The sequence below is a fragment of the Tubulanus polymorphus genome, chromosome 10 (assembly GCF_964204645.1).
Source record: "Tubulanus polymorphus chromosome 10, tnTubPoly1.2, whole genome shotgun sequence".
Classification (NCBI taxonomy): domain Eukaryota; kingdom Metazoa; phylum Nemertea; class Palaeonemertea; order Tubulaniformes; family Tubulanidae; genus Tubulanus; species Tubulanus polymorphus.
The window spans coordinates 12,027,359-12,080,523 of NC_134034.1; the positions used below are offsets into that span (position 1 = coordinate 12,027,359).

General features: G+C 38.4%; 2 protein-coding genes and 1 long non-coding RNA gene across 4 annotated transcripts; all 3 read left to right on the forward strand.

Moving 5' to 3' along the window:
* Window positions 1–539: 539 nt before the first annotated feature.
* Window positions 540–12,369, forward strand: LOC141911837 (TPR repeat-containing protein DDB_G0287407-like). The gene is made up of 18 exons (XM_074802902.1): window positions 540–1,296; window positions 1,861–2,075; window positions 2,513–2,614; window positions 2,706–2,781; window positions 3,119–3,236; window positions 3,621–3,841; window positions 4,530–4,694; window positions 5,116–5,332; window positions 5,960–6,159; window positions 6,809–6,955; window positions 7,397–7,573; window positions 8,113–8,288; window positions 8,745–8,958; window positions 9,385–9,583; window positions 9,986–10,068; window positions 10,490–10,676; window positions 11,190–11,247; window positions 11,358–12,369. The coding sequence occupies exons 1-18, from the start codon at window positions 928–930 to the stop codon at window positions 11,614–11,616; spliced, it is 3,183 nt and encodes a 1,060-aa protein (XP_074659003.1). The 5' UTR covers window positions 540–927; the 3' UTR covers window positions 11,617–12,369.
* A 6,691-nt stretch (window positions 12,370–19,060) lies between these two features.
* Window positions 19,061–20,982, forward strand: LOC141912138 (uncharacterized). The gene is made up of 3 exons (XR_012620130.1): window positions 19,061–19,197; window positions 19,283–19,399; window positions 19,550–20,982. It is a non-coding gene; the product is annotated as an uncharacterized LOC141912138 (long non-coding RNA).
* A 4,319-nt stretch (window positions 20,983–25,301) lies between these two features.
* LOC141911734 (serine/threonine-protein kinase 17A-like) lies at window positions 25,302–51,501 on the forward strand. Of its 2 annotated transcripts, XM_074802758.1 has the most exons (7): window positions 25,302–25,617; window positions 38,822–39,034; window positions 41,988–42,126; window positions 44,395–44,524; window positions 45,129–45,177; window positions 45,972–46,151; window positions 47,139–51,501. In XM_074802758.1, exons 1-7 carry the CDS (start codon window positions 25,517–25,519, stop codon window positions 47,413–47,415), a joined length of 1,089 nt encoding a protein of 362 aa, XP_074658859.1. In that variant the 5' UTR covers window positions 25,302–25,516; the 3' UTR covers window positions 47,416–51,501. The 2 variants fall into 2 exon arrangements, with proteins under 2 accessions (XP_074658859.1, XP_074658860.1); XM_074802759.1 differs by lacking the exons at window positions 25,302–25,617; window positions 38,822–39,034 and adding an exon at window positions 39,234–39,252.
* The last annotated feature ends 1,664 nt before the right edge of the window (window positions 51,502–53,165 follow it).

The following is a 53,165-nucleotide window of genomic DNA, read 5'->3' on the forward strand; positions in this document are numbered from 1 at the left end:
GTGAAATGAAAGGGGGATATAATGGAAATTCAAAGGTCGTCCCATCAAAATATATCCATGAAATTCTCAATATTTTGAAAAAAAGGAATCCATCGAATTCTGGGATAGAATGGACTCCAGCACCAGCCAGCGCGGATGTTGTTGGATGTTGTTCAGTTTTGTTAGAATTACGATGAAAATCCCAGAGACAGCGTGCATTTGCGAGTAAAACACGGAATTGGCATTTTTAGATGGACTGTCTTGACACCGGGCCAGTGTTTTCTTTGTAACTTTCGCAAGAATTGCAACAAAACTTCACATGAAAATAATTACACTCATTTGATTAATATCCAGATTATGAATGTAAATATAAACAGCTTAAAATAATTCAAAACAAATGTTTTCATCAAATATTCACCGAGCATTGTATACTAAAACACGGAATTGGAATTGTAACTCGTTGATCGACCTTGGCGCCAATCGCGTCAAGATGTATAGTAAACCAGGAAGTGATGTTTGTAACGAGCCGGAGACCTGTAGCGCCTAACAGTGCGCGTAACAGTGCCGCTTGACGTTCCATGTAAACAACACAATTTCACAACCGATGAAAATATAGATTATCCGTTTCAGTATTTAGAAAGATACTTAAAACCTAGATTTTTTAGCCTTACTCCACGAGCGAGCGGTCTGGGACTGGGACTGGAGTACAGAGGTGCAAATCAAATCAAAAGCCGGGTTTTACCAAATTTTCTAATTTCTAAGTGAGAAAAAACCACATTGCTTTTGCTTTGGCTAGTGGTGTGGGGAGACAAGATGCATGGTATGGCAATCTCATTTATCAGGCCCCCACTTATTTAGCATCATATTTTCATTCAACCAGCTCATGGCGAGCTAGATATGCAGGATTTAAACTAATTAAGCTTCTAGTCACTGGAACTGCGAGTGATAATGGGTTGCGGCAGCTCATCGGAAGCTGTAGTGGTCGGAGGACGAAGGGTTAATTCATCGCGAGCGAGCTCCGTTTCGAATACGCAGGATTCGCGTTCCGACATAAAAACCTACGACCTTCGCGACATCTCGTACCACCTCGCGACGAACGAGGGACGCAGTTTAGAATGGAAGAAACAAGTCTACGGCGAGGATTACGTGGCCGAACAGACCGACGCGTTGTTGGCGCGCATTAAAATGGCCACTGATTCGTGGCGGAAAATGGACATCGAACGGTTTTTGTCGCGTGTGCCCGACGACGCCGACTGGTGGAATATCGTACCGAAAATCTGCTCGAAAAAACCGCTACGCGTTCAACCCGATAAAAAGGTAATTTCATTCGTGAAAAGTCGTCCTCATTTGACAGGGTTCTAACAGAGAGGGGAAAATTAGGAAATTTGAATTTTTGGTGTCTTGTTGTTCTTGGTCGTGATGAGTAACACAAGGAACCTTTTGATAAGAAATAGACCCCATTGAGGATATCTCGTAATTTAATCAGGGAATTTGAATTTTTGGTGTCTTGTTGTTCTTGCTGGTGACGAGTGACACAAGGAACCTCTTGATAAGAAACAGCCCTCACTGAGGATATCTTATAATTTAATCAGGGAATTTGAATTTTTGGTGTCTTGTTGTTTTTGCTGGTGACGAGTGGCACAAGGAACCTCTCGATAAGAAACAGCCCTCACTGAGGATATCTTATGATTCAATCAGGGAATTTGAATTTTTGGAGTCATGTTGTTCTTAAGAATACTAGTTAAAGACTTGAATGAGTAATGATAACTGATGTTAATCTCAGTATTTCAGATGAGCAAAACCCGCAATTGGTGATTGAACTATTCATTCTTCGATATTTTTAAGTCGGCATTGATTTATTTATGATTTATTTTTTTTCAGAGGAAGACGTGGAAGACAGTTCGTCTGTTCGTATCGAGCACGTTCCGCGACATGCAAAACGAGCGCGAATTGTTGGTGAAACGCGTTTTTCCGCAACTGCGTGCCTGGTGCGAAAAACGTAAACTACGTCTGATCGAATGCGACCTGCGTTGGGGAATTCCGAAAAATGCCGACAGTCGACAAGTGCTCGGTACTTGTTTGGCCGAAATAGACAGGTAAAGACGTCTGCCTCTGTAAAATCCACCTATGACTGAAATCGGGTACAAGTCAGGGAAATTTTTTCTCTCTCTAAAAGTCAAGGAATTTTGCAAAAAGCTAGAAATCAAGGAAAAGACGGTGAAATTTGTTGAGATTGTTAGATCGTGCATAAAATCAAACAGTTTTTGTCTATGTATTACGTATTTGACTGTGTTAATTGATTGAATTCTTAGCAGATCAAATCAGGGAAAACAACATACATGTCAGGGAATAAATGGCCACCTTGATGACATTATCGAATTGCCTAGTTAATTGATCTGTAGACCCTTCGTGAAAAGATGTCTGCCTCTACATTCCCCTAATGACATCATCAAATTGCTTTTGAAATTGATCGGAAATTGACTAGGAAATAGCCATAAAAGCCCCTTATGTTAATCCTTAAATCGAATTTCAGGTGCGGAAAAGAAAACGGACAGCCATATTTTTTGGGTTTATTGTCGGAACGTTACGGCTGGGTTCCAGAAAATCATGAGATACCCGACGATTTACAAAAAACGTAAGTAAATCATTGACTTGCCTTAAAATGTTTCGAGTAGAAAATGACGATATTTCGATTTTCTGGAATTGTGTCTGGTATTATTTTTCAGGTATAAGTACGTTCCCGGTTTATCGATAACCGCTTGGGAAGTGATGACCGGTGCATTCTGGGATCACAATCCTAATGTAAGTGGTTGCAATTTGTGGGAAATGATGCAAAACGCACAGTAAAACTTAAGATTGTGTCTTTGTGAGAGAAGCAGCATGCATACTCTACAAGTTGGGCCTAAAAAAAGACACCTTGTTTCTGCTGATCCGGCGTGTCATTTCGAGAACTGCGATAGAACTTTTAATCAGTTCATTTCTATAACTGCTGCGTCTCTTATTATTAGCTTGATCACAATCTTAAAAAAAGAGTAATGTACAGGGTAGATAGGCGGCCGGCCGGGTCAACTTTTTAGCTAAGCAGAAATGAGAAACAAAGCATACATTTTTTTAGCCTGGAGATTGTATTCTATTGCAGGCGTTGATTTGTCTGCGTAAACCGGAATGTCTGAACTCGATGAAAGACAGCGGAAAACAACAGAAAATTGTGTTCGAATCGAGCCAAGATAAAAAGAAGTCGATAGCAGTTCTAAAGGGTAAATCTAGCAGATCTTATTTCGACTATAATGAGAGTAGTTACTACCGTTTCAACAACTCTGAAAATATCACATAGGAGTTATTCTGAATCGGGAAGATCACGATATCTGTGATGAAACAATTAGTGTAAAATCCCACAATTGTTGAAAGACTCAAAAGTTTAAAATGCTAGAAATATTCAGGGTGGTTACTACCGTTCCACCCTTCTTCAGTGTAAAATATCCTCAAAATCGAATTAATTTCTAGTTTGTTTTTGATAACATTTATATTTTTGATGTCAAATTATTTTCATTTTGCATTATAAACTACTGCCTCACTACTGATCTCGGGTGCCAGAGAAGAATGAAAGGTATAATTATTGAAATTTGTTGATTATTTTCTAGATAAATTGACCGAATATTTCCCGAAGCAGGTTTATAATTACCGTTGTCACGTCGCGAGTAAGGATCCGTTTCAATTAACCGAGCTCGATGAACTCGCTGAGATTGTGTTGACGTTCTTCAAACAGCGTTTAAATTATCAGTATCCACCGTTAGACGGAGCTGACGATTTCATTACGCAACAGTATAAACAACATGAAATATTCATGGTTCAATGTTCTCAGGTAAATAATGTGCAGTGTGCTTCTTGATGTAAGCAGTGTGCTTCTCAGTGAGTGTCACAGTAGGCTGAATAGGGCTGAAACTGTTTTAAAATACCGTTAGTATGAAAGAGACACGCAAGCTGTCCCGACGTATTCTGGATGTATATAGCTGTAAATGAATATCTTCTATCGTTTGAAACCTGAATCAGTTCCTCGTTCAATTGGTTACCAAGGAATTCCCGACACAGTGTAAGCAGTGTGCTTTTTGATGTAAGCCATGTGCTTCTTGATGTAAGCAGTGTGCTTCTTAGTGTAAGCAGTGTGCTTTTTGATGTAAGCAGTGTGCTTCTTGATGTAAGCATGGTGCTTCTTGATGTAAGCAGTGTGCTTTTTGATGTAAGCAGTGTGCTTCTTGATGTAAGCAGTGTGCTTCTTAGTGTAAGCAGTGTGCTTCTCTGTGTAAGCAGTGTGCTTCTTAGTGTAAGCAGTGTGCTCCTTTAATGGAAGCAGTGTGCTTCTCAGTGTAAGCAGTGTGGTTCTTGATATGTGTGCTTCTCAGTGTAAGCAGTGTGCTTCTCAGTGTAAGCAGTGTGCTTCTCAGTGTAAGCAGTGTGCTTCTTGATGTAAGCAGTGTGCTTCTTGATGTAAGCAGTGTGCTTCTTTGATCTCATTTTCAAGCTATCATATATATTTCGTTTTGCGTATGCAGGTTGTTTTAGGTCGAGGTGATATAATCAAACGGATAAACGGCTATGTAGAAGGAAGCGTTGATGGTGTATCGAATCCGCTAGTTATCGCCGGTAGTCCGGGAGCTGGAAAGAGCGCGGTACTTTCGTATACAACTCAACAATATCTCAAAAACAATAAAAATCACGTAAGTCTGTGGACAAAATCTCTGTCTCTGGTGTCAGTTAAATGTGACTACAATTTGTTCCTAAGACATTTACTTGTAAACTATCCATCTATTCATAGAATGGAAACACAATTGAAAGAAACTTCAGTTTCATTATGGTTCATTGTACATTGTTCATTGTATTGTATGTATTTGAATCACAATGTCAGGATAATTCCTTAACAGTAGAAGTCACTTGGTACTGCCCGGATTTTATGCAAATCAAGTCAAATCTGAATTGTGAATGGCACAATTTAAATGCTATCTGGTTCAATGGACCAAAGTAAATTAACATCCAGATTGAATAGTCTGATGAATTAACTGAGTTCTGCTGTAGTTTCTTTCAGTGATCGTGGGTTCTGCCGAAACCACTTTCAATTTCAAATTCTTCAAAATTTTTCAGGTTTTTTTCCATTTCGTCGGTTCACCGCCGGGGTCGATGTCGTTAACCCAGCTAATGACGAGAATGTGGGCGGAGATATTACCGAATGAAACGCCCCCTGGTGACACGGGCGATCTGAATTCGTCGATGTACCTGATTTTGAAACATGCGTCCGTTTCGAAAATGAAGAAAAAACTGATTATCGTTATCGATGCTGTCGATCAACTGGACATGCAAGGTATGAGTGAACCTGCTAGTTTTTTACAGCGCTTCCTCAATTGTTACAGCAGTTCACAACTGAAGATTTTAACCCTAATACTGGTACCAATCTGCAGCCTGGATCAAACCTTTCATTAGTATGAAGTGTGGAGGATCAGTTTTGGAAAACGTTCTGATAAAATGTCTAATGACTGGTGTTTGTAGTTCATTTTCAATTAAAAATGTCTTTGGTGTAGTACTAAACGCATGTTAAATCAATCTTTCATTGCATGCTGATAAAATGTCTAATGTCTGGGGCCGGTTACACAGTCGTGACTTAAGTCCAAAAGTGGTCTCAAATCGTAAGACTGGTCTCGTTAGTTGAAGTTGTTGGATTGGCTATAGAACCAAGTTGGTCTTAAGTCAAAGCCATGACTATGCAACCGGCCCCTGGTGTTTGTAGTAAAAATGTCTAAGGCAAAGTACTGAACACGTGTGAAGTTTTTGAAAGTGTGGTGATGTAATAGATGGAGGCTACAGATTGCTCCTTGCGTTAAGAGCCTAATAAGTGTAAATCAGTTCTAAGCGATACTGTCTCAGCCGTTTGTTAAAATATCAATCTCAATTTCTCGTGCCTTACATTAATGTTCAATATTATTTTACGTAGAAATTTCATCGGATTTGAACTGGTTGCCGCGGGAATTACCGAAAAATATCCGCGTTATAGTCAGTACCAGTACGTTGGATATCTATTCGTTAAACCAGATTGAAAACGTCGTCGACATCGAGTCGTTGGACGTCGCGAGTCGGAAGGAGATTGTCGTAAATACTCTACTAGAATTCGGGAAAAAACTCGACGAAACGCAGGTAGTTACCGTAATTACTCTAAAAAAAACTCATTTGGTTTTTTCGGCTTTGTGAGAAAATGTGTCTCGGGTATGAGAATCAGTTTCTGCACTATTTTTCACAGTTTTGAGGGTATCTGATGCTACCAGCTATTTCATTGAATCAATCCAACTTATCGATGTTTAGTTCATTTTCATCAGGGTCCAGTTCCACAGTTCTGAGTTAAGAGTAGACTCTGAGTTAACTCATTGGAAATTAACTAACTTTAACTCAGAGTTAACTCTAACTCACAACTGTGGAACTGGGTTCTGGACATTTTGCCTCCCACATCAGAAACACATTTCTTGATGCACTCGGATTGATCTTAAAGGTTCAAGTTAAGTTCATCATTTTTCGCTTATCGTCGATTAAGCTTGAAAAGGTATGGATAGATTTTGATCGAATCTGAGAGGAAAGCCAGCATCATTGTCCTATTGCTCACTAGCGACTGCCGGTTGATCCTCACTCGCCACACGTGGAATCCTCTATTTTCGCAGTAATTCATGTCCGACTGCACATTAGCGACACCTAGTGGATCTTGCCACAGCCGAAATCCTCGATTCGCTCAGTGAAACATATAGTCCTCATCTCTATTCTGTGAAGATTCATGATATTTCTGCTAATTTTACAGTTGAATAACTTGGTAATGAAATCAGAGGCCGGGAGACCGTTGTATTTAGCAGTAGCCGTCGAAGAGTTGAGAGTTTTTGGATTGTTCGAAAAAGTCGATTCGATGATCAAATCATTTCCTAACGATCTGAACGGACTGATGAAACAGGTACGACCAACGAACAATTCATTATATACAGGCCTGTAGCATGGAGGAAGGTGGTTCGAACGAAAATTTAGTTGCACTCATTTTCAATTCATAAGAAAATGTTAAGCAGAAATGTTAGACTTACAACTACCATAACCTAAATGGGCCAGTTGCATCATAAGGACTTAAACCTAAGACCAGTCTAAGACCATATCTTAGTACTATAGCCATCTAACAACTTAAGACCAGGAAAGACCACTTTTGGTGTTGAGTCTCAGAGGTTATAGACTCATAGTTAAATTATTGTCGTGTTAAGTGGTACAGTAACTCTATGGTTTCAATAGAGGTTATTTTGCCTCCCCAATTAAAAAACTGGCCTCTGAAATTAAACTGTTCACAAAAATGTAATTTCATCAGATGTATTGTTGCGGTAATTTTGAGAAACCTATTTTTCTCGCACAGGTTATCGGTCGTATAGCGTCAGAGATCGGGGAACTCGTTATAGCTACGTTGTGTTTACTGGAAACCTCTAAATGGGGATTACTAGAAACGGAATTGATCGAGATGTTGGTCTATTCCCCTTTGTTACCGAATTCACCCGCGACGAAGTCCGAATTCGATAAATTACCGATGGGAAAGGTTTGTACTTTATCGAATTCGTCATCATATTTTAGTCTCACAACCTACATTCACATTCTAAGTTAACTTATGAGCATAGGCCCTAAAAGCCCAACACACACCACGCAGGGGAGCAGGAGAGGGAAACATGTTTCCAAGTTTCCCCATGTTGCATGCATTTATGAGAAACTAGAAACGTAGTTCAGGAAACAATATTACGACTTCAGAAATGGAGTAGACCCTGTGCTTATGACTCAGATCCATGAGAAATACTGATTGAATTTGCTCATAAAGTTAGTCAAAGTGAACCGGTGGATAGTTGAAATAGTGACAACTAATTTTGTGTTACAACCACGGTATTTGTCCACCAGTTAATTCCAACCAGTCCCTTATTTTTCTGAACATTTATATCGGGATTAGATTGAAAGTGTAATCAAGTGGGTTTTACTGAATTCTTCTGATTTCATGTTTCACATCAATTTTGCCAGTCGCAGTTTGAATCAGGTTTAGCTCTTCTTCAGTTTCACCTCTTTCTCTCTCTTTCTCTTTCTCCGTTTCAGTGGTCTCCGATATTTTTCGCGTTGCGCCCGTTCCTGCAACCGAGCGGCAGTTTAGGTGAAGGTCGTCTGAATTTTTTTCACCAATCGGTGAGCAGGATCGTACGCGATCTGTTCCTGAAATCGAGCGACGCGAAGAAATTCTGGCACAAGCGTTTCGTCGACTATTTCACTAAAAGGTAACGAAAAACTGCACAAATTGTCTCCTAGGCGGAGAAACTGTAGATTGGAGTTTACAATGGATTTGTAGTTCATGCTCCGAACAGTTTGGACTTACAGTTGGAGTCAACGAAGGAATTCTACTTAATTCCAAAATGATTGGAGTAGATTTTCTAAAATACTCCAGTGTTAATGTAATTCTGGTTGGAGTTTCCTATAGAAACTGAACACATTCTCCGCGCTGTTCAAACTTATAGTCGGAGTTGGCTGAACCCCACTTCTAATGTCTATTTCAACTTGACTTGAGAGCACATCAGGCTCAGTCATTTTTGGTGGTACATACCTGATTAAAGTCTTAAAAGGACCAGAATGCACTGGCAGTTGAAATAAAACATCATTTTTCAATCCATTTTAAACTGTATTGAAGGATATCGAAAATGTCTTCATTGATAAGTCATCATAAATTTTAATTACAGTTCCGACATGGAAAGGAAGTCGGAAGAGTTGCCATTCCACCTCGTTCAGATCGGTGACAAACAAGGTCTTAAATCGTGCATTCTTCATAAAGAAGTGTTCGATAATTTATACACGGAATCGCGGAAATTTGAATTGATGAAATATTGGAGGATTTGCGGAGGATATAGTCAGGCTCCGGAGCTTTATATTACGTCTTATAATCAATATCTACAGGTACAAGTAACTTACAGAATGATGGCTACCCCCATAGAATCCCCCTATGACATCATCATCAAATTGATCTTTGACCCTTCTAAAAAGATGGTTGGCTCCATATATCCCTCTATGACATCATCAAATATCACTCATTGATCTATGGACACCTCCACAAAGATGGCTGCTTCTATGAAATCCTCCTATGACATCATCAATTTGTTTGTTATTATCATAATTGGCTCACTGATCTATAGACACTTCCTGAAAGATGACTACCGGTACTTATATGAAAGATCGTTGGCTTCATATATCCACCTATGACGTCATTGAATTGTTGCGATATTACAATAACCTCACCCTATCCCCTATGACATCATCGTACTGTTTATTGAACTCTATAGCGAAGGAGCGGGTGTTAATTGTTTGGAACGGTTTTTCTTACAGGAATTACAAGTAGACAACGTTGATCAAGTCGCGTCTGCTCAAGTGAAACTGTGTTGGTTTTTCATCGATATCGCTCAGTACGTTCAAGCTGAACAATTGCTCACTGGAGTTGTACAAATACTCGTCAGTAAATACGGCTCGGACGCCCCTGAATTAATGGACCCTTACTACGCTCTAGTCGTGCTGAAATTAAGACAAGGTACGAGTATTCATATCGCTATTCTTCCAGAATTTATTCCCCTATGACAGAACTATGAACCCTTCCCGATGGCTACCTACGTAAGTCCCCCTATGACATCATCAACATGATCTATATACGCTTCTAGAAAAGATAGCTATCTCAGTAAATCCCCTATGACATCATCAAATTGTCTACTAGAAATTTGACATGACCATCATCAACTAGAATTATAGAACCTTCTTGATGGTTGCCTACATCCCCTATGACATCATCTACTCAATCAAGATCCTCCATTAGTGTATAACTATTTATTATGTCAAGTATTTCAATCTAGAGACATTCCTCGCTTGAAACGATAGCCGCCTCCGCATAATCACCCTATGACATCACTGTAATTACTGAAATGTGGTTTGATTTCAGCTTTGGAGTTTAATTATAACACCGATGCTGGTTATAGACAATGTCACAATGTCGGAGTACAGTTCGCTACGGAATGTGCTCGGGTAAGTTACGTATCCAGAACGATCCAACGATTTCAAATTTCATACTGGTTACCTTTCCGGCAGGACTCTAGTTGTTCTCGATCCTCGAATCACCCTGCCGGCAACTAGTTAACTCTAGTTCTGGCCATTGTTGACCTTTGGTTTTCCGGTTTTGGTTTTCCTTGGATCACCCTTCCGGCAACTAGTTAACTCTAGTTCTAGCCATTGGTTGCCTTGGTTTTCCGGCAGAACTTCTCTCCTGAGTTGTTCTCTGGCAACTAGTCAACTCTAGTTCCGGCCATTGGTTGACCATGGTTTTCTGGCAGGACTTCTAGTTGTTCTCGTTCGGCAACTAGTTAACTCTAGTTCAATCAGTTTAGCACTACTCTTTTTTGTCTTTTGCAAGTGTAAAATATTAAACGTGTTCTTCACCGCGTTCCAGATTTTCCAGATGTATCGGTCGTCCAAAGATCTATTGTTGGGTAAAGTTTTAGCGGCGTGCGGATATTTTCTCGGTGAGAAGTGTTTGTTGGTCGCGCGTAAGATTCTGGAAGCGTGTGAGAGCGGCCGGTCGCTGGTTGACGTTCTGGTGATGCTCGGTGAAAAGAATCAATACCACTCAGATATAGGTACTACACGCCTTATACCCTAAATGTCTCCTTGGGTTGATATTGGTTCGACGTTTCAACTATATCCTAAAAAGGGTGGGCACTGACCTGGCAAACTCAGGGATTCAGAAAAATCTAGAAAAAATCAGGGACAATTCGGGGAATTTGATGAATTTTACCAAAAACCTGGGAAACTCAGGAAATTTTGATAATGCCATTGACGTGTTTCTTTATCAGTCCCTAATTCTATGAAAAATGAATGAATTGTAACATTTTAAACCTAGAAATTTCTCCGAATCACTCAGGGAATTTTGTGAAATCATATGGAAATATCAGGGAAAACTTTAGGGATTTGTAGATGGCCGGAAAGTGGCCAATCCCTGTAATAGCCATCTTCAGGAGTGCTGTATTCCTGAAGATGACTATTAGGATGAAGTTGAAACATTGAACAAACTACACTAGCTCAAGGAAAAATTTCTGACTACTACTTGTATTCTTGTTGTGGAATTATCTATTTTTCTTGGGCTATTTCAGAAGTGCCAAAGAAATACTTTGACGAAGCATTGGAGCTATCACTTAGTCATTTTGGAAGGTTTGTTTCAGTAAATGTTCTTACGAATTCAATAAATTCTATAATTATTAATTTCTGCTTGTGATGTTCCGATTGCTGTTATGTTGTTAATTCGTCTGCTGTCTCTACAGGAACCACACACAGACGGCTCGTTGTTATCAGCTATACGCGCAGTTCCACTGGAATCTACACGTGATCAAACCATCGGGTGGCGATAAGGCGACCAACTTACGCAAAGCTTTAGAACTTTACGAGAATGAATTCGAGATTCAGAAAGCGATCGTCGGCCGGGAACATCCGGCTTATAAACGAGCTGAACAGAACGTGAACAGTCTCAAAAACGAGAACAGCGCCTTAAAAAAGAGACAGTTCCAGTGTCTGGCATTTTAGGGGTTCCACAGAACGACATCAATTTCTATCAAGTCATGATAACACAAGATTAAACTTATGAGGCTTTGGCATGGCTTTGAGGCAAAAAATTACGATGACGATTCAGTAAAATTATGACTTCAACGATTCAGGAAAATTATGATGAGTTACTGGAATGGACCTTTTGATTCCGGATAACTTTTGAGAATAGTAATAGAAAGTGTTACGCTGCATGACCCAGTTTCTCGGTGGTCGGTGAGAAGGAGTTGAAATTAGTTCATTCTCTGCACGTTTTAAGTTAAATTGAGTGAAATTTAAGAGTGGAACTGTTGAACTTGATCCTGTATCACAGTTTAGAATGTCTTAGTTATTGATAATAATTCATCATCAGACAGCTGAATTTAATGATGATATTTGCAGTAGAATGTCTATATATTTTATACTTTCTTAGTTATTGATAATAATTCATCATCAGACAGCTGAATTTAATGATGATATTTGCACTAGACTCGGCATTTGCCTCTGATCTCGTGCGGGGCGGATCAGTCCACTGTATCATATACAAATTAGAGAAATTATTTATATATATTGTTGATTCTAACCTAGTCCGTCCGTGTGGAATATTGATTTTTTACCTCGATATATTTATACATAACACGCTATTTATAGTTAATTTCTACTGAGTCGAAATGTGATTCTTCTACAAAAATTCTGTGAGAATATTTTTTCATGTACATGTAATTCTTTTCAGTTGTTTTATACTGTTTTGATATGCGAATAAAATTCTTAGCACTAAGAAATCTACTTAATATTTAAAAACTACGTAGTTTATTTTGACTAACTGGAATTTTCCCAATTGAAGCAGCGGTGGTTTAGTCATCTTGTGACAAATATTTCAAGGATATCGGAAAACTGTAAATCGATCGATTTGAATTTGATGCCGTGATGAATTCATAAATTAGACCCAATCAAATTTGATTATACCGCACTGTACCTTAAAAACCGACCGGAGCCGACTGACTGGAGCCGACCGCAACAGACTGAAAAAACCAGGCGGCGCTAAATTCGAGAGTCAAGAATCAAGTAATTTACTTTATATGGCCTTAAAGTTCCACGATAGGTTCGGCTGGCGCTACTGGCGCGTATTCAAGGTAAATCCATTCAACAATAGAGACACAATTGCGGTTTTTCAGAGTTGTTGATATCATTCTGACACGCGCTATTGAATACGTCACCGGCTTATCACGGTGTACACGAGCATATAGACCATTCACCTCTGCACACTCACACTGTGAACATGCTACCGTGGATTCTCCTCCTGGCGATTTTCGCTGCGCTCCTGCTCCTGTTCCTGCTTCCTGAGGAACGACGTCTTTATGTTTTATGTGTTACTGTTCGTCTCTGTGCTGTCCTGTACTGTTCTGTGTTTATTAATCCGTTCTATTTTTCAGCATTTAATCCGTTTTATTTTTCAGGGCCGATTTCTCTGTCGAATTTCAACGTTTGCTGGAACAAAACTAATGTCCGAAAGCGTCAGCTCTCCTTCACCGGCCATGTGTCGAGGATGTCAGACAAAGAGTCGGTCAGGAAATTCTGCCCTCTACACGCCCTCATACGGAACACGAAAACTAGGATGACGAGGCCTCACTGCCCCCACCTATCTACAAAGTGTGCTGAGTGATGTCAATGACGGGCATATCTGTGGGATTGCGCGGGATACAAATGGAATGGTTATACTGGATTGTCACGCTACTAGCATTCATTGTGTCCTTGTGACCGCCCGGATGAGGGATGATTCTACTGTCACGCTCTTTGTTTCTGGTATTCTGAGTCGACTGAGGGATGATTCTACTGTCACGCTCTTTGATTTCTAGTTTCAGTGCTAGTTTTCATTGTGTCCTTGTGATAACCCCGGTCAGTGGATGAAGTCTCTCGTCGGCTTGTGAGTGCTAGTTTCATTGTGTCCTTGTGACAACCTCGGTCAGTGGATGAAGTCTCTTGTCACGCTTTTGGGTGCTAGTTGAGATCCTGAATCTCAACCCGGTCAAGCTGGTTGTACTGCGCTATTTGTGTTTCGTGCAATTTTACAGGTGTGTCAGTTACTGACGTCGCCCAGTACATCCTGCAGTTAGATGGGGAATGTGAGGCTTTGTCAATCTGGTTTTCGTGTTCTGTGTGAGGGCGTGTAGAGGGCAGTATATTCCTGGCTGGCTCATTGTCTGGTGTTCTCGGCATGTGACCGGCGACGGAGAGCTGAAAAGCTTTCGAACATTAGTTTTGTTCCGTACCAGGTTTTCATCGCTCTTCTCTTTTTTTTTCATTTCAGGACTCCCAAGATGAAGAAGATGCTGAAGGCGACTACAGAAGATGGCGAAAAAAGAACACTGAATTCAGCAATATTGAAAGTTAAGTTGATCCATGTGTAAATTACAATGTATGATACAGAAAGGATTGTGTAACTACAGAATATCGTTCTTTTACTCATTTCAGGTTAATCCGGAAAGGCCCATCTTAAATCTACCCACTAGAAGTGCCCACAAAAGACTCCACGTTGAATGAACCAAACACCAAAAGACCTGAGCAACCAAACCTGGCAGTCTCATCCTGCATGGCAACAGGAATGCATACATACATAAAGCTAAGTTGATTTTTCATATCTGGGGTAGAAGGCATAGGCACTGGTGAGGATACAGACGCTGGTCAAACTCACCATCTCCGCACTACTTTATTGAAGCTCTATGGCCGGTATGTTGTTAAAAGTAAATTGAAATATAGCTATGGCAATGATTGCTTGAGTATTTACAATATTAGATGAAATGATTGAGTGAGGTCCCTTGAACATTCTTTGGTCTGATAATTAAAGGTAGATTGGTCAGTTATTGATTAAAAGATTTTTTAAGTATGTACAATTAAGGTAAATTCAATATCTTATGTGAAATTTTCCGAATGTACCGTAGATATTTCAGGATATATAGATAGGACAATTTACTAATTAACCAATCACTTAGATATTAGCAATCATTCAATATCTTATAATGTTTGACGAGAATTTCTTCAGGTGTAGATATTTTAGGGCCCCTATATACATTTAGGCTGGCTTTACTAGTAAAGATATATATCAATTAAACTTAATCGTCGGTTAATAGATTTTTTTACAAATAATATATTGATACATATGTCATTTATAAACATTCAGTCACTTTACAGTATATATTATATGCTGCTTTACCCATTGCATTAATGAATTCCTGGGGGAAAGATGTATGAAATATTGTCTAGGGCTCTATCGAGATCTGGTGTGATATATATGGGGAAAACTATGGACTGCGGGTCTTTTAGAAACTGTGATTAGGTCTCAGCACTTTGATAAATCTAGAATAAAGAAAGCTTTAATTAATCCAAATCATTCCCCAGAGCCATACTCTGTGCCTTGTTTTGGGCTATGATTATTGTTTAACTGACAATCATCATATATATATAGCTAGGAAAAATTGCTCATTAACCAATGGCTTAGATATCCACAATTAAGATGAATTTAATATTTCATGTAAGATCAAAAACTATTTATATGCTATGTATGAAATAATTTATATGTGATACAGGTTCATTATAAATATCATTAAACTGGCAATTGAGATATAGCTGATATATGTATATTTGAGCATATCTATATAATAAGTGAATCAGTCTCTTTGACTGATCAGTATTTATATTTCCAACTGCCGTACTTACGGCGACTGGTCATGCTCTTCAATATTGCCAAAAATTTACCAAAACCTTACTGATTCAAATGATATCTAAAAGCCATAGGCCTACTGTGTGTCAAGTGACGCATAATAGATATATTTTATTAACTGACAATTAGAATATAGCTAAGATGAATTACTCATTAACGTATTACTTAGATATCTACAATTAAGGTTAATTCAATTGTTATGTGAAATTATTTTTAATTCAAGTCCATTGACATTTAAAATGTAGCTGATACATGTGTATCTGAGCAAATTAATTATTTATCTGTATCTAAAGTGAACCTATTGTGTCGTCATACAGCTGTATTAGTTTTGATACATATTGCCAAATTCATTTAACGCAGATTTACTTCCGATTGAAGGGAGATAAAACAAATTTGTACGTGCAAAAATACATTCCTGAATTTGGAAGGGAGAATATTTCAATTTCACTGTGTATGTCAGATTGAGAGCCTTAATCTGACAGGATATCCTAAACTTAGGTCTTATTCCTCTTGCTAATAGCTCTCTTTTACTAACCCCTCTCCTTCAAACTATATTCCAGCATCATGTCTTGCACCGCACCAGGGAGGTCCGGTCATAACAAGGTCTTTCGATCCTTATACACAGTGTACTGTAAAAGATATAAAAGAACTAAAGATTACATAGCAATTCGGCTATAAGGCAATTTCTAATTTACGACTAAAAATGTGCTTTTATCTTAATTTCTGATGAATTCACCACATCTGAAATTCTACTCGTGTAGATTTTCAGGCTCCATATAAATATAAATATTGTTAACTGATAATTAAGATGTAGCTAGTATGATGACTCATTAACGGATCGCTTAGATATCTAGAAAATTAGTTAAAATTAATTCAATATAATGAATATAAGTGAAAATTATTTAGAAAATAGCGCATTGGATGAGACGACTGTTTCGTGCAATGTTGTCTGTGTCTAACTGGGCCACATGTGTGAGGGATCTGTTGAATCAGTTAGGTTTTGGGGAATTCTGGGTTCGTTAAATTAGGTATCAAAAGCTCTGATGCAAAATTAGCAGTTGAAATAATGATGAATTCAAATTTATACCGGATTTGAAATTCTTCTCGTGTAGAAATTTCAAGCCCCAAATAAATTATTGTCCGAGACAATTTTGATTATAGCTAGGACATTAATTGATTTATTAGGTATCTACGATAAAGATTAACTCAGCATCTTCATATAAGGTAAAAGTGCTCAAATCCAAACCATATGGGTTGATAAGACAACTGTATAATTAACTATTGTTTTAGGCCTATACCCTATACAGGGTGTGTTTTAACTCTATCTCTTGTGCGTGGGATTTATTAAATCATTAAGGCTTTGCAGAATTCTGGATTTGTCAATGTGTGGGGATGATTCAAGGTTTCTTAAATCTGTAGAACCATGTTGCTTATAGGATCAGTGTGCTCAATGCTGGCAGCGCACTCACTCTAGTTAGTTATATTATCATAATTACAAGATCATTGTATATATTTTACGTGCAATATTTAGAATTACTGAAATGGATGAGAATACCATTCACTGGGCACAGATGTCACCATCTGTGGGTAGAAAACATATCTCTTAAAGGTTATTAATTGACGATGAAGTTAATTTGATAATATGAACATGGTTAAGCTGACAATCGAAATGTATATAGGGGGCCATATTACTAGCAAGTTTGCACTATATGATGGGCCTGGGTTTTAATAAAAGCCTAATGGCCACTGGGTGTTTAGCACCCATGGAAGAAAAACATCAAGAATTTCTGAAGATAGAAGAAGAGAAACTACAGTACAAAAAAAATCTGAACAGATTGATTATGCATTATTAAATTTGCTGTAACTCTGGTATTCCCCAAGATACCTAGAGATGCTTTACCCGAATTGTTGTTAAACTGTAATAATCAATATCAGATATCTAGAATGAATAAAGATTAATTAATTGAATCGTTTGATAATTGACTATTATCAAAATCTACTTTCCGGTCCACATTGCTGATCTTATATATATATATAGGCCTATATATATATATATATATATATATATATATATATATATATATATATATATATATATATATATTATGTATGAATTGACACGTGTTAATCATGATCAGTGATATTCGAAAGGTTTTTCTGCTCACAAGATTTTGCTCTTTTTTTCAGCTATACTATTAATCAACTAGTCATAAAATGTACAAAGTGATCTTCAACCTTGTAATGTAGATATTCCAAATCTCGATGTATTAAAATAGGCAGTCAACTTAATTGACCCCAATCAGACGCTTGCCGGTTCAGACTGGTTGGAAGATTAATTGAATGAACCGGAACCGGATTTTCCAATTATGCGCTTGGTTTTAAAGAAAACAAAATTTATGTAAAATCGACCCCCGATCACACAACTATATCTGTACTTTGATTTCCGATTTTGAATATAAAACTAGACAAAATTTTTCAACCTTGTAAACTTTCGGACTATTTACATGAAAAAAAGACCCATGAAATGTAAAAAACTTAGACAAAATTATTCAACCTTGTAAACTTTCGGACTATTTACATGAAAAAAGACCAAATATTGTAAAATATAGTTATTTCCAAAATCTCAATGTATTAAATTAGGCAGAAAAAAAGTTATATGAAAAAAATATGTAAAATTAGACAACCAACATAGGAGACCCTCGCCGATAATGAACCCGGCAATCATAAAAGGTAACTTAATATAGATAGAATTATTGCGATAAATTCTCATTGAAAAATTTGTCATTACAGGATAACTTCTTTTAATCATTGCAGCTAAATTTCAACTATATGAAAACCCAGCTTGAGATCAACTACACATCCAAAGTCGACCAACTGGAACAGCGCACAGCCAGCTAGAATCAAATCATCAACCAATCAAATTAGATGATCCACGCCGATAACGAACCCAGCAATCATAAAAGGTAACTTAATATAGATGGAATTATTGCGATAAATTCTCATTGAAAAAACTTGTCATTACAGGATAACTTCTTTTAATCATTGCAGCTAAATTTCAACTATATGGAAAACCCAGCTTGAGATCAACTACTCGTCCAAAATCGACCAACTGGATCAGCGCACAGCCAACTAGAATCAAATCATCAACCAACCAACTTAGATGATCCACGCCGATAACGAACCCAGCAATCATAAAAGGTAACTTAATATAGATGGAATTATTGCGATAAATTCTCATTGAAAAAACTTGTCATTACAGGATAACTTCTTTTAATCATTGCAGCTAAATTTCAACTATATGGAAAACCCAGCTTGAGATCAACTACTCGTCCAAAATCGACCAACTGGATCAGCGCACAGCCAACTAGAATCAAAATCATCAACCCAGCAATCATAAAAGGTAACTTAATATAGATGGAATTATTGCGATAAATTCTCATAGAAAAATTTGTCATTACAGGATAACTTCTTTTAATCATTGCAGCTAAATTTCAACTATATGAAAACCCAGCTTGAGATCAACTACTCATCCAAAATCGACCAACTGGAACAGCGCACAGCCAGCTAGAATCAAATCATCAACCAACCAACTTAGATGATCCACGCCGATAACCAACCCAGCAATCATAAAAGGTAACTTAATATAGATGGAATTATTGCAATAAATTCTCATAGAAAAATTTGTCATTACAGGATAACTTCTTTTAATCATTGCAGCTAAATTTCAACTATATGAAAACCCAGCTTGAGATCAACTACTCATCCAAAATCGACCAACTGGAACAGCGCACAGCCAGCTAGAATCAAATCATCAACCAACCAACTTAGATGATCCACGCCGATAACGAACCCAGCAATCATAAAAGGTAACTTAATATAGATGGAATTATTGCAATAAATTCTCATTGAAAAAACTTGTCATTACAGGATAACTTCTTTTAATCATTGCAGCTAAATTTCAACTATATGGAAAACCCAGCTTGAGATCAACTACTCGTCCAAAATCGACCAACTGGATCAGCGCACAGCCAACTAGAATCAAAATCATCAACCCAGCAATCATAAAAGGTAACTTAATATAGATGGAATTATTGCGATTAATTCTAAAAGAAATTGATTTACGGTACATGGAATTTATTATTATTAATGGTATATGAAGAATTGTGTATATTGTAAGATATTGTATAATTACAGGATATCTTCTTTTATTCATTTCAGCTTAATGACATCTATAAGAAAATGCTCAGCCTAAGATGTACTGGTGAAAAATGTACTGATTAGAATAGCCAACAGAAGATTCCATCTTGAATTGAAATCATCAACTCCCACAGAAGAACCATCTTGAACTCGACTGCATAGGCCTAGTAGAAGTCCAGAGGAGAAATTTAGCCAGCAGCGGTTTATCGCCCAATGACAGATTTCTTCTACAATAGGTGGAGAAGAGACAATGCGTGTCTTACCGGTATATATGAACAATTATTCAGGAGCAGCAGGGACAATGTAAATATATTGTGAACAGTTATTCAGGAGCAGCACAGACAATGCGTATCTATAAACACTTGTTCAGGAGCAGCACAGACAATGCGTATCTTATAAACACTTGTTCAGGAGCAGCACAGACAATGTGTATCTTATAAACACTTATTCAGGAGCAGCACAGACAATGCGTATCTTATAAACACTTATTCAGGAGCAGCACAGACAATGCGTATCTATAAACACTTGTTCAGGAGCAGCACAGACAATGCGTATCTATAAACGCTCGTTCAGGAGCAGCACAGACAATGCATATCTTGTAAACACTTGTTCAGGAGCAGCACAGACAATTCGTATCTTATAAACACTTATTCAGGAGCAGCACAGACAATGCGTACCTTATAAACACTTGTTCAGGAGCAGCACAGACAATGCGTATCTTATAAACACTTATTCAGGAGCAGCACAGACAATGCGTATCTTATAAACACTTGTTCAGGAGCAGCACAGACAACGCGTATCTTATAAACACTTATTCAGGAGCAGCACAGACAATGCGTATCTATAAACACTTGTTGCGTATCTATAAACACTTGTTCAGGAGCAGCACAGACAATGCGTATCTATAAACACTTGTTCAGGAGCAGCACAGACAATGCGTATCTTATAAACACTTATTCAGGAGCAGCAGAGACAATGCGTATCTTGTAAACACTTGTTCAGGAGCAGCACAGACAATGCGTATCTTATAAACACTTATTCAGGAGCAGCACAGACAATGCGTATCTTATAAACACTTATTCAGGAGCAGCACAGACAATAGCATATGTAAAGTATTGATTTATTTTGTGTATTACCTTTTTACAAACTAGTCTGATTGGTAACAAGGGTTTAAAAAAATCACTGTCTATTTGAAGGAGCGGAATAAACTGAAGAAATAGTTTTGATGTTGATAATTGAAAATTGAAGTTAGATAATTAGGCCTCTGGGTCTGAGAAGGAACTATTCATATTTGAATAATTTGAATTCGGTTTGTAAACAGAGGAGTCATGTCCTTTAAGTTCCTTCTTGGAGTCTCATGAAATTTACGCTCCATTAATTGATGGTATTGATCGCGTTCAGCGTCTGGGTTCGACTCGTAAGTCGGTTGAAATACTCATAAACTGAGATCTGAAATCAACAGGATAGTTCAGATAATCTTCATCCTTAGTTAAACATAGTTGAGATTGATTTGTAATAATGACATAGTTCATTGGTCTTTATTCCATTAATCTTAGAAATAGTGATTCATTTTATATTTCCTGAGAGTGAAAATAATTTAATGATTTGCATAGCCTAAATGTTGAAAAGGGAGAGCGTAGTCAGTTAAACAGTTGCAACTTTTAAACGCAATAAAGGAAGTTGGTACGTTATTAGTTTAGACTCCTAAACTCGCCCAGCAAGTTAATGGGTTTTGAATAAAGATGTTTTGAAAAGGATTCCTTGGCCAAAAAGTGAAGGGCCGCCCTTCAGTACAAACTGGCTTCGCCCCTCGAATATCATCACGTATATAGTTAAGGAAACCATATAATATTAGGCAGTGTTCTGTGTACAAATAATAAGTTAATATACCAAAGTGTCGATGTATTTTTGATGCCATAATTTTAAGGCCCATTAAAGCGATTTGACTAATGAGTAGAATATCTCGATTTTCACAGGAGTTTTAGCATTGTGCTTCCATGTAGGTGATCATAGCTAGGTATATGAAACTTATATCGTAGTACATTGTATCCACAGAGGTATGAGAGGTAATACTAGGAATAATGTAATATAAAGGAATAAATAATAATGGCCAGCAATGATTTTGATTGTTTTAATTTTGTTTATAGCTGTTTTAACTTCTTTCATCGTTATCCATATCATAAGGTTGAGTGGCTTTCAATGATCACTTAACTTCAAATCGGGGTGTTTAATTAGGAAGCGATTATTTAGGTGCAGCAGTGAATTTGTAGCACTTTTTTAAGTGAGGCCATAATTTTACCGCTAAAAAATTTCTGATGATGTAAATAGTAATAGATAGTACAAAATACATAGAACATAATCAAAAAAATAAATAAAAACTACATAACAAAATAAATAATATAAAAAAAACAAATGAAATTATAAAGTCATGAAAAATAAACAAAACCAACAAACAATTAGTTGATATAGGCCTTCATCATCAGGAATTTTTTCTAATCAACTCAATCTAATTATTAAAGGTTCTTCTTTCATAGAACAACCTTCTCCGTGTTTCCCAACCTCTTGAGATCTTTTCTGTTGTTGTTTTAAGCGTTCTATCGGCTCAGTGATAAAAAAAACAAATAACCATAAACCTTAACTAAACCAAACACACTAAAAAATATCTGTTTCGATAGAATGCTTCAAATAACTGATGAAAGATCACGGCGTCCTTTTACCTATATATCACACCCTATCACTGCTGTAACTGTTAATTGTTTTAGGGATAATATCTGGGAGATACATTTTACTCTTTTTTAGAAAGAATGTTTAACAGCTATAAACGTGATTAGTTATCGATGGTAAAATTATTGTCATGTTTTCCCTGAAATAACGTTGTATTAAATGAGCGAACTGATAATGTTTGTAAATCTTTAGTTAAGACAAGGTGCAGCGAAAATTCTAGTTTTCTAGTAAAAATGATGTTAATGAAAATGAAATTTAGAACTTTAAGTTAATTCTAAGCTTTCTAGGATTTGTCTCCAGTTTGAATGCTTTTATGTTACACTTTTTTTAAAATACAGTTCATTTGTTAACTAGGAACTTACATGATAATTCCTCGAGTACATACTCGTCATTTCGCAATGTATTATTTTTGTCATGAGAATAAAATGACACATACATTTCATTATTCATGGTGAAACTTATCAATTGTTTAGTTAAGTTTATAGCAACTATCAAACTGAGGTCCTATCAAATAAAGTGTAGCAGTTCTTTTTATAAATGAGGATTTATGAACAGTGTTGATTAGTAAATTGTCATGTTTTGATTGTCGGTTATACAATGTCTATATAAAGTTTATTTATTTTTCATAACTCATACATACAATGTTGGACAGGTGTTAGGTGCACTATATGGTTATGGAGGATCCAGTGCTAGCCAGCTGGCTGTGCTTAGAATTAAGGCACTAGATCATGTGCATGGTGCGTATATGGGCCTGATTCAAATCTGCACAAGAAGAATTTCAGGGTCCGATCTAAGGAATGAAAGCCACTTGCCCGGGGGGCAAGCATATCTGATATTTCGCTCGCCCCCTCCAAAAGCTACTTGCCCTACACATGCAGTTTGATTGGTCGCACTATCATCCATTGTATCGAGTGGGAAAAAAGCTTTGTGACATAAAATTGCACTAGCCCGGCGGACAAGTAATAATGATAACCTACTCGCCCTGATGAGAATATACTTGTCCCGGGCTTAGATCGGACCCTGCATTTCAAGTATCGAAAAAGTTGTAGATAATTGTAGATATCTCAGCAATCAGTTGTTTGTAATTTACTTAGCTATATTCAAATGGATAGTTGAACAATATCTATATGATGATACTCCATATATCTTGATTAAAAAATACTTTGAGAACGTGACAATGTGTAGAAAATAATGTTGATAATGTTTGAAAATCGTGGGCAAAGTTGGAGAAACTCTAATTATCTTGTTAAATAATGTTAATGAAAATAAAGATTGATTAGCTAATCTCAAGCTTTCCACAGTGAATCTGTAGTTTTAATGCTTGAATACAGTTCTGAGTTTACTCATTTGTAGAAATTACATGATACGCAATTTCGGTTTTCCTGTAAAAACAATGTTAATGAAATGAAATTAGAGATTGATTATTTGAGAGAGTGAATTTGTTTTATGTCCAGTTTAATGTTTACATTTTGGAGATATGTTATGCAGTTTTATGTATAAACAGAATATCCTAAATCTCACATTGTCATTTGAATAGTTGATATGGTAAAATGCTTCATATTTCATGAAATAGCCAAGTGTCACTTATGCCCGGTGAGTGACTTCATGAATTGTCAAATTAATAGTCTTAGACATTCAGACTAGTCCCAATTGTCAGTGTTTAATGGATCAAAGTTTACAATTCTTTGTTTAATTTTGTTATTTTCCTATTGATTCAAATTGTGTGAATCAGTTGCAGTGGAAATGTTTTTGGTAAATAAAACCTTGAAATACCTTGCATGATGTAGCATATGTGATATTAAAAGCTAGTAATTTTATATATTTTGGATAATCTAAGTCATTATAAGGCTAAAAATGATATCTTGTTTTTCCTGATCGGCCAGGTCATTTCATAGATCAGTGAAATTTGTAATCAGTTCACATTTCCATCCGCCGGGTCTGTTATGGTTAGCTTGATCATGAAAAAGTATTGTGAGGCCTAATGGGTCAACTTTAAGGAGTAAAAATGTTAATCAGATTGATTACTTAAAATCTTACGCTTTCCAGAGTATTTGGCCATGTTTATCTCTGGTTTTAGTGCGGGGAGCCATGGACATTTCTGTTCTAGAATTTATGGTTGGATCTAACGAGCAATTATCTATTAGATAATTGCTCGTAGGTTGTACCATGGACATATAAACTATAGATTATTGTTTATACGTCCTTGATTGGATTGTTTTTTGAAATCAGTCCACGTGTTTGAGGAACTTACACCATAATTCCTCGAGCATAAACCTGGCATTTTGTATAATTGTTGTATGAGAGTAAATATAATTGTTTGAGAGTCTCTATTGTTTAGTTGATAAGCTACTCTGAACTTTGTAAGTTCACGGGTCTGTGGTTTTCATTGCAATCTTGCAATCCATCCCTTTTTTCAACCCTATAATCCCACTAACATGGTGCGGAGACGTTGTTTGTACACGTAATATCATAATAAAGACCTCAGCCTGTGTTTTATAGGATGTCAGTTGTTCTGGTTGGTTTTTAGGTAGTTTTTTATTAGTGTCCTATTTTTAATATGGAGAGGAGATTGGACTTGTAGAGGCGGTCCTGCTGTAGAATTACAGAATCCGCAGCGAGACCGGGCCCGCCGTCCGACTGTGCGCCAGATTTTTACCGTCATGTGCTGCCGCTATGATTTACATCGACGGTGAACGTGTGAACTAACCCTCCAGTGGGATATTCTTACCGCGGCACGCGAGTAATTAATTCAATTCAATTCTAATTTATTTCACGGAAAAGCGTCACATTATTACAAGTTAAACAATTCAAAAAATGAGAATAATATCTAAATTTACAAAATTGTCGCGTGCTTTTCTACGTGGGCCTTGCAAAGCCCTGTAGGCCGCTAGCGCAGGCGCCCAATGAGTTAGTTCGCGTATTCGCCGCCTACGATATGCATAGTGGCAGCACCTGACGGTGGTAATTTCGGTTCGGCCGCTAGTTGGTAGCGATTTGTATTTAGTGAATGGAAATTCCACATTCAGGTTATTACAGTCTAAACTATCTTTACAACAGTACGGGAACTCCTGTCAGGTTAACTGTCAGCTAGAGAGAGAGAGAACTCAACGAGGACTTACGCATTGAGACTTCTTCAGTTGTATTTAACTGAGTGGAATATATTTAATTGACTGACGTTTTGTCTTGAACAAATTCAAATTCACTTTCAGCATCTCTGAGGGAATTTTGATATTTCTAACTTCTGATCCTGTGTATGCGACGAAAATGAACGGAATTTCATTCGCTCAGATGTTGACCCGCGTTGACCGGTGCATTCGTAAAGAGCCGCTCGCGAATAACTACACGATCGAGAAGGAAATCGGACGGTAAGTAAAGTTCTGCTTATCATCACTTCTTCTTATCATGAAAATCCAGTTCAAAATATACGTTTGCAGCTTAACTTTCGTGGGTCAAGTTTAGTGTATGTGATTTTTTTAATGTTTCTCTGAATTTGTTCAGGCCACAGGCTCTCGTCACGATAGCTGGGGTCCAAAATCAAGGATTCAAGTATCCGGCCTAGGCACCACCTATAAAAAAAGAAAAAAGAAAATTTTTTTTTTTATGTGGTACCTAGGATACTTGGTAAAATCCTTGAATTTGGACCCCCAGCTATCATGACGAGCCCCTGTGGTTCAGGCCCGGGCTATATTCACTGACTGACATCGATCCAGCTCCATCATCATGACGAAATGCTTTTACGACAGGCTAGACCTAAGGCCTAGTCAGAACCTGTCATCTGTGGTTAAGTCGATATTTTCACAAACCACCTAGGGCCTAATCTGATAAGGTATAAGCCCATCCGATTATAAAAGCTTCAGTGCATACCACCAACAATTTGGTAAAGAACTAGATAAGAGACTAAGCTAATATTGGTCCAGTTCTGTAGTTTATATACCTATTTAAGATAAAGTCGCATGAGCTAAGCTCTCTTTGGTCCATTTCCGCACTTCAGATTTCGGACTTCAGATAAAACCGGGCTAAAAGGAATCGTGATTAGAGACTTAACTTAAAAGGCTAAGTTTATTTGCTCTCGAACAAAAACCGATTTGTCGCATTTTCTTGCTATTAAACATCGTTATGGCCTAGCCTCGGGTCAAATATTTATTCCTCGGCGAAAACTTTATTCGTTTGTTTGACAGGAACTCTTACGGTTATTGTGATTTGGTAAATGTCAAACTCACAGACGTCGTTAGCACGTTTCCAACGAGAAATAACAAAGAATACAATACATTAAAGAAAAAGCAATTTCTCGAAAAGGGATATTTTTGTTTCGTATGTCGAAACGGAAGTTATTTTTAGCCAGACGAAAAATCGCGAAATCGTCTCGATTTGGAAGCGAATGCGGTCATTCTCGATTTGACCGGAGACTTGTTTAAATAACGAACACAATACCGTCTCCGAGCAGAGATTTTTTATTCTCATAACTGGGACGATGTCTTCGCCATTTTTGCGATTATTATTCAAAAAGGCGAACGAAAAGGTTTTGAATAAGTTGAGAGAACGAGAAAGATACTCGGGGAAAAATCTCCCGAGAGTTTTTTTTATTCAACGCATAGGATCGCTGAAAATAGATATTGGCTGGCACCTGATTAAATACGTGCTGCGAGGTTCCCGGTTTAGAAAACAACGCATTTTTAAATCAAGTCCGAGACGCCATCTATGTTTTGAAGTCTTCGAAACAATGTTCCTTCGGTTTATAGGCTAGGAAGGAAAGTGGAGCAAGTGAGTTTTTTTTTCGAAATAGAAAAAAAAGCTAACATTGCTAGGTATGAAAAAACCGGCAGCGCTGAGGTTTCAAATAAAACGAGTGGCGATGTAACTAAGATCGATTCTCAAATTGTTAGCTTCTCTAAGAACTCGGTGCAACGTAAAACCAACCGTTACTGGGTTATGTATAAAAAGATGTTTAAAAAACGAAAGTAGCTCAGTAGCTCGACTCTCTCGCTCGGAAATTTGTTGTTTTTTTTTCTTCGTAAAGATCGCCGATCTCGAACTGGCTGGCTTCTCGAGTTGTTTTATGAATTACCGAATTAACATCAGTAAAAACTTCAGACTAGATCCGATGAGAATGAGTTGAAGTTTAGGTTAGGTTAGTGTTACCTGTTCTCTCTCTCTCCGCGCGCTCGATGGTATTTGACTTAAGCTGAAAGCTGACATTTTTTCTCGCATAAGAGCTACACCTGCTTTTACACGATGATAACTTACAACATTCCTCTCCCCTCCCCCTCTCCCTCTCACCCCCTTCTATTATTGCTTATTAGTGCAGGTAAACCATCGTTATTAGCGCGGAGGGCATTGAATCGAAATTGTTTTCTATCTCCACAAAAAGCGATCCCCCCATCCCGGAAATTCCAATCAGCCGCGAGCAATTCAGGGATAAAGCTTCGTTCTCCCTAACCCTACCTCCCCCCGCCCCCCGCGGAGTCTGTCTAGTCAATTAATCTATGCAACTAAACAAGCATTTACCGAGATGACATTTACTGCGAAAATCAAGTCTTTCATCCCTGGTGCGGCGGAAGTCTGGGTTTCAGAGGTTTTTAATGGGCGGAAGGAAAAAGAATCGAAATAACAAAATCAGAGCGTTTCGTATGTGTTCTGAGAAGGTTAAAAATAGGGCCTTTCTTTGTCTGGAGGTTATACAGGATGTCCAATGCTTGCATACCTAGAGCGGTGATTCGAAAAAATAAAACCCATCTTTTTATCTCTTTGTTAGTAGAAACTTAGCATTACGAGATGCTTTTTTTTTCTATTTTTCGGGGGAGGATTGAAAGCAAAATTTGTTCAGATATTTTGGTGCCCTTTACTTTGAAATTGACTTGGCTAAAGCGCAGAAAACCCGATGGTTATATTGGATTAATTGAGTATTCATTGCTATTCTGTTAGGGGAGTGTTATCATGTAGTCATTGTTTTGTAATTAGTCCGGAGTCTAGTTTATTGCGGTAAACCACAAAACCACAAATCTCCAATCCTTCCTAACCCTCCCCTGCTGAGGAGCGTGATAGAGCCACTCACTCTAATCTCATCATACGGGAGAAACAGCGTTTCGTGAAGATGTAAGTTTTTATTGGCTGAATCAACCGACGTGCTGTTTTACCAGTGTTACCTCTCCGCGCGATGACACGCCGATGTCAATCATGGCTAGTGACGGGTTATTAGCTGAGCCTGTCAATCAGACTGACTGTAGGCGAGAGAGCACCACTCAACGCGCTGGAGAGTCTTGCTGAAATGTTGTATGTTTAAACTGAATACTGATATTTGCCCTTCAAAAAGTCGGGGAGGGGGTAGAGAAGGATAAGGAGAGTGGAAAGATGCGGGGGGGAGTTTAGAGGAGAGAGGTACAATAGAGAGAGCAGTTGAAAGAGAGAGGAGGAAGGCAAGAAGAGATAGGTGTCGGGAGAGAAGCAAGAGATGAAGGTGAGGGGACAAGCATAGAGAAAGAGGTGGCACAGAGGGAAGAGGCAAAGGTGGATCGAAAGTTAGGGGGCAGGGGTAGTGCACCCCCTGCCCAGAATGTCGAATTGCCCTGTCGAAATTTGACGGGAAAATGACAAATGTTAAACTGATACCTAAAAAAATCTAAATTCATAAGCTTGTTGTCTCCGTATTTCCAAAAATGTTTCCAACGAGCATTCATCCGAGGTGCCCACGACATGCCCTCCTATTTTGGGGGGTCGACCCTCCCTGAATCAGACCCTAGATCCACCGCTGAGAGAGAAGAGAAAGTTATAGAGGTAAATAGAACACTCCACTCAAATAAATCAACAGGTTGTTGTTATATCGACAGTCGAACAACTGTTTCTTAACTTGCACCGTTCACTCTCAGCGTTCTTATTATTCAGAGGGTTATGTTGTTATCGCGAGTTCCTCTCTGAGGCTTCACTCAATTCGTTCTGATTCTTCACTCTGTCATGTTTAAAGTATCGAAAACCGTCGGATACAAATTGGCCACTTCAAGTCTGGGCACTCGTAGATACGGATGACAGGTCGGCGGAGGTTGCGCGCGTTATCTATCATCGGAAATAGAAAAATTCACGATCGTTCGAAAAATGCTTTTCGAAATTCGGGAAAAAAATGCGCGGCGACGCCCGCGTCTCGCGATTGGGTAAATCTGTTCTGTTGTATCGTTACAGTTTGCGCCGCTGTATCAGAATGTTATCCGGCAGAATCTCGCTGACTGTACGTCTCGAGAGGTCTACGGAGGTTATCTGTAATCTCAAGCGTCGGAATTCTAACTGCGAAACGCGGAAGGTTTTCCCAAGCATTTCAAAGTTCGCGGGCAGGCGGGGGAGAGGGACAATTTTTGAATCATGTTTTGCAATGTTTGACTTCATTTCGGACGCCTAAATCGGGAAAAAGCAGTCGTATTTCGAAGCTATAGTGACCTGTCGATCTACTCTATATTTCTACCCGTAGATCTGCCACCCGAGATCTACTCTACTAGAGCCGTTGTTGTGGCTTTGGTTGTTATGAGTAATTAATGTAGTTAATGCTAAACTATTATTAAGGGGTCATTTTTTTGGCTAGGGTTCAAAATGTAGCTCTTTGTCCTGGATATTTTGATTAATTGTAGTATTTGACGTTCATATGTATAGTAATCACTCAAATATGGATTCGCGTCAATGCCAGGCTAGAGTTTATGAAATTAGCGTACTAGACTTTATTTTGGCCGTTAAAAACGCTCATGGCTACCGCGTAAATCCCCCTAATCATCAAAATTCTGGTCCGTATAGCCTACACTTGGTATCCTCATGGCAGGGTAAAAATTGAAGTTCTGTTCATACTGGTCAGGCAGGTAGACACTGGCTCCGCGCGACCCTGGATGTTGAAATATTTCGAAATGTTGTTGTGGCTTGTATATATACAAGTTTGTAATGTAGTAATTAAGGATAACATGTTTGTGGAATTTGCTCTGAACTGGTGGAATGTAGTTGTTATTAGTACTAGGTAGAGAGAGGGAGGGAGGGAGGGAGTGAGGAGTGGTCTCTTTAGTAGGATCTCAATACTTGATATTTATGTAATATATCTTAGGAAGAGAGTTCAAGTATCCGAATAGCCATAGAAGCGATTACATTAAAAACCTCATTTTCTAATGAGTAAATACAGTTTATTGACACGAACGTTTTCGGGATCATATCCCCCTGATCAGGTGAAATAGAAGTAAATCAAATGATTAAACTACAGGTTTATATACAACATAAGTATTTCAGTATATGTAATATCTCTGAGGAGTTATCTGTGTAATCAGCTGTAACTGGAATCAGTACAGATCACAGATTGTTTTAATTCAGATTCTCCCCCCCCCCCCCCCCGCCCCCAGAAGGTTCTCTAATCTCTGTCTGTCTGTCCATCTGTACGTAATTAAACTCTCAGACCTGGTTTACACGTGTGTGTGTGTCTAGAAATCGGTGAGTAAACTCTCATTCACAAATCTGCAGCAGAATCTCGCTGCCTGCTCGAGATCGGTTGCGTGTGATTCATTCACCTTCTAACGGCGTAAACTACGCTTAAAAAAACGACTCAACCGGATTGTGCATGTCTGAGTTGAGTTTGAGAAAAAAATACCGGTTACATCATCATAAGTGAACGCTATATAAAGGATCCTTGACTCCTGTTATTTTAAAAGATGATCTTTAAAGAGACCAGTGCTGAGTAATAGAAGCCTGAATTTTTGGTTCGAAATCACCGTTTTTAAATGATTCAAACAAGCTCCAGTTTTCAAGGTAAAAAGCGTTTTGCCCGCGGGCAATTCATTCATTTAAGATATTGCCTCATTTTTAATCGGGTCAGGGTGCAAATGGCTCCCTTTTTTGAAATGAGATGAATAACGATATCCTTTTCAATCACATCTATTACGCAGTCCGTTCGAGACTTCGTACGTCCGATCTATAGCCCCGCGATTCAGCTGTATAGTCTGGTCTGTTCTGTTGGACCTGTAGCTGTTTAAATATCGTGGGCGTGAGTTGAAAAATTTGCAACGTCGGTAAAACTGTCGACGTTTGATCATCGTTTGAAATATATTTCATATTCTGAATTATTGATTGTTATGTACGGGTTGTTGTTGCTGATGTTTGGGTTCGTTTCAGATTTCATTCGTCATCTCCCTGTGTGTTTGTTAGTGTAGATGTTTTGCGTGTGGGTGAGGATGAGACGATGTCTGCGTCTCCTCGGTGTAAATCGATGGATGGTTTGTTACGAGACACACGCCGTCGTCGTATTTCTGTCTCCCGGTGAGGAGAGAGTAGATTTAATCGAGTCGTCTGTCGTGCGACACCGTTTGAGATTTTTTCCCTTAAAATGTCGGTGAAGGCAGAGGCGGGGAGTGGAGGGGGAGGCAGGGAGGGGGAGGCAGGGATGGTTGGATTTCTTTGTTGTAGCCATTTTTCCGATTTCATTACGTTAACACAAGCCGTTCATGAATTTACGAATCGTTACCAAGCCCTATTTATGGCGATAACATTTTGATGCCTGGTTTAGAAGACATTTTATGGACTAATTTTGACAAGAAAATGTCAGGGAGGGACGGAGATCGACGTGGTATATGGACAGTCCCTCGATAGATTTCCGAGTTTAGTAGGAGTGTCTCTTTCTGTTGTAGGGTTTGGGGAGAGAGGGGGGTTTAGTCAGTCACTTGTAGGGAGGTCGTGTACAGGGTAAAATAGGACTCATTTTTCAGGAATGATTGCGTCACAAACCCCACATCATCCCACATCATCCCACATCATCCCACATCATTTGCAGTAGATAAAATATTGTTGCTCGGCGCTCGTAAAGTTTGCGTTTGTTTGCTGCGCTGTTGTCGACTGTTCTACGTCCGTTTGTTATGAAACATTGTTATTTATTCATCGTCAGTCTCTTTCTCTCGACTCGCAGTTTCGGGATCTCGGCCAGAATTAATTCTTCCGCTTAAAATGTTTATGACGATGTTTTCGTGTTGATCTTACGAACTGGGAAAAAATCCCAGCATCGCGTAATAAAATGTTTCGCATCTACGTCATCAAGGGGTAAGGTTTCTTCGATCGGGTTTGTGCGGCTCGTTTTTTCGAGTCCTAATTTTTAATTCAAGGTTTCGGTTCATCGACCTTACTCGGGGGGGGGGGGGAAGTAGTTTTGGTCAAGGACGATTCTCTGAAGAGAATTTTGATTTTCGGATGAGGACCGATGGATGTGCAGTAGATTCAAGTTAAGTTGGACCTTTTTGACTTGAGAGTGACATCTGAGTTGGATGATACATTAGACCCAGCTCAAGTCAGATCTTTTGAATTGAGAGTGATATCTGAGTTGGATGGTACAGTAGACTCCGCTCAAGTCGGATATTGACTTGAGAGTGATATCTGAGTTGGATGATACAGTAGACTCCGCTCAAGTGGGATTTTTGTGACTTGAGAGTGATATCTGAGTTGGATGATACAGAAGACTCCGCTCAAGTCTGATCTTTTTACTAGAGAGTGATATCTGAGTTGGATGATACAGAAGACTCCGCTCAAGTGGGGTCTTATGACTTGAGAGTGATATCTGAGTTGGATGGTACAGTAGACTCCGCTCAAGTCTGATCTTTTGACTCGAGAGTGATATATGAGTTGGATGATACAGAAGACTCCGCTCAAGTCGGATCTTTTGACTTGAGAGTGACATCTGAGTTGGATGGTACAGTAGACTCCGCTCAAGTCTGATCTTTTGACTCGAGAGTGATATATGAGTTGGATGATACAGTAGACTCCACTCAAGTCGGATATTGAGTGATATCTGAGTTGGATGATACAGTAGACTCCACTCAAGTCGGATATTGAGTGATATCTGAGTTGGATGATACAGTAGACTCCGCTCAAGTCGGATCTTTTGACTTGAGAGTGATATCTGAGTTGGATGATACAGTAGACTCCGCTCAAGTCGGATCTTTTGACTTGAGAGTGATATCTGAGTTGGATGGTACAGTAGACTCCGCTCAAGTGGGGTCTTATGACTTGAGAGTGATATCTGAGCTGAATGACCCAGTTACCACTGGCGACACCTGGCGGATGTTCGCAGTATCCTCACTTGCCGCAGTTGTAGCCGTGCTGATAACTCACTGTTCTATTCGCAGTTATAAACATGAGTAACATCTTAATAGAAAAAATGTATCGAATGCTTCTAATTTTTGGCACCGATCACAGATGCCCGCCTCCATCCATCTGTGTATGCCCTTGGGCGCATATTTTATGAGATAGCATTCGGCTTAAAAGCTACCACGCGCCGATCGGTACCACCTGCTCGCGCCGTGCACCGCGCTGTGTACCGCACCGAGGGTGCGTCGACGTCAGAACCAGTAAACCATGCCTCGCGATCACGTCACACGTCGTATTTTCTCGGCGGAGTAATTGTTATCGCGTCGTTAAGACAAACAGAACTAATTATCGTCGACGAGCGGCAGACGCGCAGGAAGTTGCCGAGATTCGTAAACTACCTGTTTCCACGCACACCACGCGACTGTCTGAATTATTGCTCCGTCTTATAAATCTATATATCTATATTGTTTCTTGCTTTCGCGTTGTTGTTGTTTTTCTAAGCGCGTATATGCATATTTTTTTCATCTTACCGTTCGACCTATTTCCCGGAAACTGCCGCAACCAGTTAATGACTGTAGTTATTACGCAATTAATTTGTGGCCTTTGTTCGTTCGTTGGTTTGTTCAAGCGTTGATGAAGATGAATTTTGTGTAAACTCATTTTCTTGCCGTGTAAAAAAACCCTGTAGCCTACATCCTGTATCATGTATGGTTATGTGTAGGCTGGGGTTTTTTTGTGAAATGATTCATTTTGTGCTAGTCATGCGAGCCCATATTGCTATCACACGGATTGATAACTTGCTCGGGGAGTCGATAACTTTCGTTGACAATTGATAGTTTGAATCCTGACATTGCCAAAGTTTCTTTCTGTAGTTCTTCTCTGAGCTCTCCACCCCGACAATTGATAGTTTGAATCCTGACATAGCCAAAGTTTCTTTCTGTAATTCTTCTCTGAGCTCTCCACCCCCGACAATTGATAGTTTGAATCCTGACAGCGCCAAAGTTTCTTTCTGTGTTTCTTTTTGCGTAGTTCTTAGATGACAATTTAAGACCTGGCACGGTCGAAGGCATGTTCTCCTTTTTATGCGGTTAGGCGCGAATTTTTCCATCGGAATTCCTTCTATTGTAAAAATCCTTTGAGAACTTTCCCCCCTGAAAACCGATATATTGTAAACAAAACACATATCGGGCCCTAGAAACAAAATAAACAAGGTCTACGGTAAATTCTGTTGGTGAAGACTATGTTTTTTTGGCAGGGGATCAGTTGCTGGTATATATATATATGTGTGTTATATGTACACATTACTCTCTTACTGCAAATAATACAGTCTTACATTCAAAACGCATTCACAAACATTATGCGTGTATTTGTATATTTATGTATGTATAGAATATTTGTTCAACTAATGTTCATAATCTACGGATCGGCTTCGTAATGAACTTTAAAGAGACCCTACCATATAAAATGGCTGCCTACTAAGTCACCCTATGATGTCATAGAGACCGCTTCGATGAGTGGGCTGACTCGGTAAGACCGCTGCGACATCGGCAAGGTCTATGGACATTTTTGTACAAGATAACCGATTCCTGAATGCCCCAATGACATCTTCTTAGTTGTCTTTATATGAAATTGGATGATGTCATAGGGGGATTTAGAAGGAGGCTATCTTTAAAAGGGTCTAGAGCTAACATCAATGAGGACAGACTGAAAATACAGATCCAGCTCTATTTGAAATAAGCGTGCATGAAGTTAAATTGTTTTGGCCTAGCCAACCACTAGGGCCTGCTGTTGGCCTCCTAGCTAACCCCCCGGTGCACAATGACCTCCTAGTCAACCTCTACTGTATATTGACCTCCTAGTTAACCTCTCACTGTATATTGACCTCCTAGTCAACCTCTTCTGTATATTGACCTCCTAGCTAACCTCTTACTGTATATTGACCTCCTAGCTAACCTCTTACTGTATATTGACCTCCTAGCCAACCCTAGCCGGCCTCTAGTACTGTGACCTGCTAGCCAATGTAATTTCATCGATACAAATGAATTGTGGCTGTCGCAATAGAGTAACCACATTTTCATGTCATGGGATATTTACATTTCCCCGTAAATAAATATCAATAGTCAAATAAAATAACTATTATTCTCGGTATAAACTGGTGAAACAGGAAGAATTTATACCGCGTACCAGATGCGTGGTTTTCCCTGAAATTGACTGAACTCGGAAAAGATTTGCGATCATTTTTATTATTTTCATTAGAACAAGTTTAATATGTCTTAGGAATTATAGTCGTCAAATGATTAACAAGAAAACTGGAAAGTTCATCGATGCCTTGAAAAATAACAGAAATATTGCTTAATACTGAATAAATGATATACTAAATACTGTTGACAACAAAAAAATGATACAAATTACATCATATTAAAGATAAATAAATTCAAGTTTGAATATATCGATAATTGAATTGGATTGAATGGCAACCAGTCTAGCCCGATATATTGATGACATAGTGCACATCCTCTTAGAATCAATTAGAAACATTATTGTAACAGTTTTTAAGGCGTCAAAAAAATCAGCTCTAATTTTTGAATCTCGATTTGTCGTATTTCTAATTCTTATTCACGAAGTATAAAGTCGTCGTTTGACTTACATACATCAGTTGTTTAATGGAAAATTCTTAAATTGTGTTTTTTTTAATTATTCGATTGACCTTAAATCGGAATTAGAAACTTCACCGACCTCCGACGATCTCTTGACGACCTCTTGAACGATATCTATAACTAACGACGAGGAACTTGTGAAAGTTGTTAAACTACAGGTCAAGTTGTTCGTAATAAACTGATCATCATTCTAGAAACCGAATTTCTGAAGAGCGAATTTCTCCTTTCTGAACTATATAACAGTCCAATATTTAGTCCTCGAAATTGATTTATCGCAGGAAACATTTGGAAATGCTCTGATTGATAAGTCTGATTAATACGGGGTTTTTTATCACTGAGGGTCATTGGGCAGGAGTTTAAAGATTACATTACCTCGGTTGTTGAAGTGTCCTAAAACAAAACTGAAAAATTAAGATATGCCCCAATTATGAGGTTTAGTAATCTTTGACTTATATTTGCGACCCATAGAATTTCTATTATGATTTGTTATTTTTTTGGACTTTGTTGAAGATGCCCTTATTGCGAAGTTTAGTGATTTACTTATATCTGCGACCGTAGAATTTTTCTAATGATTCGTACTATTTTTTTGACTTAATACAATCGTGGATTAAGTAGAATGTTTGATACATGTTTTAGATATTGGATGAATGCTTTCCCAGGTAGAGAGAGCTGGGGGGAGGGGGGGTTGTTGGTAACCCGACCCCACGGAATGCTGGTTTTATGTAGGTATTTTATTCATGTAGTATTATCTATATATTGAGGGTATCGTTATAAAACGGTAGAATAGCTGAATACCATAGTCTCATATCCAACCCATTATTGCGGTTTCCAGTTGAGTTTTTCATGTATTGATGATGGGAGGTGAGAGAGAGAGAGGGAGAGAGTTTTGAGAAGAGAGGATAGAGAGATGGAGGACAAGACGGAGACATTGATAGAGACAATGAAGGATAGAGGGCAGGAGGTAGAAAGGAGAGGGAAGGGTTTGGGAAGAGAGGAGAGATGGAGGACAAGATGGAGTTATTGATAGAGACCATGAAGGAGAGAGGGTAGGAGGTAGAAAGGAGAGGGAAGGGTTTGGGAAGAGAGGAGAGATGGAGGACAAGATGGAGTTATTGATAGAGACCATGAAGGAGAGAGGGTAGGAGGTAGAAAGGAGAGGGAAGGGTTTGGGAAGAGAGGAGAGATGGAGGACAAGATGGATTTATTGATAGAGACCATGAAGGAGAGAGGGTAGGAGGTAGAAAGGAGAGGGAAGGGTTTGGGAAGAGAGGAGAGATGGAGTTATTGATAGAGACAATGAAGGAGAGAGGGTAGGAGGTAGAAAGGAGGGGGAGGGGTTTGGGAAGACAGGACAGGATAGAGGCATTGATAAAGAGCAAGAGGTAGAGAGGGGAAAAGAAGTAGCGGTCGAGGTAGAAAAAGGAGAAGTCAGAAAAGAAGAGCATGCAAGGTGAGAGAGAGAGAGAGAGAGAGAGAGAGAGAGAGAGAGAGAGAGAGAGAGAGAGTGCAGGAAAGTGAATATCCTGCAGTATAGGGTTGAGCGCACCCTCCACCCTCCCGGTCCTGTATCTCTACGAGATAAAACAGTAATCACTGCCACCCGACGCAGTGGTTTAATATGATAATAAAAACCCGATTGAGAGTTGTCGGTTCACACGCATTCCGACGATGTTTGGCAATATCGTTATACCTTAGTAAACGACACCTGTTGAGGAATTCGGCGCGAAGAGAGAGAGATCTGGGGGTGGGTTAGAGTTATACAGCGTAGAACGGTGAACGATGCCAGAAATTACTGACATATTTTATGAACGAAACGAACGGAAGGAATGAACTATTAGAAGCAGGTTTAGATTATCGGGTTTATTTTGTAATTCACCATCCTCTCTCCCTTCCCCTCACCCATCTCTCCCCCTCTCTCCCCCCTCCCAACTGACGAACCTGACTATGACAACTTTTGAGAGTAGTTTCTACACTTTAGGAGCTTGATTTCTCCTGAAACTATCAGTACCCTCGTACTGGGAATAATTTTGAGTTCATTTCATTTTCAATTAAACTACTATTATTGATACGAGATCACTCTCTTTTTGGTGAGAATTGCTGAATTGATGAGATATTGGAATCAAGGTCCGATCTACCGAGCAAATACTGAATGTCAAATCGAATGATTTTTCTTCGCTCCTCTAAAAATAACAGATCGGTATGTTAAGTCTATATATCCGCTAGCCTTACCCCCTGGACGGTGTTAGATTATCGCATTCAAAACGTCGGTTTTGTTTAAGACATCGCAGGTTTAGTTGTCGATAAAGAACTGGTTAGAAACAAGTAACAAGTAACCAGCGTGAAGCCTTCAGTGAAGCCCGGTAACAGTTCAATATAATCTACACCTTAGCTTCAAAACATCTGTTTTTAGGGGCTAAAATTAGTTTAAGCTCGATCCAGTATTCTAAAAAAATTTCCATAAAGATGGCAGCCTCTATTGGACTTGGAGATATAAGTTTTCAGGGTTGCGGGGCATTTTTTAATGGAAATGGTACCAGAAATCGCCAGAAATTGTATCCCGGTGGCTTAAGAATATCGCCCTGCCCCCTTCCACTCCGAAAAGAAAAAATTAGTTGGTTTTGGTGTTTTTGGATATTTTCGAATTACATCTTTTAACTAGAAAAACAATTGCTGCCTCCTTGAGTCCCCCTATGACATCATCAACTAGTCCTTTAAGACATGGATTTAATGAGATTTTTTCTTCCGCTACGCATCTCATCGAATCTCCCTATGAAATCGTCAAAAATCGAACGAGATTTTAATCAAATTTTTTTTCTGGTGATTTTTTCAGGGGTAAATTCGCGGTGGTGAAACTTGTCAAGGACAAACAGAACAACAAACAATACGCGGCTAAATTCATCCGTAAACGTCGCAAGGGCAAGTGTCAACGCGCGGCGATCCTCGATGAGCTCGTCGTCCACGAGATGGCGCTCAATCACTCGCGATTAATTCACATGTACGAAGTGTACGAGACCAATCATGACATCATCATTATCATGGAATAGTAAGTATTCATCCCCTTTATGACATCATCGTGTCACGTATTCCCCTATGACATCATCATTATCATGGAATAGTAAGTATTCATCCCCCTTATGACATCATCATGTCACATATTCCCCCGATGACATCATCATTATCATGGAATAGTAAGTATTCATCCCCCTTATGACATCATCGTGTCAGGTATTCCCCCTATGACATCATCATTATCATGGAATAGTAAGTATTCATCCCCCTTATGACATCATCATGTCAGGTATTCCCCCTATGACATCATCATTATCATGGACTAGTAAGTATTCTTCCCCCTTATGATGTCATGATATAAGTATCCCCCTACGACATCATATAGTTCCCTAATTAAATCATGGTTTTCTTAAAATATACATGGCTGCCCCTCAAATCCCCCAATGACATCACAGATTACAGTTCTCTCATGGTTAGGATTTTCTATTTACTAATCAAATGTCTGATATCCCCCTATGACATCAAAAGTGTTTCCTCGCGTAGGGCCTTCATTTTTGTGCTGAATTTTTTGCCCTAGAATTCAAGCGGGGTTCACATGGATTCCTACATGTCTCTGGTGATTGTCAGATTGTGGGTTGAAATTGAACATAGAAATAAAACTTCTCAACAAAACAAAAACTCGAACATAATACGAATAATCGCCTGAAATATTTGCCCCTTTGTGAAAGTTTGAGAAATTAATGACCCGCTAAAATGCGGAATGAAATAATGCGTTTGATCGTCAGGCGATAATAGCGCCGGAATAGCTGCCGATATTCTATAGATATTCTATATATGGTAAAATAGTATTTCACAAATAAAGTCATGATTCATTTTGTGGTCGATTTGTGACGAGCCTAATCTCACGAGCGCCTGCTGCCTACGTCCGTCTGAGTTCTAATCGCTTGCAACGGCTCTATTTACATTCGTATAAACTCGCGTTTTTTTTTCTTTTATCCAATCGTATAAATATTTCTATGGTGAATTTCGATTCGAAAATTGATCTGAAATCAGGCGGAAAATTCTCTTATTTATAGAGACATCGTTTTGAGTCGAGATTTAAAAAAAATTTTTTTTTTGTTTTAATTTTCTCATTTAAAAAGACATTGTTTTAGGGCAAAACAATACCTGCCATTATTTCTTCTAATTCTTTTTTCTATAATTTTCTCATTTAAAAAAGACATCGGTTTAAGTCCAGAAATACCTGCCATTTTTTGATTTAATTTTTTTTCTCATTCTAATTGTTTTCCCTTTTAATTTTCTCATTTAAAAAGACATTGTTTTTTTAGTCAAATACTACCTTACAATTTTTCTTTGAATTTTTTTTTTCTTTTAATTTTTCTTTCTTTTAATTTCATCATTTAGAAATACACCGGCTTGAGTCGAGTTATACCTGCAATTTATTCCTCGAACATTATACGTGGCACGTTTTTCTTAAAAAAAGATTTTCTATTTTTCGAGAAACAAAAATCATTTTTGGAAGCGGTTTTATCGCGGGAAAAAAAATCACAAAAAAGCAACGACTTCGATACTCGATTTTAGTTCGAAATACGCTGTCGAGCGAGAAAAACAAATCCGTTTTGACGGAAACGAATTTTTTTCCAAGGCAATTTCGAGTCTCGTGATGACGCGAATTGCTTTTATACGTGTTTATACAGTTACCGGACCTTTCCTGAAATAATCGCACGCGCATATATCAACATTATCAAAACTATAACAAAAAACGTCGATTCTTTCGAATCATTTATTCTTACATAGAATTCTCCTGGCGTCTTTGTGCGTTCTTCGTGTCTCGGACACAAGACTCGGGTTCGAGCTTTTGTTTATTTTGATTTACGATGACAAACGCGGAGAGAACGATCTGTAAAACAGCGAACAATGAAGAGACTATAGTTCTACAGCAAACTATAGTCTTTTATATTCAGACGGAAATCTAGTTTCAGTATATGTACTATATATTTATGTATGTATATATAAATGTATATGCGTATATATTTGACAGTTCTGGCGACATTGTGCGCTAGCTAGCGAGCGAGCGCTTATTATTCACAGTTTTCGAAGCTCGTACGTTTTTCACGTGGCTGAATAAGTTAATTCCCTTCATTATACGTAGCCTACCTCTTAGAGCCTATTCATCCGAGCGTAGACGTCGACACGAGACCCAATTCCACAGTTACGAAGTCGAGTCATTTTATGAAAAAATCAACTGATCGTCGACTGATCAATTCGCTCTCATTCACAATCATTGGGGAACTGGATTTCGGCTATTTTTCTAAAAAAAACAACTTTTTTTCGAAAATCGTTTTGTCGCGTAAACTGCCCGAGATAATCATTTTCAATTTCGATACTATCGCTGCTAATGCTACGTATATGTGTGTGTGTCCCCCCCAACTAAATTCATGTATTCAGGTCAATCCTCGTTGAGTAATCCGACTCTTTGGCAAAAAACGGAATGAAATTTTCATATTTTATCGCGTTTTAGATAATTTAAGTTTGGAATCGATGGAAATTGACTACAATTGACTAAACTCGACCTTTAGTTGAATTCAGCTATCTACTATGAAAGTGTGACGTCCGAAAACTTGAAATTACCTGCTATTTGACTAATCATCAGTCGCAGTCAGGGAATAGTCAGGGAATTTTGTATAGAAGCTATAATTCAAGGAACTGTGTTAAGATTACTAGATCGCGTGTAAAATCGAACAATTTCTGTCTTAGTTTAACGTATTTGATTGTGTTAATTGATTGGTTTCTTTAGCAGATCAAGTCAGGGAACAATGTGCATGTCAGGGAATAGTCGGGGGGGGGGGGGGGAAGCCAGTGAAATAAAAGTGTTAAAAGTGACCACCCTCTTGGTTCATTGACCTATCGAAAAAAATTCAAGCATGATTCAGTTTATATACTAGAAAAAAAAGAATTTAATGTTTTATGTGTTTGTGTTATTTCAGCGCTGTTGGAGGGGAATTATTCAACCATTGCGCAGTAGACGAACCTCTAACAGAGAAAGAAACTCAACGACTGATGCGACAGATTCTCGACGGTATCGCTTTCCTACATGACAAAAACATCGTGCATTTAGACATCAAGGTAACACAGTGCTTTCCATTACTTTCATTACAGCACTCCAGAGTGTCCGCATTGTGACACTGATGATGTAGAATTCAACGTGGAATAAACTACACTAGCTCAAGGAATACAGTATTCCTGAAGATGACTATTAGAATATAGGCGAAACATTGAATAAACTACGCTAGGTCAAGGAATACAGTATTCCTGAAGATGACTATTAGAATATAGGCGAAACATTGAATAAACTACGCTAGCTCAAGGAATACAGTATTCCTGAAGATGACTATTAGGATAAAGTCGAAACGTTGAATAAACTACACTAGCTCAAGGAATACAGTATTCCTGAAGATGACTATTAGGATATAGTCGAAACGTTGAATAAACTATGCTAGCTTAAGGAATACGGTATTCCTGAAGATGACTATTAGAATATAGGCGAAACATTGAATAAACTACGCTAGCTCAAGGAATACAGTATTCCTGAAGATGACTATTAGGATAAAGTCGAAACGTTGAATAAACTACACTAGCTCAAGGAATACAGTATTCCTGAAGATGACTATTAGAATATAGGCGAAACATTGAATAAACTACGCTAGCTCAAGGAATACAGTATTCCTGAAGATGACTATTAGGATAAAGTCGAAACGTTGAATAAACTACACTAGCTCAAGGAATACAGTATTCCTGAAGATGACTATTAGGATAAAGTCGAAACGTTGAATAAACTACACTAGCTCAAGGAATACAGTATTCCTGAAGATGACTATTAGGATATAGTCGAAACGTTGAATAAACTATGCTAGCTTAAGGAATACAGTATTCCTGAAGATGACTAAAAGGATATAGTTGACACGTTGAATAAACTACACTAGCTCAAGGTATACAGTATTCCTGAAGATGACTATTTGAATATAGTCGAAACATTGAATAAACTACACTAGCTCGAGGAATACAGTATTCCTGAAGATGACTATTAGGATATAGTCGAAACGTTGAATAAACTACACTATCTCAAGGAATACAGTATTCCTTAGAAATTTCAAAACAAATTCTTCGATTGTGGTTTTCGGGACATTTTTATAAAATTGTAGAGCTGTGAGTTTTGATATCAATCTATTCTTAGCTGTGAGTCCAGTTTTTACCCTAAGGATCTGATTAGAATTTGGTTCGATTCGATGATAAAAAGTTGTCGCGGGTTCCGATCGATTCGATGAAAAATTCTGTGTTTGCTTAAGATAATTTTTTCGACGTCGAAACTATTTTTCACGGCGTGGGAACTGGTTTTCTGTATAGTTAGCGAAGTTTTCGCGAATCCAATTAAAAGAGTATTTCATACGTTATTGTTTCTCAGGGTTGGCCGGGTTTGTTAACGCAGTCAGGTGTTTATATACCGAAAAGACGTGTAAAACATAGCGGACCCGATCCGGATGCCTAGATGTAAAATACTCGATGTTTATTTTGTTACGGGTGACCGCCCTCTCCCTCGAGCTAGCGCCCGCGTATTCAAACTCTATAGCGAATCAGTTCGTTCGCGCTTTTGGAAGTAATCCAGAGAATTCCATTTCGTTTGTGCCGTGTAAACCATATACCTCGTCTTAACGAGGGGCCCGGTCCACCCTCACACGCGAGCTTACAGCTGCGAGTTTAAAACCCGCCGAGCGAAAGCGCCGGAGACAGTTCGGCTGTCACGAATGAAAATTGTTGATCCGCTGCCAGAACAGTGCGCGAAAATTTCCAGGGCTCGATTTGTGTTTATCGATCAATAATATTGATTATGATATGTTTGTTCGGTCAGGTGATCGGTCAAGGGGTCAGTTCAATCTACTTCATTAGCCGTTAACAATGGTTTCGATCGTCGTCGTAAACTTTCTGACAAGTGAATTTCGACATCTGTTGAAGCTGTGGTTATTGCCTTATCTCGCCCCTTGTACATGAGACGAGTACGTTCTACTCTATAAACCTTCAACTACCTTAGATAAAGTCGCGTAGTTCGTGTTTTACTATCGATCGAAGGTGCCCCGCGTTCATTTTTAATTCTATCCAATTTTTATCCTCAATCTACGCTGAAAACGTTGTCATCACGTCCTCGCGAGGAAATTTGATTAAGATGGATCATTTTCCAAGATTCTTGAAATGACCTGCGCGAAAATGTTATATAATCTTTGCAAAAATACGCAGTGCGGCCCGGACTTCCCTAAAAATGCCCCGTTCTCTATTTCAAAAATTTCAGACATTTTTTCGATCTCTCTAGAAACTTATGAATTTTTTCGATTTATTTTTTAGCCACAGAATATCCTGCTTACGAAGACCGCGCCGGCTCACGGAGATATCAAACTTTGCGACTTCAGTTTCGCGAAACAAGTCAACCAAGGAACGGATATCAGAGATATTTTAGGAACTCTCGACTATGTCGGTAAGCGCCGAGTCTAATGAGATATTCCAGAAATTCCGTGTGCAAAAAATTCAATTCGAATTGAATATTTATCTCGTGGTCTTACGCATTTAAGTCGTTATATTTGTGAGGATCGTTATTTGATGAAATATCGGAACGATGACTCGCGCTTAGTAAATTGAATTCGAAATACGATTTGGCACTTAAAAATAAAGATGACTTCAGAAATATGACGACTTATCAGGGGTTTACCCATGTTTGACCGCATTTTTGCGTTGGTAAGATTCTATTAATGGCATCTTCAACCCCTTTTCTTTTTCTTATCTAAAAGAACAACCTATTTTTAAATGATAATATGATTATTTTCTATACGAGACCCGATTGAGTTTGACTGCGTAAAAAAATAAGTGGACCATGTCCTGTTACGCAATTAGCTACGTGTCAATTATTGTTTAAACATTCGCGAACTTTAATCTCGATGATTTTGAAGTCTTTGTGAGATTAATTTTGAAGAGGGTTGACTCGCGTCCATGAATCACCGATTGAAAATGTCGTCGCGAGTGGTCACGTAAGACTCTTTGATTTATCGCGATTCAATGACATGACGATTCGATTGTTTTTTCAGCGCCGGAAATCTTGAGCTACGAACCGATTAAAAAAGCCACAGATATGTGGTAAGTGTTTACGTTTGTCGCCGCTAGGTGTCAGCACTGTCCGGACTGCTATGCGCTTCCTATGAATAATTGTGATTATTAGACGGAATGGAATTTCGTTTCATAAAATAAAAACCACAGTTTTTAGCAACGCGTAGTAACGTCATATACAAAACAAGTTTAATTAATGCTAAATATTTTGAAATATTGAAATTAAATTTCCGTAAAATATTTGATAACAAAAAAATTTTGTTTGTTACTATTGCTGAAATTAAACCCAAAAATTGTCTTAAATCTTTACACTGGTCTTAAGTTGTTAGATTGGTTATAGAACCAGAATGAGCTTAGACTGGTCTTAAGTTGTTAGATTGGTTATAGAACCAAAATGAGCTTAGACTGGTTTTAAGTTGTTAGATTGGTTATAGAACCAGAATGAGCTTAGACTGGTCTTAAGTTGTTAGATTGGCTATATAACTAAAACTTAAATAAAATTAATACTGTTTTCAAGTTGTTTAATTGGTTATAGAACTAAAGACTGGTCTTAAATGTATGCGACTAAGCCCTGGGGCCAGTCTAAGACCAACTTAGTTCTATAGACAATCTAACAACTTACGACCAGTCTTAAGATTTGAGACCACTTTTGGACTCAAGCCATGACTATGCAACCTGCCCCAGCTGATTTTAAATTCAAATTTAGACGGCACTGAATCGAGTGCAGGGCGATTGATTTGAATTCGAGGCAGTTCGATGAATGTACGGTAATTAAGTTGTGTGTTATTAATTAATGTTGACTAATGTTGTTTATTTGTGTTTAGGAGTATCGGAGTGCTGGCGTACGTCATGTTGACCGGACACTCGCCGTTCCTGGGCGAAACGAAACAGGAAACATTCCTAAACATTTCACAAATCAACGTCGAATATCCGGACGATCTGTTTAAAAACATCTCGTCGAACGCGCGAGATTTCATCGCGAAATTACTAGTCAAAGATCCCGAGTAAGTTTCAGTAAATCGTAACAAGGTGCTGGGTTTATAGACGTGGGGTAGAGTGAACTCAGCGGGTTACAGGCAAATAGGGGTCATTCATAAATGAAGAAATCCCACACTTCGAATTTAAAATTTCACGATCAAATTTATTATTATGAAACCACAACTCTGTTATCGCCATCCTCTTCAGTCCACTTCACTTAGTTACATAATTTGTTTTTACTGTGAACTGTTTAGAATTGCTGTGGTTTCTACGGTACCCCTTGATGTTTTATTGCTCGGTCTGTTTATCTTTAGTTTTGACACACTGCTTCTATTTTAGATCCTGTGAGTTTATATGCTTTGTTACTTGTTTTTCTGGTCATTCCACCTGATGATGGCTGTTAGTCAACAGCCGAAACGTTGTGGTTTCAAAATAATAAATTCTATCTTACAATTTTAAATTCGAAGTGTGGGATTTCTTCATTTATCTACAGTATACACGGATTATAGTGTTTATTCGACAACTAAGGGGTCATTAATTTATTACATATGCATTATGAGGGAAAGGGTCGGGGTCAGTGCAAACGCGTACCGTATGTATATGAAAAAATTGCCAATTTTGAGTACAATGGGTTGAAAAAATTCGAATTCCAATGCGTAGATAGTAAATGATCCCATATCAGATTAAAAAAACTCATGGAATTCAGATAATGCTATTTATTGTCCACGTGTTTCTTTATCAGTGATTCATTTAACAACGACCGAATCGTAACATTTTGAACTACTGATAATTTCTCTGATTCAGTCTCGGGGAATTTTGTGTAATCACGTGGAAAAATCAGAGATTGAATTAGTAAATGGGCTGAAAGAGGCCATACCACCGCCCTGTGGGAAACTGGGTCCTGACTTTTAGATTCAATTCTAAATTTCTCGGTGGATATTTGACAGTAATGTCCGACTTATTTGAATGTTTTTCAATCGATGTTTCTCAGATTTTGTGTTTCATATTTTCAGGGATCGTCCGTCTGCTACTGAAATGTTGTCGCACGTTTGGCTGAAAACGGACGAACTGACGACGACTACGACTCAACAACAACAACAGATATCGTCGCGACTACGGTCGCCGTGCGCGTCGCCGATCGGCTGCCGACGTCCGATGCCGAAGGTTACGCTCGTCGACAAAATCGATGTGACGCCTTCGAAAAAATATCGTTACTCCGAGGAGAAAATCATGGAGCGACCGATTAACGGACGTTGCCCGCTGTTAGTAGCTCCCCCTAGTGTAGCGTAGGTTTAACGACTGTAAGTGCTTGCGTATGTACACCCCGCGTCGTATTGAGTCTTCAGGTCCTTCAAGAACGAATTCGAAACTAAAATCTGGAAGCCATTTGTAATTTTAGACTGGTTGCAGTTGTTAATCGTCTGCTCTATTAGACTGGTTATGGCTCTATGAGACTGATTACGGTTTTTTGGACTGGTTACGGTTGTTATATTGTCCGCTTTATCGATTTCGGTTCTTTTGGACTGGTTACGGTTGTTATATTGTCCGCTTTATCGATAACGGCTCTTTTGGACTGGTTACGGTTGTCCGTGTGTGTGTACGCAATGTATTATTAATTGTTAGATTTAATGATTATTTTTGTATCCGTGACAATTCGATGTTAAATAATGATGATATTATTATACACATGTAAAAAGTGAACTTGTCGAGTGTAAATTATGTGAATTTAGTGTTTATTATCTGTAAATACGTCATAGACACGAAAAGACAATGACATTTCATCATAACTGAAAAACTGACGCATATATGAATATATAATGAAGCATATATGAATATATAATTATGTGAATAGCCAATCATAGGGAGATAGGACAATAGGACTATCGGAAGTCTTGAAGGATGGAAATCTGTTTCGCGTTGCTATTGGTTGGTTGACTAAGATACCTCGAGTATCGGCCAATCGGAGAAAGTTTTATGTATGAAACGCAAAACGCGGATTTTCTCCTCATCCTGACTCCTATACTCCGAGAATTCCGAATTCGAGTGGGAATCCATCTTGCATATTTTGCTATTATTTTATAGTCAAGTTAGTAAAGGTCTGAGACGGCATTTCGCACATATTATACCTTTCAATTCTATAAGGAATCTCTAACGCTACCGCTGCGATCGACGATTCCGCGTATGGCAAGCAAGGACCCACCAGGTGGCACTAGTAGTTTAATTTCTTCGACATTTCGATTACAAATCGAAAGTCGATAATGAACTAATTTCGACGACGAAAGACCGAATGCTCGTCACGCCATCTGGTGGGGTAGCTGGCGTCCGATTTTCCCATTGGTAGAAAATTTAGACATTTATTTCAATAATCATCACATTATATAATACACAATGTAAATCTAAACCGATAAATACGATATTCGGACCAAACTTTTGTAGAATATTTCTCTGAATGTTGGAATGATGAACCAAACATATGCTAGCTACATATACACTAACATAAGCAATCATGTTTTTCGATTTTGAAATTATATTATACAGCTATACGTTCTACAACCCCGGTTAATCATGGTTGCCAAGACGATTTATACAAATTATTTTTGTATATTGATTTAAAATCGGGGTGAATTCTGTCGAACGATTTGCGTCTCTCGGCGGAAATCGATGACGTTCGTTCTAAGTTTTAGAAAAAACGGAATTTTTTATAAAATGATTTATCGATAATCAGTATTTACGCGAAGCAATATATACACCACGTACGTATCTGTTACTTGACGAGATATTTGAAAGCAAAAAAAAATGTTCCTATTTGTGTGAACCGAGTTTAGGTATTTTTTAGGATCCATACGTATCCATTCATATAGGCAGGGTCAAACCCAGTCATTAAATCTATTATAATAAATCTAAATGAAGTTATATGTCATGGTTTGAACGAATGCTTGTAAATTTGTATAAACTCTATTTAACCCTTTCAGTGCGTCTACACCACAGTGCGGTGTATAAATCAGTGATAGATTTTGCTAGTACACCGCACTGTGGTGTATTGATGTAATTAGTAATTAGTAATTATCTCTATTGAAAAATGGCAGCACCTGTTAAACAGTGGAATATTAGTAACTAATGATACACCGCATCGCGGTGTAGACGCACTATAGTGGTATTCCCGTTGTTCAACACACTAGGGTGGAATTTTTTAGAATTTTCAAATTATCTCCAGCACTATAGGGTATTAATTAGTCAGCACTGAAAGGGTTAATGCTAAGAAATTGATACCTTGTTTCTCGTTACTGCTGAACTTAAAGTCGGACCCGGCCGGCCGCCTATCTACCCCTCTATTTTACTGTATCATGATCAAGCTCACCATAACAGACCCGGCAGTTATAGAAATGAACAGATTACAAATTCCATTGCAGTTTACACAAAAGCGACCCGGCCGATCGATGAGAAACAAGGTTTCATTCTATTTCAGCGTAAAGTTGTTGTTTAGTCCTTAGTTCGGGTAGAAATCGACGAAACGAGGCGTATTTTTACGGATCAGGACCCAGTAGGATGCCCCCCTCATTTAAAATGCGCCTCGCGATGAAATTAATAAGATGTTAGTATAGAATCATGGACGTATAAACTAGATTCGTGCATCCATTGTTCAATAAAACTCTCTAATCCGTGTCAGCTGTTGTACATATATTGAAACGTGCCGTAATAGAATTTTATGATAAAAATTTATGAAAATGAAACTACAATGTTTCAGCTGTTGACTAACAGCCATCATCAGGGTGGAATGATGACATCAGGGTGGAATGATGACATCATCAGGGTGGAATGATGACATCAGGGTGGAATGATGACATCATCAGGGTGGAATGATGACATCAGGGTGGAATGATGACATCAGGGTGGAATGATGACATCATCAGGGTGGAATGATGACATCAGGGTGGAATGATGACATCATCAGGGTGGAATGATGACCTATCTGATGATAGCTATTTTGTTTGTCAAGGGCCAAAACGTTGTGGCTTTGTCTTCATATTCTTGTGTAAAATTCTATCGCGGGATTTCTTATTTAAATAAGACGTTGATGAGGTCGATCAGCGTGTGAGGTTGACATATTTCTATTTTGCGTCTGGTGAGTTGTGGCAGTTGCGGTGGCGGCCATCTTGGTGTTTTTTTGCAACAGGATATTTCAATGTTATGAATTTTTATCAGCTTTTTGCGTTGTATGCGTTATATTTGTAAATGATAAAGATCTGATTCCACAGTCTTCGACGAACTATGGAATCGGGTCAACTTGTATAGCATAAGTAGGTCGTTGAGGTACTTTTGCCTTCTTGGATAAGAAAGATGGCCGCGTGCGAACAAATCCCCCTATGATATCATCAAATTTCCATTTACTGCTTCGGAATATTTCGAAATGTATATCTCGGGTTTGTTAGGTCTTATATTGGTGGAATTCCCCGGACGCGGCCATCTTGACTAAAAGCCTATTTATTCATAGCTCAAATATGTGTTGTGTACAGTGACTCCTTTTAATGAGCTATCATTCCCCGACCCCCGACTGTTGTAGAATATAATTGGGGTTTTTTCCATGTTGTAAATATTGTGTAAATTTAAGTCGATAACAATGTGCTATGTATGTATAACAGTGGGCCTTGCGTCCACGTGCAACCAGCCCCAGGACCCAGTTCCGCAGTCATGACGTAAGTCCAAAAATCATCCATCAAGTCGTCGGATTTGACGAACATAAGCAGGGGCAGTGAGATTTAGGGGGTGAGATGGCCCTTTTAGGGGCTTACGACTGAGGTTGCCCTTTTCGTCAAGACAGAGCTAGTTGAAACCTGCAAATTGAACACTTATCGTATCGGAATTTGTATCTTTTAGGAAGTATTTCTTAAGAAACATCTTAACCGCGCTATAGGCCTTTGACATCTCTGCTTTATCCGAGAAATGCCTTTCACTTTCTTCGGGACCCCGGCTTTACAATTTTCCTTGATCCGCCTCCTGAGTAGACTGTTCACTGTCCCACAGACCGCGGAATTGAGTGCAGTCTACTGTAAAACTAAAATCAGCTAAGACTGGTGTTGAATGCAAGCTGTGACTGCGTGGCTGGGACCAGGGATTCTGTAACTATTGTTTTATCCATCATCCGAGGTGTAATTTCTCATGTAAAATCTTGTATTTTTTCTATAAAGTGGTTACGAATTTTTAAGAAAAATTTCACAAAAAAATCCCATAAAATTCGTGGTCTTTTTTTCTTTCTTGCTGTCATTGGTTTAATTGTAAAGATAGAGTTTATTGTGCAATCTTGGTTTCTTCATTTTCTAGTTTTTTTCCGTGTTTTAGTTGAAACTGAAGTGATAAATTAGTAAATAAATCCTGTGTCATCTTAAAAAGTTCAGTGTTTGGTTTTTTTTCAACTGGATGCTCGTCGACTGGATACTGGATTACTGATGAAGATAATCGTTTTTACAGTACCCAAAACTCTGATACGAGTCTCTGTGATACTGGTTGCAATGAATAAGTTGAGAGAAGCTGAAAAGGAAAGCAAATGAGGAAACTGCTTAGTGGAATACACTGTTACATTGCCTACGACATGATCGCCATCTATTGGAATTTCACTGAACTATCGAAATTTCCTGATTGACATTAGCGCAGATTTTCTTACAATGAACCATATTTCACAGCGCCATCTATCGAAGATATGTTGAACTAAGGTTTCTAGGCATTATACGCGGTTATCGAGTCGTTTCTAAATAAGTTCAAATACGATACACAAATAATTACGTTGCCTAATTAACTAATTTACGAGTAATTTTAACTTATTTTAAATTCATAGATATATTTCAAACACTGTAAAGAAACATTTCGGGAGGTTTTTGTAACATTTTCTGGGGCCTAAAGGGTATTTCGATGTTTTGCGCCCTCTGTTGGATTTCTGCTGAACTAAAATCACAATAGATCCTTTGTTAAGATTTTGATAGAATTTTCAATACATTTTAGATGAAGTGAATTAAACACTGTTTTAAACACTATATAACGCATTTTTGCCCCGGGTTTAGATCCGGAATTACATCACCACTCAACAAGAGCCCTGAAGTAATGGATAGATTGAGGTCCCAGGTTCGAAACAAATCTCTGAAATCTAAAATACAATAGCTTGAATGATCGATATTTCTGAGCAGTTTGACTATACCCAGAAACCTAGAAACGACATTGACTATGCGCTTGGTTTGGTCGCGAAGTGCCATGGCTCATTGGTTGAATGGTGGCCTCACGAATAGTTGTCCCGGGTTCGAATCTGCGATCTGATGTCTGCTTTTATTTTTTTTTCTCTTTAAAGCATTATTTTGTTACTCTCGATAATTCATTTGCTTGATAAAAACCTTTGAGGTACTCCTTACCGGTTTTGAACCTGGGGTACGACTTAAAATCTGTAATTTATCATCTATTCAGCTTTAAGTTACCTAGGTCACTCCGGTTCATTTCTCATCCATCACGAAGATCATACAAAATCAGTCAGAAATACCTGAGTTTGAACCTAGGCCACCTCTAATTATCCTCTACTCGGCATCAGGACCACTGAGGATCAGAAATTACGCGTGAATTAGTTAATTAGGCAACGTAATTATTTGTCTAACGTATTTGAACTGTTTATTTAGTTCCCATAAAATTCGTGGTCTTTCTTTCTTGCTGTCATTGGTTTAATTGTAATGATAGAGTTTATTGTGCAATCTTGGTTTCTTCATTTTCTAGTTTTTCCCGTGTTTTAGTTGAAACTGAAGTGATAAATTAGTAAATAAATCATCTGTCATCTTAAAAAGTTCAGTGTTTGGTTTTTTTTCAACTGGATGCTCGTCAACTGGATACTGGATTATTGATGCAGATTATCGTTTCTACAGCACCCAAAACTCTGATACGAGCCTCTGTGATACTGGTTACAATGAATAAGTTGAGAGAAGCTGAAAAGGAAAGCAAATGAGGAAACTGCTTAGTGGAATACACTGGCACATTGCCTACGACATGATCGCCATCTATTGGAATTTCAC

Coding starts and splice junctions, on each gene's coding strand:
- LOC141911837 (XM_074802902.1), top strand. CDS start 928: ATGGGTTGCGGCAGCTCATCGGAAGCTGTAGTGGTCGGAGGACGAAGG. Junction 3,237..3,620: donor GTCGATAGCAGTTCTAAAGG/GTAAATCTAGCA, acceptor ATTATTTTCTAG/ATAAATTGACCGAATATTTC. Junction 5,333..5,959: donor CGATCAACTGGACATGCAAG/GTATGAGTGAAC, acceptor TATTTTACGTAG/AAATTTCATCGGATTTGAAC.
- LOC141911734 (XM_074802758.1), top strand. CDS start 25,517: ATGAACGGAATTTCATTCGCTCAGATGTTGACCCGCGTTGACCGGTGC. Junction 44,525..45,128: donor AGGAACTCTCGACTATGTCG/GTAAGCGCCGAG, acceptor TTGTTTTTTCAG/CGCCGGAAATCTTGAGCTAC. Junction 45,178..45,971: donor AAAAAAGCCACAGATATGTG/GTAAGTGTTTAC, acceptor ATTTGTGTTTAG/GAGTATCGGAGTGCTGGCGT.